This window comes from Equus przewalskii, chromosome 21 (genome assembly GCF_037783145.1).
Source record: "Equus przewalskii isolate Varuska chromosome 21, EquPr2, whole genome shotgun sequence".
Classification (NCBI taxonomy): domain Eukaryota; kingdom Metazoa; phylum Chordata; class Mammalia; order Perissodactyla; family Equidae; genus Equus; species Equus przewalskii.
The window spans coordinates 41,364,542-41,436,630 of NC_091851.1; the positions used below are offsets into that span (position 1 = coordinate 41,364,542).

General features: G+C 42.6%; 1 protein-coding gene across 1 annotated transcript; it reads left to right on the plus strand.

Annotated features, from left to right (window-relative positions):
- Positions 1-39,698: 39,698 nt before the first annotated feature.
- PFDN4 (prefoldin subunit 4) lies at positions 39,699-52,757 on the plus strand. Its single transcript, XM_070589599.1, has 6 exons — positions 39,699-39,830; positions 40,568-40,736; positions 41,229-41,749; positions 48,284-48,391; positions 49,147-49,287; positions 52,362-52,757. Exons 3-6 carry the CDS (start codon positions 41,510-41,512, stop codon positions 52,491-52,493), a joined length of 621 nt encoding a protein of 206 aa, XP_070445700.1. The 5' UTR covers positions 39,699-39,830; positions 40,568-40,736; positions 41,229-41,509; the 3' UTR covers positions 52,494-52,757.
- The last annotated feature ends 19,332 nt before the right edge of the window (positions 52,758-72,089 follow it).

Below are 72,089 nucleotides of genomic sequence, written 5' to 3' on the forward strand. Positions count from 1 at the left end.
GGAGGGCCCGGTGAGTTTGTAGAATTTCCTTCCTCGCTGCTCCATTTTTTGGTTGTTATGAAGATTTAACGAACTAATGCAGGTAAAGTGCCTACAACAGAGCCTTGTCCGCAGTCAGCAAGCACCATGAGCACGCGGAATGCGCTCTAAAGGCGTGGCTGGCAGTGGCGGGGCCGGGCTACTTCTCCAGGTCCATCAGCCCCCTCCCTCTTTTAGGACACCGACGACTCTGCGCAAAGGATACGCACGTGCTGTTTCAGACCACCTGGCCCCGCCATCCCCACCCCTCTCCACAAAGTCCATCCTAAGCAAGCTCGAGGCGCGCGCCCGCGCACACACACACACACACACACACACACAATTTCTAGAGTCTTCGTAGCTGGCAAGAGTAGAACTCGTTTTACTAATTCAGGAAGAGATGTTGGAGATTTTTGTTGATTGTTTTAAAGTGGTTTTAAATACAAGAACTGCCACCAGCTAGGGAAGAGCTGAGAGAAATCGTGTTTCCTCGCCCTGCCTTCCAGTCACGTGACTGGATCTGTTTTGACCCTAGTGTTCGCAAATCCTTCCCTGGTAAGCTTCTTGTACACTTTTAGTTTGTTTCTTGAAAACCTTCTGTAGGCCAGCTTGAACTTAAACACTGTCATTTCAGATTTTTTCATTGTCCAGAGAGGTTAATGACTGTTAATAAAAATAATAGCTATTGATACATAATACAATTTACATATAATGTATTATCTATCTATACACTATGTAGTACGTATTATATAGGATATACTATAGATTATATACCATATGTGATATACGCTATATCTTATATACAATACGTTTCATAGTGTACAAATGAAAGCTTTCTAGAGCTTATGATAAACCAGGCACTGAGCTGGACATTTTACATACATTTCTTATTTAGTTCGGCCCAATAACAATAAATAAATAAACAAATAAATAAAACTGAAGTTTAGAGAGTTAAATAATTTGCCCAATGTCACAGATCTTACTATTGGCTCATGTGGGATTCAGACCCAGATTTTCTGATTCTAGCCTGGGCCCCTACTATAAACATCCATGTATGTCATGCTATATTATATCACTTTTTCTTAAGCCAGGAATATCGGAAATACTCCCAAAGCAGGGTGGGTAGTGTCAGTATGTGTGGGACTATGTGATGCAAATGTTGTTTCATACGCTAATGATGGTTAAAAAGAATAGCCCCAAGGCTGCCTTGGTGGTGCAGCCGGTACGCTTACACATTCTGCTTCAGCGGCCCTGGGTTCGCCTGTTCGGATCCCGCGTGTGGACCTACACACCACTTGTCAAGCCATGCTGTGGCAGGCCTCCCACATATAAAGTAGAGGAAGGTGGGCATGAATGTTAGCTCAGGACCAGTCTTCCTCAGCAAAAAGAGAAGGATTGGCAGCAGATGTTAGCTCAGGGCTAAACTTCCTCAAAAAAAAAAAAAAGTCCCAAAGAGAAGATCCATTTTAGTTCCCCACTCTGTGCCTTGCTTCTGCCGCTCGCTTAGCACATGGTGAATGCTCAATAAATGACAACTCCTATTGCTATGTCAGCCATTGAGTAATTTTCCCCCCCTTATTCTCCCCTTTCTTTCTCTCTCTGCAGGTGTGCTCAAGAACAAAGGGAAATGATTCCGGATTTGCTAGGTTTTCATATGAGGTTAGCACTATGTTGCTGTGTAAACTCCAGGTGGGTCCTTGGAAGTGCAGGCACTCAGTCTCATAATAGCCAGCAAGAAAATTCCTATTTCAGGGAAGTGGTTTCTCATGTGCATTGGAGAAAGTCCTCAGTAATGTTTATACTGGATTGCAGAAGAAAGCAACACTGGTCCTTTGAAACTTAATGGCCATCAATGCGTAGCCAGCCTTCATGAGGTGCAGCTAAATTCAAAATGACTGCTTTGCGCCTGGTGCCGGAAACCCACTCTCCCTCACTCAGCCTTGTCCCTAACGTAGCCTCTGTGAGTCATCCTGACAGGGATCCTGCTGGGAATTACTGATGAGAGATCTTGAAGTGGCTCGTAAATGCCCACCGTCATTACTGAGGCAGGCCCAGGGCCCTCTTTTGTTCTGAGAAATCTTACCAAGTCCTGAATGGATAATTATACTCCTGCCCTCACACCAAGCAAGCACAGATGACAAAGTGTGTGTGTGCACACATATGTGAGCGCGTGTGATGTGGGTGGGCCAGAGGAGCCCTTAGGAGAGCAATGGCTGGTTTCTCTGCAATGAAAAACACAAAACTCTCTCACACATATCAAATGATGACAGAGTTTGTGCTTAAAAGCTTTGGCTCAACTTGGGTGTGAGTCCTAATCCACTTTCTGATTGTGCAAATTTAGAGGATTTACTTTCCAGATCTGTAGAATGGACAGTGTTGTGTAGGGAGGAAGAACTATTCCTCTGCCCTCTGGGTCCTTCTGGCTGGTCTAGGAATTAAGTTGATATGAGACAGAATAACAGGAGAAAATCAAACAGAGTTTAATAACATGTGCACATAGGAGAAACCCAGGAAAACTGAGTAACTCGCCAAAATGATAGAAGCCACCACCTTAAATACCATCTTCAGCTAAAGACAAAGGGGGATGTTGGGGGTAGTGGTTTGGGACTTGAAATGGGAGGAAGGCAATTTACATGGAGAGGAAAAGCAAATGTTTGATAAACAAATGTTTGCTGGGCCATCTATAGATAATGCTTTTAGGCAGTTAGGAGGATGGTCAAAGTTTCCTTCAGAGTCTTTTGTCTTTAAAAATAATCAAGCCAAAGAGACACATTTTGGGGTGGCAAATTCTGATGCTCCACAGTTGGAACCAGCTTCACAGTAAAGCTCAAGCCTCATGGAAATAGCAGTCATAATCACAGCCAGTCTCCTGGGGTTGCTGTGAGAATAGTGCACGGACAGTTTGTAGCACAGGAAAGTGCTCGCAAACATGACCTCCAAGCACTACTGTATTGCAGGCCTTGGTTTTTGCGTGCAGAAACTATTTACTGGAGAGGCAACTTAGATGTCTCAATTATTATACCTTGTGTTCCACTTCATATTGTAATTTCAGCTAAGGAAACTGTATAAATGAATAAAGCCAAAGGAAGATTAGCAAAGGGACACTGGTGAGTTCCCATCCCAGCTCAGCCACTTAGCAGCCAGACGAACCAGGCATAATTGACTCATCTCTGTAAGCCTCAGTACCTTATCTCAAAGTGATGATAAAGATGGTACCCACCCAGTAGGGTTTTTCTAAGGATAACGAATCATCGAAAGTCCCTGGCATAGAGAAAAGGCTCTAAAATGTTTATGGTTACTTATTAAGAACTACAGAGATTGGGCTCTCAAACAATGAAGGTCGCAATCTCTATTGCATTTGTCTTGGGGTTCTCTGCCTAATTAGATGAAAATCTTGAAAGTGCAGACATCGTCTCCTTGTTATTGTCTCTCCCAGAGAATATGACACAGTGCTATTTACCTTGGCCAGCACCCAAGAAGCAAATAATAGGCAATTGATTATTGATTATTTTCTCATTCGCAAGTGAAAAGAGAAAGATCAGTGTCAATATATTCTTTGTTTTCTGAGGAAGAAGTTGTTGGTAAATCCTGGAGGGCTTTATTTGTGTGTCATATAGAATGCAATTCTATGTAACAAAGATAATAGTTTTTGTCTCCAAAGCTTGGATTGAATCCATGGCTCCACTGGTCACAAGCTGTGTGGCCTTCGGCAAGTTATCTAACCTCTCTGAGTCTAGTTTCCCCCTTAATAAAATTGGGGATTACTATACCTATATCTCAGGAAGGTTAAGATGAATACTTGAAATAGGTGAAACATAATTAACCATTGTCTTCACAAACAGCCATTTGACCCCATATATGCTTGATAATTTCTGAGTAGAATTCAGTCCTGTTGGCAACTTAAAATTATATTGTGGGAAAAAAGTATCTTAAAAAGTCCTCCAAAGCACAGTTTCATGGGGAGAACTTTCGGAGAGAATTATTACTAAAAGAGCTGCTCCATTCTGAAGGAGATGAAAAATATAGGATGTACATTCAAGTTTATGAATCGTTTTCCTCTTACTACAAATTATAATTTATTGAGGAGCTACTATGTGTGTGCCAGATATTTTGGCTATCTCTGCCCACACAGTAATACCATAAGGTAAGCATTATTTTCCATTTTATATGAGAAAAACTGTCTTTTACAGAGTTTAAGCCAGACCTGAGTTTGAATCTACCCTGCTAGTTAGTTCACTTTGTCCTCATCTATAAAATGGAAATAATAATAGTGACTCAGATATTATTAGAATGTTATAGGTATAATAATATTATGTATTTACCATCTTGTAACTTGAATTCTAGCTTGCTTCAGGATGTCAGCTCCCTCAGGGCAGGAAGACTGTCTGTCTTGTTCTCTGCTAAATTCTTATACCTATAACTCTGCTTGGATCAGTTTTGGTTCTCAATAAATATTTGTCAAGTAATATATTGCAAAATAACAGATTAAATATCTTGCTTGCTACAACTGTACTTGTTCGATTTGATTGATTCTATGGTTCCAGTGAAACACAGTTCCTGGTAAGAGATGTGTTTAATTACAAAGCTTATATATAAAGGAGAATTTTATTTCACTTTTCCTTTTTTCGAAATGTCTGGGAAAATAAAGATCTGTATGAAGATGTGCCTTCTTTAAAGTAATAAAGTACCTCCACAGGAAAATGGAAAGAATCAATTAAATGAGTGAATGTTTTGAATATTATTTGGTACATTGAAAATAGTATTAGCTCTTATTATTATTAATAATAATAATTTTGGAAGATATAGATGTAACTATCTGATCTAGAGTCAAGTTAAGCTAGCTAGTAAAAAAGATCCATTGATTTTGAAGAGTTCCATTGGTACTATATATGTTTCATAATTGACTTTTAAAATTACGTCATCACATGGATACCTATTCTGTGCTTTCTTGCATGATATTACTTGGTTAGTTCCATCAGGGTGAAAATCGGGGAAATTCCATAACAGAATTATTATGCAAATTATTTTGGACCCAAAGTACATTTTGTTTCCTCCTCAATGTCAAGAGCCTGCCTTGACATATCTGATGATGGCCGTTGTCTTGGATGAAGCTTTGCTGAGCTCTGAGGGATCTGCCAGCGCTCTGATGTGAGCCATCAGGTGCAAACTTCATGAGGGATCGGCCCGAAAGGGAACTGGTGGAAAGCACCTCCGTAGTCAGGGTGAGTAAATTCCAGGGGGAATGGAAATGGATATCTGGTTGTCCATCAATATTCATGGAGTGGTCCGAGTGAACAATTCTAAATCGAGAAAACTCTAGAAGAGTCCTTTTATCTTTGGGGGAAAAAAAGTTTCTTTAGCAGAGTACTTAAGCACCCTTTGTGTAGCAGGAAATGTCAAATAGCTCTCACAATCTAGACCCTAATACCGGATTTTCCACTGACAGAGAACAGCTATGCAACCTCCTATGTCTTGGTTGTTGTGCGACATTGAATGACGATGTTTACAGTACCAAGGAGGAAGTCGCTCAGAGTGCAATCCTATTGCAACTTGCATAGAATAATTTGGGATCTCGTATGTTTCCATGAACACTCACAGATTCCTCCAACGTAATGGGATTTTCCATTGAAAAGGAATTTAATGTACATTTCCAGTGATTTGTTTTTTCACTCTATCCAGCTAGTATGTAATTCTTTGGAAGTGGAGTCATTCAATAAATGGTTATTGAGCACCTACTGTTTGCCAGGCACCATTCTTGGCACTGGAGCTACAGTGACAAAGAAGTCAGACAAGGCCTCTGACTTCTTGGAGCTCACATTCTGCTGGGGATGACAGGCAACGTACATGTAACCAAAGAAGTAGTGTAATTTCAGATAGGCATGAAATAGGGAGAATGAATGGAGATGAAATGCGAGTGTGTGGTTCCTGTGCTTTGGCTTCTACAAAGGCCTTTCTAAGGAACTGACATCAGAGCTCAGACTTCAATTTGGAGACGCAATCTCAGCCTCATCAAGACCTAGAGGAACTGAGACAGGTGGCCCTTAGCGTGACAGCTGACAGCTCAAAGAGACCCACACAGAGTCACACATAGAATCCTGATCAGAAGCACAAATATATGTTATTCACCCCAAAGGCAAAGGGACAACATTTCCTACTGTCATCTTTAAACCTGATCATCAAATGGCTCCTGGTTGCCATGCTCTCGTCTTGTAGAGGTGTTTCATTATTTCCAGGTTGTTTTGTTCGGTGGCACAGGTGTAAAACTTAAGATTATTTAAATATACATGAGTCACTTAAAATAAGAATTGAACTGAATAACGCTGTTGGGACTATCTTCTGTGCTTTCTTCAGTTCACAGGTGGAGCAAGCTTCTATAAGGTAAGCACTGAACAAATGAACTTTGGTCAGTTTCTCAGGTCCCCAAATATTGCCTTTAGAAGTTATTTGTGGGCTGTTTGATCAACCAAACACTGCAAAAAATACTCTTGAGCACTGCCAAGGTTAGAAGCACGTGATCAGCCTCTCGGCTAGTCCCTGAGAAATATGATTGTTCTCAGGGCATTTGTTTAAAATAAAACAAAACGGGGCTGAGATCAGTGTGATGAAGTTTTGTGGGTTTTGCCTGCCCATCATCCAGGCTCTCTTGTGACTTCTGTTCGAGTGGCTGCTTCTCTCACCAGCAGTCTAGCTGATTATAAGGGCTCATCTCATCCTCCAAGGGGGGCCCGTGACTTAGGACCAATTAGCATATTCCATCCCCTCAGCTAAGATTGGGTGCCTCCATCTGGGATGAGTTCATGACGCAAGTCAGTCAAATCAGTGAATCTTGGGACTTTTGTTGGAGCAACTTGGAAGAAGAATCTTCCCACTGGGAGGGTTAGCTGATAGCTGGATTTGCTGGGAGCCACCATGTAGAGAAGGCTGGCCTAATGGCAAAGCCAACACACAGGAAAGCAGAGCTAAGAGGCAGAGGTGAGGGAGCGAGAAGGGAATGTCGAATCCTGAGGACATCATCGGGACCAGCCATCCACCCCTGATTTTCTGGTCATGGGCCAAGAAATGCCTCATTTTTGCTAATTACATTTTAATCCAGGTTTCTCCTCTTGCATCTTAAAGGGTGCGGACTCATACAGTCACCCTAAGTATCGTGTTGCAATCAGACCTTCTTCACTTTCAATAATAAGAAAAATCATCCAGAACTAGTATAGGATATAAATTTTCTGGCCTCAGGCAGTTTAATGAAACACAATTCTGCATGGACCTAGAGATCTCAGTCCTGAAATAAACAGTATTTTATTTCTTTGCTTTTATTCATTTTACATAAATGTTCCATACAGTCTGCTTTTCTTTTCTTTTTTTTTTATTGAGTTAATGATAGGTTACAATCTTGTGAAATTTCAGTTGTACGTTAACGTTTGTCATTCGTGTTGTAGGTGCACCACTTCACCCTTTGTGCCCACCCCCCACCCCACCTTTCCCCTGGTATCCACTAAACTGTTCTTAGTCCATAATTTTAAATTCCTCATATGAATGGAGTCATACACAGATTATCCTTCTCTCGCTGGCTTATTTCACTTAACATAATTCAACCTCAAGGTCCATCCATGTTATTGCAAATGGAATGATTTTGTTCTGTTTTGCAGCTGAGTAGTATTCCATTGTATATATGTGCCACATCTTCTTTATCCATTCGTCTGTTGCTGGGCACTTAGGTTGCTTCCACGTCTTGGCTATTGTAAAGAGTGCTGCAATAAACATTGGGGTGCACAGGACTTTTGGGATTGCTGACTTCAGGCTCTTTGGATAAATACCCAGTAGTGGGATGGCTGGATCGTATGGTTGTTCTATTTTTAATTTTTTGAGGAATCTGCATACTGTTTTCCATAGTGGCTGCACCAGTTTGCATTCCCACCAGCAGTGTATGAGGGTTCCTTTTTCTCCACAACCTCTCCAACATTTGCTGCTATTAGTTTTAGATATTTTTGTCATTCTAACGGGTGTAAGGTGATATCTTAGTGTAGTTTTGATTTGCATTTCCCTGATGATCAGCGATGATGAGCATCTTTTCATGTGCCTATTGGCCATCAGTATATCTTCTTTGGAGAAATGTCTGTTCATGTCTCCAGCCCATTTTTTGATTGGGTTGTTTGATGTTTTGTGGTTGAGTTGTGAGAGTTCTTTATATATTATGGATATTAAGCTTTTGTCAGATATATGACTTGCAAATATTTTTTCCCAGTTAGTGGGTTGTTTTTTTGTTTCAATCCTGTTTTCATTTGCCTTGAAGAAGCTCTTTAGGCTGATGAAGTCCCATTTGTTTATTCTTTCTATTGTTTCCCTTCTCTGAGAAGACATGGTGTCCGAAAAGATCCTTTTAATACTGATGTCAAAGAGTTTACTGCCTACGTTTTCTTCCAGAAGCCTTATGATTTCAGGTCTCACCTTTAGGTCTTTGATCCATTTTGAGTTTATTTTGGTGAATGGTGAAAAAGAATGGTCAATTTTCATTCTTTTACATGTGGCTTTCCAGTTTTCCCAGCATCATTTGTTGAAAAGACTTTCTTTTCTCCATTGTATGCCCTCAGCTCCTTTGTCAAAGATAAGCTGTCCATAGATGTGTGGTTTTATTTCTGGGCTTTCAATTCGGTTCCATTGATCTGTGAACCTGTTTTTGTACCAGTACCATGCTGTTTTGATTACTGTAGCTTTGTAGTATGTTTTGAAGTCAGGGATTGTGATGCCTCCCGTTTTGTTCTTTTTTCTCAGGATTGCTTTAGAAATTCGGGGTCTTTTGTTGCCCCATATGAATTTTAGGATTCTTTGTTCTAATTCTGTAAAGAATGTCATTGGGATTCTGATTGGGATGGCATTGAATCTGTAGATTGCTTTAGGTAGAACAGACATTTTAACTATGTTTATTCTTCCAATCCATGTACATCGAATGTCTTTCCATCTCCTTATGTCGTCATTCAATTCTCTCAGAAAGGCCTTGTAATTTTCATTATATAGGTCCTTCACTTCCTTAGTTAAATTACCCCAAGGTATTTTATTCCTTTTGTTGTGATTGTGAATGGTATTGTGTTCTTGAGTTCTTTTTCTCTTGGTTCATTACTGGAGTATAGAAATACTACTGATTTATGCAAATTGATTTTATACCCTGCAACTTTGCTGTAGTTGTTGATTACTTCTAACAGTTTTCCAATGGATTCTTTGGGGTTCTCTATATATAAAATCATGTCGTCTGCAAACAGCGAGAGTTTCACTTCTTCCCTCCCTATTTGGATTCCTTTTATTCCTTTTTCTGGCCTGATTGCTCTGGCTAGGACCTCCAGTACTATGTTAAATAAGAGTGGTGATAGAGGGCATCCTTGTCTCGTTCCTGTTTTCAGGGTGATGGCGTTCAGTTTTTGCCCATTGAGTATGATGTTGGCTATGGGCATACAGTCTGCTTTTCAAAAATATATTTAGGGGCTGGCCCAGTGGCGCAGTGGTTAAGTTCGCACATTCTGCTTCTCAGTGGCCTGGGGTTTGCTGGTTCCGATCCTGGGTGCGGACATGGCACCGCTTGGCAAAAAGCCATGCTGTGGTAGGCGTCCCACATATAAAGTAGAGGAAGATGGGCACAGATGTTAGCTCAGGGCCAGTCTTCCTCAGCAAAAAGAGGAGGACTGGCAGTAGTTAGCTCAGGGCTAACCTTCCACAAAAAAAAAAGAGAAAAAAAAATATATATTTAATTGTTCATTTGTAGGTATTATGTGGTGGCTATAAATGTGGGCTCCGTATTAGGCTGCCATCTTTATTCTATCACTTTTCAGTTGTGTGAGCCTTTCTTCAGATCTCCTTTAAAACTGGGAAAGTAATATTTACCTCTTAGAGTACTACAAAAATTATTATCTGGCCACAGATAATATAAGTCAATCACTTAGCATAGTGCTTGGTAGAGGGTAGGCACTTACTTATATCAGCTCTTATTATTTAGTTGATAATAAGATGACATATCTGATTTGACATGCTTCAATATGGTATCATTTATGTTCACCACATATATTTTCTTTCCAAATCAACCACAGGTCACTTCCATTCATCACTCGGTTTTTCCTTTTGGGTCCCTCCTCTTGAGATGAATACAAGTTCAATGGACATGACCTGTCTGGATCATTAGTAAGGAGTCTGTCCACTCTGATGTACTTGAAAATGACATGACTCGTTAACATGCACTGAGAGTTTATTATGTACCAGTCACATCTCATCTCACCTAATTCTCACACCAAACTTATAAGGAAGATGCAGCTGAGGTCAAGAAACTTAGGAAGACACTAACTTACATAGCACTAAGTTGCAATTTGAATGCCCAGGGCTACCTGACTCCTGAGTCGTCACTTCTTCTTCTTCTTTTTTTTTTTTTTGAGGAAGATTGGCCCTGAGCTAACATCTGTGCCCATCTTCCTCCATTTTATATGTGGGACACCTGCCACAGCATGGCTTGATAAGCAGTGTGTAGGTCCATGCCTGGGATCCAAACTGGTGAACCCCCGGCCGCCAAAGCAGAGTGCGTGAACTTAACCACTATGTCACTGGGCCAGCCCCATGAGTTGTCACTTCTTGTTCTCTTTGAAAGTGCCTGGGCCTCTGCCTTTCCACAAAGAATAGTAGTAACCTGTAGGGCTTAAAATGCACATGCCATGACTTTGATATGAAAAAAGAATAACTCTCTTTTCCATAACTGGCTTCATGTGGCCCTGGAAACTCATTCTTGTTGTGTCACTCTTGGACAAACACTAAGGAGTAGAATGGCTGGATTGTGTGGTGGGTGAGTGTTTCACTTTTTAAGAAACTGCCAAGTTGCTTCCCAGAGTGGTTGTACTATTTCACATTCACGCCTGCAGCATGTGAGGGTTCCAGCTCCTCTGCGTCCTTCCCAGCACTACAAGTGGTCTTTCTTTTTGAGGAAGATCAGCCCCGAACTAACATCCTCCGCCAATCCTCCCCTTTTTGCTGAGGAAGATTGGCCCTGAGCTAACATCTGTGCCCATCTTTCTCTCTTTTATAAGTGGGATGCCTGCCACAGTGTGGCTTGATAAGCCGTGAGCAAGTCCGTGCCAGGGCCGCCGAAGTGGAGCACATGAACTTAACCGCTATGGCACCAGGCCGGCCCCTACTATTGTCTTTTGATTATAGCTGTTCTCATAGGTATGCAGTTCTATTTATTGAGTCAGTTTTTATATTGTGATTTGCAAGGAATGTGTCCATTTTGTCTAAGATATTGATGTTTGATATACAATTGTTCATTGTATCCGTTTATTATCTTTTTAATGTCTGTCAAAGCTGTAATAATATCTGTTCTCATATTCTTGGTATTGGGTTTTTGTGTATTTCTCTTTTTTTCCCCTTGATTAGTCTTAACTGGAGTTTATCAAATATAGTATTGTTTTAAAAAAAAATCCAATTGTTGTCTTTGTTAATTTTCTCTAGTATTTGTTATATCGTTAATTTCTGCTGTGATATTTATTATTTCATTCCTTCTACTTTGGTTTTAATTTGCTCTTAATTTCCCAATATTTGGAGATTATTTTGATGATCTTATACCTTATTTTTATTGAGTTCTAAATTAATTCCAATGTAGTAGAGGACATACACTTTAAGATTTCAATCTTTTAAACTATATTGAGACTTATTTTTCGACCCAGGATTTAGTTCATCTGAGTGAACGTACGCTGAGCACTTGAAAAGAAGATGTAGGGGCCGGCTCCGTGGCCGAGTGGTTAAGTTCGTGCGCTCCGCTGCGGCGGCCCAGGGTTCTGATCCTGGGCGCGGCCATGGCACTGCTCGTCAGGCCACGTTGAGGCAGCATCCCACATCCCACAACTAGAAGGACCTGCAACTAAGGTATACAACGGGGGGGTTTGGGGAGATAAAGCAGGAAAAAAAAAAAACGAAGATGTATTTTGCAGTTGTTGAATGTAGTGTTCTATAAATATTAAAATTTAAATAGATGTTTATAATATAAAAATAATAAGCTTAAATGTTACATTAATATTTGTTTTCCATTCATTGCTTTTGTTGTTGTTATCGGTATTGGTACAACTGCTGTTTCACTATGGCTCCTTTCTTGCCAGTGTTTGAGAGTGTGAATCAAATCTTTTAGGATTCCATCTTATTTCTTTTATTGGCTCCTTTGCTGCATCCTTTAATTTTTCTGTCTCTCTAGGGCAAATAATTTGCATCTTTAATATACAAAAGTCCCTTTAGAGTCAGAAGATGTCACGGCCTTCAATAGTATAATTCTATTTACACACCCCATTTTTTGTGCTATTAATGTCATCTCAATTACTTCTATATATGTTATAAATCCCACCTTACAATGTTAGGAATTTTGTTTTAAATAGTCATCTGTCTTTTAAGGAAATTACCAGAATTAAAATAAGCATAGACTTTAATATTTACCCATTTATTGAATGTCTCTGGTGCCGTTCTCTCCCTCTGGAGGTCCACTGGTTTCCATCTGGTGTCACTGTTTTCAGCCTGAAGACCGTCCTTGAACATTTCTTCTGGTGGAGCTCTGCTCCTGCCTTTCCACTTAATCCAGCCATTTGGGAAAAGGCATCAGTCCCTGGGTTTTGTTTCCTGGTACATTTTCTTGATGTCATGCCCTAAGGGTGCCTTAGCCAATATTGTGAAAGTGAACAAAAGCTAAGTTTAAGCAGTGCTTGGCACTCCTCTCAAAACTTCAAGTCACCATGCAGGAAGTGGACTGGAGAAAAGGATTGGCCATCTCCCCATTGACCCAGGCTGCCTTTCAAACCAATAGCTGATGCAGCCAGTTCTACCCTCAGAGAGAGCCCTGGTGTTCCAGTTGTTGTCATCCCACATATTATACCAGAAGTCATGTGGGGAATTGGATTTGATAGTTTGGGGTAGTCAGTGCAAAAATCTTAGGAGTCTGTGTCTGCAGAATGAGTTTAAAAGAGTTGAATTAGGTTGTTCAATGTATCATTTAATAATAAGCATGACAACTGCCATTTATGACTTATTTATTGTTCTACTATCCCCTAATACTCAAAAAGTACTCCACGGACCAGCATCATCAGCGCCACATGGGAGTTTCTTGGAAAAACAGAGTCTTGAACCCGACCCCAGACCTACTGAATGGGAGTCTGTATTTTCCCAAGACCACCCTGCACATTAAAGTCTGAGAAGCATGCATAAGTAGTATTCTCATCTTACAGGAGAGAGAAATGAAGCTCAGAAAGGTTAAATATTTTGTCTGAATTAGAAAGTGGTAGATTCAAGCCCAGGTCTGTCCATCTCCAAAGCTACTCTGTGTTATTGCCCAAAAACAAGTTTACTGGCCCTAAAATATAAGTGCTTCCTCTTAGCTGCAAACACTTCCATGCTGGCACCTTTTCTTTCTCTTTTCTTTTTTCCTTTCTTTCTGCTCTTCTATTATTCTTAATGAATGAGTCCTTATATTCTCTTAAAAGTCAATGGTAGACATGTGACGATTTCTTACCGAAAGGTAATAAGGGAAAAGAAGAGAAGCCCACGATTCTTACTCCAGCAATAACCTTTCTGCCCTGCCAACAGGAAAACTGGATGGATATGTCAAAGTGAAGGAGACAGAAACTCCGTCAGAAGTGAAATAAAAAGAGAAAAGTTTCTGACAATCATCCTTAGTTAATTTATGGCCACTTAACTGACTACCCCAGGAAAAGTCCAGTTCACCACTCAGGAGTTCTCTGGGACCTGACTTCCATAACCTACTAGAAAAGAAGTTATCACCAGAAAAGCTCTTCCCTACCAGCTAGAAACTTGAGATAAATGAATATTTCAACAGGAATCATTTCACACAGTGATTATGTGAAAGGATATATTAGTGGCCAGAATCGCGCTCCTCCTTCTCGATGGAAAGGTAAAATTACGGGGACCTTCAGAAGTCTCATACAGCAAGATTAAATCCTAACTTCATCTCAAAGTCTCAGATACTCAAATTTCCACTACAATGTTAGAAACCCAATGTGTTCCCTCTATGGAGGAAGCTGTTTCAACCACAGAGCATGCACGCCCTTCCCTCACACATGCACAGCCTCCTGGGGCACTCCCCTACACACATGCCCACATCCCTCCCACATATGTACCTGTGCGCCCACCCATGCCCCCACATTCACACCCTCCCATACACGCACATTTCCCCCAAACCTGCCACAAGCACACCTCCCAGCAATTTTCCTCCAACACATGAACACATACCCCTCCCACTTATGCCCCCCTAAAAGTACACCTTTCCACACAACACCCCCCCAGGCACAACCCTCATGTGCACACTCACACATGCACTCCTCCTCCACATCCCTCTGTCTATACCCCCCCTTACATCCTTTCTCACACGCACCTACAGATTTAACAGCACTAGCTATTCTGAACGTCTAAGATGTCATTTTCCAACCTGTTTTTGGAATCACATGTGATTCTCAGTCCAAAAGATAATGGGTCTGTATTTCCAAAAAAACATGAAAACAGGAATTATGCATTCTCCTAATATCCCCCAATCCCCGCCCAAGACATTTCTTTGAGCCTGACTGTACGCCATTCTTAATATCAGATACAACCCTTGGAGGCCTCAGCATCATACAGCAAGAAGGGGGTGTCCTCGGATCTGGGACCCACCTCTGGGGAATATCTTGCTTAAGTGACAGATTGTTGATCTTGTTACCTTTGTTGCTGCCACCCTTTAAGAGGAAAAGCTCCATAGGCTAGAAGGAATGGTGTTGATCAAGCTGGATCTGATCCTTTAGCAGCCCAGCCACAAGTGACAAGCTACAGGGAATTGGTATTTTGAAAGAAGGCAATGCTTAACCCAAAGCATCAACAGCAACTCTACCGTGGCACTGTAGGCGTGGGCAGGAGGACATTCCAGGGTGAGGCTGCCTTTCCAGCATCCTTCAAATCAAACACTGTATGGCAGTGGTTCCAAACCAAAGCTGTGCCCCAGAAGTCCCTGGGAAGCATTTTGTTTTGTTCATACTGATTTTTAGCTCCTACCTCAGACCTACACAATTTGAGACTCTGGAGATGGGGCTTCCAAATCAGTATTTAGTTAAAACCCTCTGGGCAATTAGAAGGGGCCATCCGCTGGCCAATATGATGTCTGTCTGGAGACTGGAGTCCAGAATCCAGTGATGTCCACCACCGAACATTTCACCCGTTGTGCTTTGAGATGTGGATCCACGCACGGGGGAGCACTCCACCTGAACTGAAGACTCTGATCCAGCTCCCCAGGGGGTCAATGGTGGAAGAGAGTCGGGGGGGCACCTCCCTTGAGCAGAGGGGTCACTGTAGTGTGGTGGAACATCAGAGGGGATTTCTCTGTGCCCACAGTGGTGTGGAGAGAGGCAGAGTTCCTGTACTGTGTAGGAGGGCTAAGGACCGGGCACTCCCCGCCATGTTTCCCTCCCTTGCACAACCCGATGGAAGGTAGCCACCCCACACATAGCATGTAACTAACGCCTGAGAGGGAATTTCTTGATAACCACTGGAGGGAACATTCAGAAACTTTCCATTTCGGGTACACACCCAAGTTTGTGGGGAAGAGGTGAGAGTAGCTATGTTAATTCTGCCTCTAGTGGAAATGGAGAATGACTATATAATGGTATGTTAAACATTTAGGTGTAACTTTCAAAGGTCGTGGATTTCCAAGTTTCATCATCTCCACAGATCATCGCAAATCCATGAGGAAAATACTGCATTGACTATTTACAAATGAAGAAATTCAGGCTCAGAAACTTTACGTGACCTTCCCAAGGTCACACAGTGAATTAGTAAAATTGCTAAGAATCAAAATCCCGTCTTTACTCAGCTTTTTTAATACTCGCCCATTTTCCATCTTCAGCGTAGTATCTTTCCATACTTTTGATGATTATTTTTTCCTTAAGCCTAGATGGCAGATACACCACTGAAATGCGCATTACCTTTAGTTTAGCTCTTTCCTGCCCAGCATTTGAACCTAGACTATTTTGAGAAATCCTAAAACAGGGGCCAATTTGCATGAACTATGGAAGCTGAAAAGGCTCAAAAAAACCCCTCCCAGTTCTCTGATGGCTAGAGATCATGTGACTAACCTCAGCCAATCAGGTGCTCTAGCTAGGGGTTTTCGGTGAGGAGCCTGTGAAAAGAAGCTGGCAGATTTGAGATTTATTTGGCTGATGGCAGCGACAGAATTCAGTGTCCACTGCCAGCAGTGCTGTTGCTGCTTGTCGTAGTCTCAGTGAATACGAATCTAACCAGACTTTTCTTTCTGTTAATTTTGGCCACAGGTTGGCTTAACCTCCCTTGAGGCCTGCTTATTTATGTCCAGCCTTCCTGTCAATTCTGGGGACTCTCCAATATCCATCAACAAATTCCTTACCTGCTTATGTTAACCACACTGGTCATCTGTGCTTCACAAACAAGAAATCTGACCAACTGCAACCACGTGATAAAGGAAACAGGCCGTATTCTTTCCAAATGCTTCAGGACATCTGTGATCAAACCTTTCACAGATTTGGAGCAGCTGCCTATTTCTGAGATGTGCCAAACCATGACAGTAAACAGACTTTTAATAAAGACTCTCTGAATAGTTAGATTTTTCTTTTTGAATTAATAACAGAATGGTCAGTTTTCTTTTCAGATCTTAATAAATACACGCAGAGCTGAAGGACATCCTCAGTATAGTTCGGAGGCTGACTAGTCGCTTTGTGCTTCACCTTGTCTGTGCGGTGGTCTTGTCTCCATCCGGCACCTCTCCCACCCCATCTCAATGGTCTAGTTAGTGGAGTGGTTAAGAGGGACTGACTTAAGCCAGACTGCTGTTTGAATCCAGCTCTGCTGCACCCTGGCTGTGCAACCTTGGGCAAAGTGCTCAGTATCTCTGAGTCTCGATTTCTTCATCTGTAAAATATGGATTATGATAATACTTACCTCCTAAGGCTGTTAAAATGATTAAATAAGTTCATTCATGTAAAGCGTTTAGAACAGTGCCTGGCCAGTAGGAAATGCAAAGCAAATGTTGGCTTTTTATGTATTTTCATGACATCAAATGCACACTTGCTCTCTTACCCTTTCTTTCTTTTATTAAAACCAGCCCTCAGAAAAGAATCCAATATTGCTTATTGATCTCATTCTGAATTTGTTTCTCTCCCCGGAGCATCCTTGAATGAAGCCCTTTCCCCAATTGTGAAATTTCTGGTGAGGGAATCTGAGCCATTTGTAGGTCAGGAGGCATTTTCAAGGGCAGAGGAGTCTCTACCCATTGAATTCGATGAGAATCCCACCTACACAAGGCCAAGGCTGCACGTGGATGCAGAGGAATTAAATTCAGACTTCGAAAGGTCCCTGAAGACATGGGATGGAGGGAAATTATTTTTTATCCTCGAGATAAATAGCCATTTTAGGCATTGCAACAAGCAGGCTCCCCTGCCCTGTTCTAAAGGCTTGTGATCAATAAGTCCAGAGAGTTTCATCGCTAACAATATCCCTGGGGGTGTCAACCTGTTCTCTATTACTTATATAACACTCACAATCAGCTCATCTCATGAACATAAATAAATATATTATCTTCATGCCCGAACTTGTGACCTGATTTCAAAACCATTCAATTACAAGTAAAGCTCTGCATGTTTGTTCTATATGAAGCCTAAGTGACTCAGATATTTTGTTATCCAACAAGAGGACTGCTGTGACTCAGGCAAATGGGCCATTAACATTTTCTGAAGTCTAAAGTCTGCAGTCTAAAATAAAATGAGTAGTTTTATAAAATAACTTTTCTCTAAAATGAAAATGTGTGTGTTGCTTGGCTGTCAAAGTCCTTGTTTGAATCTTAAAGGAGAAAAGTAACGGTTTGGAAAGTGGACTTCGGCATCAGATATAGTTGGGATCTAATCCTAGCTCCAGAATTCATCAGCCTCTATGTCTGCGGGCAAGTGACATTACCTCTCCCAGCCTTGGCCTCCTCATCAGTGAAAAAGAGAATCTTACCAAGCTCATGAGTGGTTGTGGGGGTACCACGTAGCAGAGTGCCTGGCACCTGGCAAGCAGGTGCTAGAAGGCTCTGTTTGGCTTCCAGCTAGAACTTCATGGCACAGGAAGACAACACACTCTGATGCGGGAACATGCCCTCCCTTCTGTAGAAAACCGCATTTGCAGGAGGGGAGAATTCTAATGGAAGTGGTTTTGTCTTTAGCCCCAGTTTAAACTTCACACTCTGGAAAGGTAGCCCGTGTTCTGGAGTCGATTCCAAGCGCAGGTTTGCTGGAAAGGGTTGCTGGGAGCTCTGCTGCTTCAGTGGCCCGGGATTTTAAAGAGTTGGAACAAGGTTATCAACACTACTCTATTGGGGAGGATTGTTTTCTATTCTGTTCTTGCCTTTTTCTTTTTTTATGGTCAAGACCTTGTTTTTATACTGTTGATTTTAGATTTCGGCTTCTCTGGTTTCATGTCTTTCCTTAGCAAAATGAGTGGGCTCCTCTCTGATGTTACTGCTCTGGAGTCTATGTTTCAAAAAATTGACTGGGATGCGAAATTCAAATGTTTGAGAACTACTCGTATGAGTAGCAAGCAATTCTCCCTTTTATCCCCAAGTATAATATTCTTGTATGTCCCTCTGCTTCCTTCATGTCTATAGCCCAGGAGATACAAATAGACCAGTTCTTTTTTTCAGATCAGGTAAAATGAACAAGGACATTTTACTTAGGACAATGAACGAAGGCACAAAAGACCAAGCCTAGTTTCTAAAACGATTATTTTGTATTGTTTTATTTACCATCAACTTTCAAGAAACTATCTTCCATGACACTTACAAAATTATGGTCTCTGCTGATGATCTTATGAAACGCAGAGAGGAACATGCCAGGTAGCAGGCAGTGATCACAGATCTCAACGCAGAGCTTCCCAGATTCATGGCTCAAGGAAGCCCATATGGAAAGACAAAAAAGTGAGTGAGTGTTAAAAACCAGAAGTTAAAGGCAGTAGAAATGCTTCCAGGGAAACATCACTTCTGGAAGCTCTAGAAGAGCAGGAAGAGGTTAAACATGCAGTGGTTAAGATGTTAAAGGGTTAGGAGGAATGTGGGAAAAAACTGGAGATAGAGGTGAAAAGGCAGAGAAGTTATCCAGGGCTACATTTTGGAGAGCAGGAAGATCACAGAAAAAAATCATTATAGAGGTAACAGTGGCCTCTTGAATGAAGCGGACTTCTTTGACGGGGTTTGCTCAGCCTGTGAAGGGGTACGTCTCTGCCCCAGTGTCTCGAAATGGCTTCTTTCCCTCACCCCAAAGGCCTGGGCCCTTGGCAGGCATGATGGCACAGCATGGCAATGGGTTCTGGCCATAGATGAACAGGGAGGGGTGAACAGTTGACCCAAGCTGGGTCACTTGGAATCTCACTCTGAAGCATTGCTTTGGGATTTGGGAAATAGCCAGCTCATCAGTGTGAACTCATTTCTTGATCAGGAGGTATGGGGAGACCATTTTTTGCCCCCACATAACTGAAGCAGTAGAAGAATGAGGTTTTCAGAGATGAAGAAGGTTGAAGCAGTTGAGTAGAGAGCGGAGAGGAGGAATGAGGCAGGGGGTGGTGACGACCTAACAGTTCCCATTTTCACATCCTTTTTGAGGCCTGGTGGAGACTGAACTTTCAGATTTGGTTGCAGCTTAGAATCTTTCGATTGTAAGCAACAGAAACTGCCCCTGGCTAGCCTAATCAATAAGAGAATGTATGGGCAATTGACAGAGGCTTGCCAAAGTGTGGCTGGATGGCCAAGCTTGGGATGTGGAAGGATTCCAAAACAGAAACCCACCCCTAAAGCATCGTCAGCCCCGTGCTGTAGGACATCTCGATCCAGACAGAGAGACACTCAGCCAGTATAATTTGAACACCAGCAGGATACCTGAATAGCATTCTTAAGACTCAAATTGCTTAGCCATTTTTATTTCTCAAACAGCTGGGTGAATTTAACATTTTGGTGTCTCTTTGGGGCATCTGAATTTGAGGCACGAGATCATTTACAAAAGTCATCCGGCTCTCATTCAGAATAAACGGTGTTCTGCAGATGGACACCAATGACCCCACAGATTTTTCTCCGAGTCCCCTCCAAACTTCAGAGGGAGCCAAGACAGAGGAAATAACTGAGTGGAGGTGGGTTTATAACGAGAAAGCATTTCCCTTAAAATGATCTCATAAACTTCCTTGCTTTGTTCTAAGTAACTTGGAAGCTTTTGAAACTGTCTGATTTATTTTGCTCAGGAGAACAATGTTATCTAAGCGTGTGGGTCGAGGTGGCATCTCCTTTCTGGTCTGAAGAGTGTTCGACCTAGAGCACTAGGTGGACAACATTTGCATGATCAAATGCTCATTATTTGATCATTGATTTTGGAGAAGGTTTATGTGGGAGTCAGAGAAAGAATTAAAACTTTAGCAGCTCCTTCCTGGCCGTTAGGAAATTCAACAAAATTTAAAATAAGCCAACGAAAGTCACCTGCAATCATACCATCCAGAAAACACCAGAGGAATTGTCTTAAAACTTTTATTGAAGTATAATATATACACAAAAAGGGAATCACTTTTGAAATTTAAAAGAATATCTATTGCTTAATCATGATCTATCTTCAATATTTTAAACTTGAACATAAAGCATTATACTTTTGGGTATGAATTAGAGATTTTCCAAATGAAACGTACCTTAGGATTCAGTTGTTTTCTTTTCTTACATGTTTTTTAAAGTATGTTTTTTGCTGAGGAAGATTGGCCCTGAGCTAACATCTGCCACCGATCTCCCTCTTTCTGATTGAAGAAGACTTGCCCTGAGCTAACATCTGTGCCCATCTTCCTCTCCTTTTTTTTTTTATTAATGTTATGATAGATTACAACCTTGTGAGATTTCAGTTGTACATTTTTGTTAGTCATGTTGTGGGTACACCACTTCCCCCTCCGTACCCTCCCCCCACCCCCCCTTTTCCCTGGTAACCACCGATCAGATCTCCTTCTCAATATACTAATTTCCACCTATGAGTGGAGTCATATAGAGTTCGTCTTTCTCTGACTGACTTATTTCGCTTAACATAATGCCCTCGAGGTCCATCCACGTTGTTGTGAATGGGCCAATTTCGTCTTTTTTTATGGCTGAGTAGTATTCCATTGTGTATATATACCACATCTTCTTTATCCAATCATCAGTTTCTGGGCATGTAGGCTGGTTCCACGTCTTGGCTATTGTAAATAATGCTGCGATGAACATAGGGGTGCAACGGACTCTTGAGATATCTGATATCAGGTTCTTAGGATAGATACCCAGTAATGGGATGGCTGGGTCATAGGGTATTTCTATTTTTAACTTTTTGAGAAATCTCCATACTGTTTTCCATAGTGGCTGTACCAGTTTGCATTCCCACCAACAGTGTATGAGGGTTCCTCTTTCTCCACAACCTCTCCAACATTTGTCGTTCTTGGTTTTGGATGTTTTTGCCAATCTAACGGGTGTAAGGTGATATCTTAGTGTAGTTTTGATTTGCATTTCCCTGATGATTAGCGATGATGAACATCTTTTCATGTGTCTATTGGCCATATTCATATCTTCTTTTGAGAAATGTCTGTTCATGTCCTCTGCCCATTTTTTGATCGGGTTGTTTGTTTTTTTGTTGTTAAGCAGTGTGAGTTCTTTGTATATTATGGAGATTAACCCTTTGTCGGATAAGTGGCTTGTAAATATTTTTTCCCAATTAGTGAGCTGTTTTTTTGTTTCAATCCTGTTTTCCCTTGCCTTGAAGAAGCTCTTTAGTCTGATGAAGTCCCATTTGTTTATTCTTTCTATTGTTTCCCTCAACTGAGGAGTTACAGTGTCCGAAAAGATTCTTTTGAAACTGATGTCAAAGAGTGTACTGCCTATATTCTCTTCCAAAAGACTTATTGTCTCAGGCCTAATCTTTAGGTCTTTGATCCATTTTGAGTTTATTTTGGTGTGTGGTGAAAAAGACTGGTCAATTTTCAATCTTTTGCATGTGGCTGTCCAGTTTTCCCAGCACCATTTGTTGAAGAGACTTTCTTTTCTCCATTGTAGGCCCTCTGCTCCTTTGTCGAAGATTAGCTGTCCATAGATGTGTGGTTTTATCTCTGGGCTTTCAATTCTGTTCCATTGATCTGTGGACCTGTTTTTGTACCAGTACCATGCTGTTTTGATCACTGTAGCTTTGTAGTATGTTTTGAAATCGGGGATTGTGATTCCGCCGGCTTTGTTTTTCTTGCTCAGGATTGCTTTAGCAATTCGCGGTCTTTTGTTCCCCCATATGAATTTTAGGATTGTTTGTTCAATTTCTGTGAAGAATGTTCTTGGGATTCTGATTGGGATAGCATTGAATCTGTATATTGCTTTAGGTAGTATGGACATTTTAACTATGTTTATTCTTCCAATCCATGTGCAAGGAATGTTTTTCCATCTCTTTATGTCATCGCCTATTTCTTTCAAGAAAGTCTTGTAGTTTTCATTGTATAGATCCTTCACTTCCTTGGTTAAGTTTATCCCAAGGTATTTTATTCTTTTCGTTGCGATTGTGAATGGGATAGAGTTCTTGAGTTCTTTTTCTGTTAGTTTATTGTTAGTGTATAGAAATGCTACTGATTTATGCACGTTAATTTTATACCCTGCTACTTTGCTGTAGTTGTTGATTATTTCTAATAGTTTTTCTGTGGATTCTTTGGGGTTTTCTATGTATAAGATCATGTCGTCTGCAAACAACGAGAGTTTTACTTCTTCGTTACCTATTTGGATTCCTTTTATTTCTTTTTCCTGCCGAATTGCTCTGGCCAGCACCTCCAGTACTATGTTGAATAGGAGTGGTGAAAGTGGGCACCCTTGTCTTGTTCCTGTCCTCAAAGGGATGGCTTTCAGCTTTTGTCCATTGAGTATGATGTTGGCTGTGGGTCTATCATATATGGCCTTTATTATGTTGAGGTACTTTCCTTCTATACCCATTTTACTGAGGGTTTTTATCATAAATGGGTGTTGGATCTTGTCGAATGCTTTCTCTGCATCTATTGAGATGATCATGTGGTTTTTGTTTTTCATTTTGTTGATGTAGTGTATCACGTTGATTGACTTGCGGATGTTGAACCATCCCTGTGTCCCTGGTATAAATCCCACTTGATCATGGTGTATAATCTTTTTGATGTATTGCTGTAATCGGTTTGCCAAAATTTTGTTGAGGATTTTTGCATCTATGTTCATCAGTGATATCGGCCTGTAGTTCTCCTTCTTTGTGTTGTCCTTGTCAGGTTTGGGGATCAGAGTGATGTTGGCTTCATAGAATGTGTTAGGGAGTTCTCCATCTTTCTCAATTTTCTGGAGCAGTTTGAGGAGAATAGGTATTAAGTCTTCTTTGAATGTTTGGTAGAATTCTCCAGAGAAGCCGTCTGGTCCTGGACTCTTGTTTTTGGGGAGGTTTTTGATTACCGTTTCTATTTCCTTACTTGTGATTGGCCTATTCAGATTCTCCATTTCTTCCTGATTCAGTTTGGGGAGATTGTAGGAGTCTAGGAATTTGTCCATTTCTTCCAGGTTGTTCAATTTGTTGGCATATAGTTTTTCATAGTATTCTCTTATGATCTCTTGTATTTCATTGGTATCTGTTGTGATTTCTCCTCTGTCATTCCTGATTTTATTAATTTGCGATTTCTCTCTTCTTTTCTTGGTGAGTCTGGCTAGGGGTTTGTCAATTTTGTTAATTCTTTCGAAGAACCAACTCTTTGTTTCATTGATCCTTTCTATTGTCTTTTTTGTTTCAATATCGTTTATTTCTGCTCTTATTTTTATTATTTCCCTCCTTCTACTGACTCTGGGCTTTGTTTGTTCTTCTTTTTCTAGTTCTGTTAGGTGTCGTTTGAGGTTGCTTACGTGAGCTTTTTCTTGTTTAGTGAGGTGAGCCTGTATTGCGATGAATTTCCCTCTTAGGACTGCTTTTGCTGCATCCCAAATGATTTGGTATGTCGTGTTCTCATTTTCATTTGTCTCCAGATAATATTTGATTTCTTCTTTAATTTCTTCAATGATCCATTGTTTGTTGAGAAGCGTGTTGTTTAGTCTCCACATTTTTGCACCTTTCTCTGCTTTTTTCTTGTAGTTGATTTCTAGTTTAATAGCGTTATGATCAGAAAAGATGCTTGATATTATTTCAACTCTCTTGTATTTATTGATGTTTGCTTTGGTTCCCAAAATATGGTCAATCCTTGAGAATGTTCCATGTGCACTTGAGAAGAATGTGTAACCTGCTGTTTTAGGATGAAGTGTTCTATATATATCTATTAAGTCCATCTGGTCTAATTTTTCATTTAATTCTATTATTTCCTTGTTGATTTTCTGTCTGGATGTTCTGTCCATTGGTGTTAATGGTGTGTTGAGGTCCCCTACTATTATTGTATTGTTGTTGATGTCTTCTTTTAGTTCTATTAAGAGTTGCTTTACAAATTTTGGTGCTCCTGTGTTGGGTGCGTATATATTTATAAGTGTTATGTCTTCTTGGTGGAGAGTCCCTTTTATCATTATATACTGTCCCTCTTTATCTTTCTTTATCTGTTTTGCTTTGAAATCTACCTTGTCTGATATTAGTATAGCGACACCTGCTTTCTTTTGTTCATTATTAGCTTGGAGTATTGTTCTCCATCCCTTCACTCTGAGTCTGTGTTTGTCTTTGGGGCTGAGATGTGTTTCCTGGAGGCAGCATATTGTTGGATCTTGTTCTTTGATCCATCCTGCCACTCTGTGTCTTTTGATTGGGGAGTTCAATCCATTTACATTTAGAGTGATTATTGAGACGTGGGGGCCTACCACTACCATTTTGTGTCTTGTTTTCCGGTTTTCTTCAGTTTCCTTTGTTTCTCGTCCCATGGTTTAATCTGTTCTGATGTAGAGCTGCTACTCTCTGTTGTTGTCCTTCTACTTATCTCCTCTGCTCTTGGTTTTGTAGCCCCTTTCCTTTTTTGGATTTTTCAGGAATGAGGGTTTTCCTGAGGATTTCCTGAAGAGGAGGTTTTGTGGCAATGAACTCCCTTAATTTTTGTTTATCTGGGAAAGTTTTTATTTCTCCATCGTATTTGAAGGATATTTTCGCTGGGTAGAGAATTCTCGGCTGTAGATTTTTGTCCTTCAGATTTTTGAATATATCATTCCACTCTCTTCTAGCCTGTAAAGTTTCTGCTGAGAAATCTGCTGATAGCCTGATGGGGGTTCCTTTGTAGGTTAGTTTCTTTTGCCTGGCTGTCCTTAATATTTTCTCCTTGTCATTGACTTTTGCTAGCTTCACTACTATATGCTGTGGAGTTGGTCTTCTTGCATTGATAAAGTTTGGAGATCTATTGGCTTCTGTCACCTGAAGATCCATCTCCCTCACCAGATTTGGGAAGTTCTCAGCCATTATTTCTTTGAATAGGCTTTCTGCCCCTTTCTCCTTCTCTTCTCCCTCTGGTATACCTATAATCCTTACGTTGCATCTCCTAATTGTGTCTGATAATTCTCGGAGAGTTTCTTCATTTCTTTTAAGTCTTGCTTCTCTCTCCTCCTCTGCCTGCAACAATTCTATATTGCCACCTTCCAAATTGCTAATTCTTTCCTCCATATTATTGGCCCTACTGTTCAGAGCATCTAGATTTTTCTTAATCTCCTCTATTGTGTTCTTCATTTCCAATATTTCTGTTTGGTTCTTCTTTATCGTATCAAACTCTTTTGTGACATAGCTCCTGAACTCGTTGAGTTGACGGTCAGAATTCTCTCTTAACTCATTGAGAATCTTAATGATGGCTGTTTTAAAGTCATCATCATTTAGGTTATATATCTCATTTTCTTTGGGATTGTTTTCTGTGTATTTGTTACTTTCTTTCTGTTCTGGAGATTTAATGTATTTTTTCATATTGCTTGATGTTGTTGATTTGCGCCTCTGCATGGAGATAGAGTTTAGTTGCTCCTTTCACTTGTTTCAGCTGCTGCGGTGGGGGGAGCAGCTGTTTATACTTCACCAACCAGGAACCCTGTCCGTAGTTGCTAACTGGGCCTGGGCCCCTCTTCGTAGCCACGGTGGCCCTTTGGATTCCCTCCTCTGCCGTGGGGGCCGTCACAGGGGGGCTTCAGGCTGCAGGTGCCTACTGTTGCAGCCCACCTAGATGTGCTCTCTCCTTGGGGTCTGCAACGGTGTTATGGGCTTTTCCAGCGGCCAGGGGTGGGATCACTTATATTTGTCGCTCTGTTGCTGTCGGCACCCACCGAATCTCACTTGTCCTCTATGGGTCGTAGGAGAGCTATTGGCATCTTCTACAGTCTGTGGTTAGTACACCTAGCTATGCTGCTTTTGCCCTGGGGTCTTCCAGCCTTGTGGCTGGCGGCTGGGTGCCTTCTACTGGTGCTGTGCAGAGGCTTTCCCTAAGGCTGCTGTGAGCCTGTAGGGTTTCCCCCTAGGCTACTAAGCTGGGTCTCTGGAACTCTCTCCAGCCCCAGTCCTCTCTGAGATCTCCGGCAATCCCTAGTCCCACGGGGCGGGCAACGGCAGCTGGGGGTCGCCCCGCCCTCTGGGCTTCTCTCCGGGCCTCTCCCAGGAGCCCTGAATGCTGGGCGTGGCCCCTCTGCTAATGGCAGACAGAGAGTTTTGTCTGCTGCCTGGCGGAACTCTGGCGCTTCCCGTCTGGGTCGCAGTACCGGCCTTTGAAAGTTCCCCCCACCCCGGTCCTCTCCGAGATCTCTGGCAATCTCTAGCCCCACGGGGTGGGCAACGGCAGCTGGGGGTCGCCCCGCCCTCTGGGATTCTCTCTGGGCCTCTCCCGGAGCCGTGAATGCTCGGCGTGGCCCCTCTGCTAACGGCAGACAGAGAGTTTTGTCTGCTGCCCCGGCGGAGCTCCGGCGCTTCCCCTCTGGGTCGCAGAACCGGCCTTTGAAAGTTCCCCCAGCCCCGGTCCTCTCCGAGATCTCCGGCAATCCCTAGTCCCATGGGGCAGGCAACGGCAGCTGGGAGACCTCCGTACCCTCCGTGACTCTCTCTGGGACCCTCCGGGCGCCCCGAGCACCAGGCTGGGTCTCCCCGCCAATGGCGGGGAGAGACTCTCCCCGCGGGCTCAGGTGTGCAACTCCAAAGTTTCCCTCTGCGTTTAGGAGTAATTGCGGGGGGTTTAGGTAGGGTTCTGGTCACCTGTTTCCACCGTCGCTCCTCTGTTGTGTTCTCGCTCCTGCCCTAGATGTGTGTGGATCCTCTGGGGGCGTCCGTTGGAAGAAAGCCGCTTGCGGGTACTAGGCTGCCCGTCGGGGTCGGAGAGTTTTCACCTATTTCCACATCCTCCCAGAGGAAAGTCCGTCCGCCTTCCGATGTATAGTCGTGTGGGTGTCTCAGACGTCCTGAGATGCTGTCTGGATATCCTTTGTCAAGCGATAAGTGTCCAAATAATTGTAGACTCGAAGGGCGAGAGACAAAGAGGACTACTCACGGCGCCATCTTGGATCTTCCTCCATCTTCCTCTCCTTTGTATGTGGGATGCCACCATAGCATGGCTTGATGAGTGCTGTGTAGGTCTGTGCCCAGGATCCAAACCTGCGAACCCTGGGCTGCCAAAGTGGAGTGTGCAAACTTAACCACTACACCACCAGGCTGGCCCCATATTTTTCTTACATTTTAAACAGAATTGCTGGGTAGCATTTCCAGCAGATGAAGATGCCTCCTTTAGAATTAAGATCTTCAGAGAAGGATTCCGAGAATTTTAACCATTAACTGACGGAACCCATCCCAACATAAGCTAAAGTGAAAGTTCCTCCAGGTAAGAATATGATAAGAATAATTCATGTAACCCAGTGACAAGCATTTCAAGTTCCTGTAATGTAAACAGTGTTATCTACAGCAGGGTAGGGCCAGGAAGTCCCGGATTAAGAACACCTGAGTCATGAATGGTACCTCTGACTGCACCTGAACCCCCTCACACCTCCCAGTGGCTCCTGCCCTTCCTTCCCCAATTCAGGAGAACTAGTTGGGGCTGGTGCTTTATCTGGCCTCTCTCTTCCCTTTTATAGATGTCAGCGTTTGGTAAACCTTAGAGGCTGCAGAGAGATGCTCCCTGAAAATGTATGTGAGAAATATTGTAAATATTAGCTGGTGAGTATCATTGATTTCAACAGTCCTGGACTCAAAATTTCCAGGGACTGTGCACTCAGGGTCGCTATGTTAAGCGCCCAGGTATAAATGTCAGAGGAAGTGGCGGGAACTTCCTGTGCGGTAAACTGGGAACTCCATGGAGTCACAGATTACTCAGCAGTTAGCTTCTAAGTCACATTATAAATCAACTGTTGTTAATAGTTAAAATTACACTTGACAATCCCTTAAGAAGCTGCCCCTCGAAGAGCAACGTGCTTCTTGGAGACACACCTGATGTCCCTCAACATAGCCAGACAGCCCCCCAGCCCCCCGCCACTGCACCAGATTATATCACCGATTCTTCAGTTGGGCTCCAAAAATTTAGGGAAGAGGTTGCATGAAAAAATATTTAATGCTAGAATCAAACTCACTATAGCAAGTGCTCATGCTGTGAAAGATACCAGGGAAAGATACTGATGGAGGGAACAGCATGAATCCCAGCCTGGACTCGAAGCCCCATGAGGACAGGTACCACGTATGTTTTGTTTGCCAGTGTATGCCTGAAACTTAGCACAATGATGGACACATAGATGACATTCAGGGCTAGCTTCATAGGCATGTGACCTGTGGAGCCATCAGTCACACAGGGCCCCTCGCTCAGAAGATCCCCACACTTGGTTTAATGCTTTACTGCCACCATTTTGAGATTCTCAATAATGTCTGAATAGAGGGCCCTGCATTTTCATTTTGCACTGGGCCCTGCAAGTTATGCGGCTGGTCCTGAGGACATTCAATAAATATGTGCTGCATGAAGGAGTGAGGGAATAAGACCCAGATTACTCCCTCTCCCCCCACCTCCTAAAACTCTGGGTTAAGGTGAGAAAAATAAATTTTTTCTTCCCCTGGTCTAAAGTTCACTTCCTTAGCTCTCATTTGCCAAGTCCAAACCAGTCCCTTCCAGTGAAGAATGACGGCAAGGCCATCATTCATTTCAGGGGAAAGCCCGCCTCTACCTGCATACAACTGGTCTACCCAGTTCTGCAACAGAACAATTCCCTAAAGCTTTAATCCAGGAAATTCCCCGAAGTGGATTGTAGTCTTAAGCAATAGTGGTGGGAGACATCAATATTTAAGTCCTGGTTGGGCTCCAGCAGATTCAGCCTTATTCTTTGCCAGGCTCATAGAAAATTATAGAGTCTAATCCTACAGGACTAATTTGTTCTGCTGAGAACTGATATTAATGGTGTTGGATATCTTTAACGTCTTGTCTTATGTCCTCCTTGTGCTGTCTTTTTGCTCTGGCCATTGAGCTGACACACAGCTGTGCACGGGTGCCCTTACCTCAGTTCTGCCTCACCTCCTGGGGTTTTTCTGCTGGTTACAGCAGCCATTCTGGTGCAAGAACAAACCTGGAGGTGCAAGCGAGTTAACACCCCAGGCCAACCCTTGACCTAATGAATGAGGATGGGTGCGTAAATGCTGTCTCTGGGGTGAGAATAATTCTGAGACACATGGTGCACAGCACCCCAAAGGGTTCCCAGGGGGAATAAGCTCCAGTTGCCCATAGGGTAACCAGCTCATAACCAGCCCTTGGAACAGCTTCCTGAGCCTGCCTTTTTCACTTCTCCCAGTGTCCCCACTCTGGTTCCCCAGAATTACTTCCCAGAATTGAGTCCCTGAAGCAAGCCTTGGTCTTAGGCTCTGTTAAGACATTGATGCAGCTAAACTATATCAGTCAACACTCTGATTATAAGCCACAGAAAACTAAACCAATGTCCCCTTGGCAAATAAAGAATTCATAGACCCACATCATTGAAAAGTTCAGCAGGAGAGCTAGCTTAGCTCACTTTGACCCGGGGAACACTTTTGTAAAAATCAGGCCCTCTTTTATCTCTCCGCATTCCTCAGTTTCACTTCTGTGTTGGCTCCATTTTCAAACGAGCTCACTCCTTCTATGGCAAGATGCTGGCCACTGCTTCAGAACTTTCATTCCTACAGCTTCACAGCCTGAAGGAAGACAGCTTTTTGGCCCCTGTGCTTATCAGAAGCCCTGGCTCTGATTGGCCTAAGTTTGGTCCTGTGCTGATTCCTCAACAATCAAGTAGCCACAATTTGCTGATTGGCTGAAGCCTGTTCTCATGCTCCATCCCCAGGGCAGTGTTAGAGCCCAACCAGACCACATGGCCCAGTGGGTGTGTATTAGTCAGGGTTCTCCAGAGAGACAGAAACAATAGGATGTGGATGGGTAGATAGACAGACAGATAGATAGATAGATAGATTTATTATAAGGAATTGGCTCGCTCAGTTATGAAGGCTGAGGGGGTCCAAAGATCTGCAGTTGGCAAACTAGAGATGCAGTGGAGCCAATGTTTCAGTCTGAGTGTGAAAGCTGGAAAAGATGAGTGTCCTAGCTCAGTCAGGCAGGAAGAGCTCCCTCCTTCTCTGCCTTTTTGTTCTAGTCAGGTCTTCAATTGATTGGGTGAGGTCCACATTAAGGAGGGCCATTTGCTCTACTCAGTCCACTGATTCAAATGGTAATCCCATCCAGAAACATCTTCATAGATACGTCCAGTCCAGAATAATTTTTGGCCAAATGTGTCAGCAAGTTGATACATAAAGCTACCTATCGCAGAGAGTAAGAGGAAAACCCTTATATTAAAACCAGGGCTATTGCCAGAAGAAAGAGAAGTGGATGTGGCAAAGCAAATGCTGCATATTCAGGAAGAGCAACTCTTCTTGGGCAGACCATCAAATGTGGTCTGATGCACACACTTATGCTATCCCTACCCTCCCCCCACTTGAGCAGAGAAACTATGAAACAACAAAGTCTGTAACAAAGAGTTGCAATTGAATATTAAACCTAATAAACCCAATCCAGAGAATATGTATTAATTATAAATTAATTTCTTATTTATGCCTTATTCAAGTGCTTTTTAATACCATTCCTTTTTGTTGGAGTGGAATCTTAAAATATAAAGGAGGGAAGTTTTCATTGTCATATTGTCCTATATCACTTGCCCAATTACGCAAAAAATATAGGTAGATTCCAGTTTTATAAACATAAGCAGACATCACAAAAAGTTGGCTTAAAGTTTGTTTAAGCAGAGTTGGTCCTAAAGGAAATAGGCCGGGTTTATTTTTGAGAGGTGGAATACTCCATGTTTTCTTAGAAGAGTGGGACAGTATGGTATCTGTGAGAATAATCAGGATTTGTATCCTTATTTTATTGTATAATATCTCTATCAGCTATGAGAACTTGGAGAAATTACTCAATTGTTTAAAGGTCCCCACCCATGAAATCTAAATCATATTTGTAATTTGGACTGAATGACTTTGCAAAGTTAAAAACCCAGTGCATACTAAGTGCTTAATAAAAATAGAGCCTCTTCACACCAGTGACAACTTAGGGACTGTCTCTCCTCCCTATGTCTTTGCAAAACAGCTCTTCCTCAGCTCTGCAAATAACGACTCATAAATAATAAACAACAGTCTTCTCACGGAGATCCGTGTCCTCCAAGGGCTACAAGAACTAGTGAATACGTAGGTTTTCAACATTTTTTAGATTAATGGAATTCACACTGGCCAGAACCTCACCCCTCTCCCCGTGTGATCGTGTTGTACCTGACAAAATACAGAACAAGGCTCGCTACATAAACACCGACATTACAGTGTCTGTTATTGAAACAAGATTTTACCTGGAGGAAGATTTGACCATTTGATTTGGCTCATGGTAACATCTTTACCCGGAAATTAAATTTCACTTTGCTATTGGAGCCAAAGTGTGTTTAGGTCATCAGTGGATATAGGAATAACTTAAAAAACAATGATATACATATATTATTACTAACTCTAAACTTTTATTTGTTCACTTTAAATATAGGCTGAAAAAACATCCCACTGGTGTCTAAAATGACTCTTATAATTTATTCTTTTAACAAGAGGTAAAATCCTTTGGTTATTCTTTAATTACTCTCTATCTCAAGTTCAAGAAATTCCCAAGTTGGATTTGTTCTTCCTCTCTCCTACCCTTCCCTTCGTTTCCATTGCTACTGCAGTGCGATGTGGGGTTAAGAGCATGGAATGTGAGAGATGCTGGTTCAAATTCCAGCTGCCCTGTTTGCAGCTCTGTGTCCTTGGGCAAATTACGTCACCTAACTTTCCCTCAGCTACACCATCCACGTACAGTGGTGATAACACTTCCTGCCTCATCTGATGGTGGAGTGAGTAAGATGAACTCTCTGCCCGTCTTTTTTTCTTGATCTTTCTCACCGGATCCCAAATCCCAAACCCAAGTTCCCAGATGTTTCATTGGACCACTATTTGTAAATACCATTCATCAGACCACCTTTCCAAATGTTCCAGGGTTTTCTTTTCCAAGGTTCCTTCCTTCCTCCAAACCTTCAATTTATCCCTTTTGTCTGGATAATAAGGTACAAATTGGTTCCTGTGGCATTTAGGCTCTCTAAAGTCTGGCTTCATCTATATGATTTCATCATTTCCTTATTCAAACTTCCTTACCTGATGCTAATATAAGAGTCTTAACTTTTTTCTTCCAATCCTCATTAATACAGAACTTACTCTAGCTATATCCAGTTTCAAACTTACTACTTTCTCTGATCTTCCATTTTAACTTAAGAAAGTATATAAGAAAAACACTTGAATGAATCTGCTTTAATTTCCCTGCACACTCACAAAAGCAACTCCCTCTTACCTTTGGTACTGTGGGAGAATAAGGCTCTGTTTGGATTTGAACCGGCTAGAGACATCCTTTATTCTGAGCAGTGTATTGAAGAAAACCAAACCCACTGAGTCTGAAGCTTTCTTACAAACGAGAGAATATGTATCTGTATCTCTACCTCTCTCTCTCTAATATTGGGTTAATTATTCAAAAGTACATATATTTAGTAACAACTTAAGTGAGCAAAATACTTTCTGCTAACAAACAAATTTTGACAGATTAAGTGAATCAGTTTAACTTCTTATAGCAATCATGTTTTGTGAGATTTGTGCTTATCATATGAAAGATTAAATTAGTGGAATTTAAAAAATTGTAGTTAACTGTTTAATATCTCAGGGAGCTTCTTGTTCCTTCTCAGAAACTTAGGATAATAATGTCAAGAACCTATTTAGATTTAAATCCTTTGCTTCTGATGCTTGAGCGCCTGTGATGAGTGGAATGTGAGAATTATCTAACTTTCTTTATCTTTTTTGAGAAGGGTAATAGCATAGTCATGTCTTGAAAAAGAAGTTTCCCAAATATTATTAAGTAATAGACAATCATTAAGAAAACTTGAGAAAGTACAGATAGAAAAAATAATTGGATTTCATGTCACCACCCAGTGACAACTACTGAGAATAGTTCTATTTTCTTCCCCTATGTTCTATCTACGGGTAGATTTTTAAATTCTAGTTAGAATTACAATGTGCCTATTTTATCACAGTACATCTCGCATTATTACATATCAGTTAACATTAATATTGATTTCTACCTGAATAAAAAATTAATCCATGTTCACACTCAAAAACTTAGAAAATATAAAAAATTGTAAAGATGGAAATAAAACATCATCTTTAATTCCTGACACCTAAGTATAAAATCACTGTTATATATTAACATTGTTATATATTTTATTTCTATATTTCTATTTTATTTCTATATCTATATAGATATGCTTTTTAAAAATGAAATTAGAACCATAATTTTGCATTCTACCTGTTTTGGGCATGTTTTTCCATGTCACCATTTTTCAACACTGGCTTCGTGATAAACACATATCACCGTGAGTATCTTCTCGGCCACCTGACTGGTCACTTTTGTCAAAACCTAGAGTAGTTCAAATGCTACATTCTTATACACACGGCTTTAATAAGCACTCTTGTATAAATAGTCTATTTCTGGTTTTAGACTATTTTCTCAGAAAAGATGGCCAGAAATAGAACTATTCTTAAAACAATAAAACTTTTTATTCATTCTCTTCAACTGCTCTCTAAGCATCCCTAAGCATCCTTTCTTTTCCAGGTGGCAGTGTGTGCGCACGAGGGCACAGACCGCTTTTCTATTCCTTTCTTCGTCCTCAGTGCCTGCAAAGTATTTTGCTCAGAAACAGACTACAGAAACATTAATGATTGACAATGGTTCCCACGATGTCTTCAATCTCATCCTTTGCTTATTGCCAAAAACGAATAAGTTTTCTCCAAACAGACGAATCAGATGCCTTTTGAGACGTCACAGGCATTAAGCAGTGGCCGAGACTTCACTGCTGCTTCTCTTTCTCTTGATTGTTTTTCCATAACATGTGTAATCCCCCACTAGCTGATTACTGTTTGGTGGTGGTTGGTTGTGCTGGTCTTGGGGGTGTTGTTGGCTTCGTTGTGGTTTTACATACCCTCAGTCTATGTCTCTTCATTAAGGTCCATGTCAATTCGACACAAATGCAACCTACAGGTTGCTTGAGTAGGTGACATGATATAAAAAGCGTTGAAAATCAGCTCAATGTGCACAGTCGTAATCGGTGTGCCCCCGTGGCAACGTAGTAAGGAGGATATTCTTCTTAGATAGAATTTCACCTCTGCAGCTGTCTGGTCAGCAGCGCCTCACAACAGCCTCAAGAATAGTGCATGATTTTGCCTTGCCATCCCTTCCTGATTGTCTCAGCCAAATTTACAATGATGGAATAACTTTTCTCTAAAAGAAACATCTCTGTAGAGTTCTCTGTGCCAAACATCATTAACTCCCAGTAGCTAGATTCAGCAGGTGAAGAATTTGGGAAATGGGGTTGGAATGCTCACAGAGTCTTTGTGAAGGCCGGGGTATCTCCAGTAGAGGCAAACATCTAGGGACGACATTGAAATGACCTTGCAGGACTGCTTGCTGCTATGATCTCAGCCCCTCTGGGTCTGAGTCACTGAGGCCAGGGCCTCCCAGTAGGACCACTCTTCCTGCTGCTTCAGAGAACTCGATGGTTCCTCTGTGGGGCTGCCCTCATCACCAGGAATGGATTCTCCCCGGCACCTAACACCGCCCCTCCGTGTTCTCTTAGATCAAAGTCCCCCACTGGTGAATCTGATTGGCTGGATCACAGGCCTGCATCTTAGCTCAAAAGATGCTAGAAAATTGAGTTCTGACTTCTACAATGGAGAGGTAACACTCATGACCTTGAAATTTCTCCAAATATAGAGAAAAGTCTCCAAGAGGTATTAGGTAGTCACAAATACGTAAGATGTCCACTTCACTGCAAAACAGATCCTTTTATGAGCAGCATCGGTGTGAAGAGGCTACCTGGCTCGATGCTAGGTGCAGCAGAGGTTCTGAGCTGATCCTTGTTGAATGAATCACAGTAGGGAATTTACATTTTAGTTTGAAGATATGCTGTGACTGCTCCTTACAACAAGTTCCAACTACTTTCTCAATATCAAAATTGCTATAAGCATGTACCCTTGCAATAAACAGGTTAGTTAATGGTCTATTTTATAAAGGCCTAAAAACAATGCTTACAGTGGGGGGCTTTGGAAAATGCTATGCGTTTTTCCAGGTAAAAATTAGGGTGAGGATTCCAACTGGGGAGAGATGATTATATTTTGGCCCCTAGACAGGGAGGTTTCCTTGATTTTGTGCAATCTTGTTCTGTGGAGTGTAGACAAGAATGCAACAGTTCCTGAAGGTTTGCAAAGAGAAAAAATAAAATGTCAGATTCTGGGGTCACAGCGCCACCTGGTGAAGAAGGGAGGAGCTGTTCGGGCAATGAGTCCACACCATCACAATTGTAGTACTAGCTCTAGCGGAAAATGTGAACGGAAATACTCTATGGACTCTCGTATGTGGTTACTGAATGAATTCATCAATAGCTCTATTGTGTTATATATTACAGTGCTAATTCCTAAATACACAGTCACTCATTCACATGTGCATTTATTTATTCATTAGCTAATATTTGTCAAGCACCTACTTCCTTGTTGGTTCTGCGATTACAGAGGCGAGGAAACAGGCATGGTCTGTTTCCCTTGGTACTTCCAGTACCATAGGGGAGACAGAGTTCAAAAGGAAATGCACTAAAGGGAGGGCTACAGGGTGCTTAAAGGAGGGACGCTGCTCTTTCTGGGTGGCAGATGTGTTTAAGGAAAGCTTCCTTGATGGAGTGACACACAGGCTGAGTGTTGAGGATGAGTAGAATTTCACCAGGTGAACAACAGGAGAAAGGGCATCCAACAGCAGGATAAGCAAGTGCAAAGGCCCTGAGGCAAAAGGGAGCAGGTCCATCCACGGAATGGAGGCTCAAGAGGATGGAGCACAGTGAGGGAGGGGAAAGATGGCATGAAGTAAGGTCAGAGAGGGAGGCTAGACTTTGGTAAGTAATCGAAGTTATACCCCAAGAGCAATGGGAAGATAGTGAAAAATTTCAAACAGGGGTATGACAAAACTATTCACAAAATCGTTGATCCAAATACAAACTGATACCACCTTACCCACAGTAAGAGTCAAAAGAAGTACAAGAGAGAGAAGGTAAGGCATACACAGTGGCAGCTTAGAAAAGTACCAAAGTGTGTAACCAGTGCAGAATTTAAAGATGGAAGAGGTTAGCTAGAACAAAGGAGTCTTCAGAGGACGGATTAAAACTTGAGTTAGGTTTAAAGGCACCACTGGCTGTCAAAAGTCATGAAGAGAGAATTCTGGGGATCAGAGAAGAGAGCGGGAAGGAGGCAAGCGTGAGAGAGAAGTATCAGATAGCCCCGGGAGGAAATTTTTCTGTAAGAGACAGAGTCTCTGATTTGTATCTGCTTTTTTACTTCAGAAAACCTAGGGGATTTCCCCCCCAATTCATCGAAGAATGGGAAATTGTCTTAAGAACATTCCAGATGTGCACACGGGGAGGTTTACCAGAGGTCAAATGGGAGCGTGGCCTGCGCTCTCCATGTGGCTGGTATACATGGTAGGTTTAGAATTAATCTGAAAATAAATTTGAGTGAAAGTTTCAAAATCAAGAGACTTTACATTAAAACATGGGATTTCTGGCTTGTAGGAAGAAGGGGAAATTTCTGGTAGCACTGGGTCCTCATTCCCTCATGGCAACAATTGGCTGGAGGGGAGGAGCTGCCTGAATTGGGTATGGCCAGTGGGATGGAGCGCAGTCCCCCGCACGCCTGCGTGGCCCCCGGGCCATTGGAATCGCCTCCCACCCCTCCCCGCAACGGTGGGAGCAGGAGAGAAGGCGCATCGGCTCCTCTCCAGCTTCATCTCATCCCCTTCTCCTCGGCTCGGTCCGCTGCAGCCCTTTTCTTCCGTTTCTTTAAACACGCCATGATACTGGAGGTTCCCTCCACCTTCCCCCGCCCCGGGGCTGGGACCAGGGCCTCGGAGCGAGGGGCGCAGAGCCAGGAGAGCGTGAGGAGGCCCGGGCCCTGCTGCCCTTCCACCGCCTGGTACCTTCCGCGCTTTGACCAAATCTCGGCGGAAACGCGACTTCAGAGCCCATGCCAGGGGGGAGATTTCGTCAAAGCCCCTTCAGATCGGCTCCTGTAGCAAGTGAAACTGGTATTCGCTTTAAGTCAGAGAGTTTAAATGTCCTTTTACAAGGTATTTATTCTACTTTTTAAAAACAGATTTTTTTTTTTAATTGAGAAATTACTAGTTCTGTTGGTATTCCGGCAAAGTATTACCAAGATGGACTTGAATGGCTTGGGTCTGGGAACCCTACCATGATCCTTGGGCGCCCCCTGCAGGCCCTGCACAAACTACCACCTGCTAATAGCGTGGGTTCCTCAGCCCCTCGCTCCTCGTGGCCTGCGTGGAAGGGTAATGCCATCCAGGTTTCCCTTTTAAGTCTTAGACTCAGGAGCCCCGAGCAGATGTGGCCGGTTTTGGAGGGTGCTCAGCACGTACTGCTATGGAATGAGCTCATTATCGCCTTGTGACAGAATCTAAATTAAGCTGGGACACGTCTGGACAATTTTGTAGCTTACATATCAATTCAAATAGAGGTTTCTTCCCCCCTTAATTTTCCAGTTAACATACTTACCATTTCTTTCATTGTATCTTCTTCATGGAATGTTCATGCTGGTAGTTACACAGTCTTTTATTATTATTTTATGTGTTCTTGTTATAGCGATTAATAACATCTCACCTTCTATCATACTGTATAATTTACTTTTATGTTTTAAGTCTGGTCTGTCTCCTATCGCTAGAACCTAAGCTGCATGAGGACAAGGAATTTTGTCTCTTTGTTTCGGTGCTGCAGCCCCACACCCTCGCACCCACCCTTCACGATCCAGTCAACATGTCACCAATGTCAGAGGCTTCGTTGGCTATTCCAGCCAGACACAGCTCTTCCTCCCTGGGACCCCTCAGCACTGGCCCCAGGACTGCGGCTCCAGGTGCTATGAGTAGTAGTGACATATGTGCGTCAACTGTAAGCTCCTCGATGTGCGGCATCTTGTCGAATTCACCTTTTTTTTCTTTTGCAAGAACATCTACAGATTTCAAACAAGCAATGCACTCACAAACCTCCTCATTTAGATCTGTCAGAACAGCAGCCTGGGGAGTGACAAGTTCACATCCCTGGAGGGCCTGGCAGGTCAGCAAAGGGATGAGGCAGGTGGGGACGTGCAGAGGCCCCGGGGAGGGCCTGCTGGCTAACCGGGCCACGCCCAATCAGCATCAGCAGCCGCTGTCAGGCAGGAATGTAGGCTTAAGGTCACCAGGACTCTGATCTTACAAGCTCAGGCAAAACAAAAATTCTGGTATTGTCGACTGAAATCTCCTAATTTTCACGTTGGTTCAATTACAGAAAAATACTGTGTGGGTCAAAAAAACTCATATCTTGAATCCAGTCAGTGGGTGGCGAGTGTTTGACTTGGTGTAGGAGAAACGTGTTCATTCACCCTCAGTAGGGACGGTATTTTCAAGGGGTTATTGGTGATTTTCCTTACTGACCTGGAGTCTCCAGTTCGTTTCCATTTGCACCCCTCTTCTTTCTTTTGCTGGTCCAAACAGGTAGGGACAGCTCCCAGCCAGAGAAGAAACCAGAAGCAAAGGTTGGATGCTCAAAATTAAGGAATGAGAAGTTGCTCTGCACAAGACCTGAAAGTCCCCATTTGTACTTGCAGGACTGGTTTTCCTGCTAGGAAAGAGACTGGCTCGAATGACCCCATGGGCTGGGGAGGGGAGGAGGCTAGGGATGGGGGGTGAGAAGGAGGACCTCGGAATCCGAGGGTGCCAATTTAGCACCAAGGTTGCGGGGGGGGGGGGGGGGGGGAGGGGGCCAGGCCACTGTCCGTCTGTCCAGATCAAATGACACTCTCCTATGCCACGAGACTCTGCCCAGCCTCTTTCTGACCAGCCCTGGTGAACGGCCCCATCTGATGACCCAGAGCCCCCTCGCAGAAGACACTGCTGGCTGCTGACCCAACAGCCCTTGCGTCCTTGTTCCTCTTTGTTTTCAGAAGCCCAGCCCGGTTTCCTATTTAGATAGCCGTACTTCCAGCCTCGAGGAATTAGTCACCATTGTTTAAGGTAATCATTAATCCTGCTGCTTTCACTAGTGATTGAGGCGGGTGTAAGACAGACGTAAAGGCAAGAGGGCTGGGAGATCCTGGGAAATCCTTTCCTCCTTGAGAGCGAGAGAAAGCAAAAGAGAACATGAGCACGGGAGAGTGAGAGAGAGAAAGAGAGCGAGAGCAAGCCAGAGGAGCAGACGCGAGGTAAGTGTGTCCCCTTTCCTCTCTGCCCGTTGCATGCTCTCGGGTGAGGACCTGATACTTGGGGAAGCAACAGCTGGAGGCCAAGGACCCATACAACATCTGACTGAAAGCCTTAACTTCTGCTACGCTCTGAAAGTTTGTGTCCTCCCCAAATTCACACCTTGAAATCCTCATACCCACTGTGATGGCATGAGGAGGCGGGGCCTCTGGGAGGAGATTAGGTCATGAAGGTGGAGCCCCAGTAAATAGGAGCAGTGCCTCGTGAAAGAGACACCCAGGAGCTCCCTGGCTCCTTCCTCCATGTGAGTCACAGCGAGAAGGTGCCTGTTACAAACCAGGAAGAGAGCCCTCACCTCACCACGCTGGTACCCTAACTCAGACTACCAGCCTCCAGAACTGTCAGAAAGAAATTTCTATTGTTTGTAAGCCACTGAGTCTGTGGTATTTCGTTATAGCAGCCTGAACAGATGAAGACAACTTCTTCGAGCTGCTGATCCAGCCCAGCCATCCCCCTCCTCCCTAATTGACAACGAGGACCCCTTTCCTATCCTCTTCCCAGGCTGGCTCCTCCCACTCTATTAGCTTAATAGCCGCCTCCAGGGAGCCCCTCCCAGACCACTCCCTTCTGTTCTTCTCTATCTTGGCACTTCATGTGTTTCCTTCATGCACTTTGGCAACATTTATGATGATTTTGCACTTCCATGTCTTGTCTCCCCTTCCGCTGTCTGTTTCTGCAGTGCCTTTAAATTTTGCTATTATTTGTGAACTCTGAAATGAATGTCATTGATGGAGCATCTACTATGTCCCAGGCCCTGTGCAAAGATTTAACCCTGAAGAAACTCCTTCATTCAACAAGAATGTATTGAGCACATGCTAGCTGGACATTGTGAAGCCCGAAAGTAAAGGGTAAGGAGTCTGGAGCCGGGACCCCGATAGAACAGGCAATGCTCCTGTGGGGCTGAGGGCTTTGGTAGGGAAAGCAGAGCATGCTACAAAGTCCCGTTACCCTGATTTAACCAACGGGGAAACTGGGACTTTGAAAAAAAGGAGACTTGTCCAGAGCAGTTCTCAAACTGTGGTCCATGGACCCTGGGGTCTCTGAGATCTTTTCAGGGAATCCAGGAGGTCCTCCCTTTTCCAACTACATATCTGTGTGAGACCAGATTGTCTTCATATACATCAACTAAACAACATATCGCAGAGATTGAATGCAGAAGCAGATATCTAACTTTCCATTAAGCCAGACATTAAAGAGATTAGAGAAAATATAAAACTATACCCTTCCCCATTTTTTTTTTTTGAGGAAGATTAACTAAGAAGGAAGTTAATGAGGAAGATTACCCTAAACTAACATCCACACCCATCTTCCTTTATTTCATATGTGGGACGCTGCCACAGCATGGCTCAATAACTGGCACATAGGTCCGTGTCGGGATCCGAACCTCCGAACCCTGGGCCGCCACAGCGGAGTCCCAGGAACTTAACCGCTAGGCCGCTGGGTTCTTACACGGTTTGTGAGATTGACGGGAAAGAATTCCCCTTCCGTCTCCTCAGGGCCCCGCCCCGGCCCTGCCCGCCGCGCCGGGCGCCCCCTGCTGCCCGCGGCTGGAGCCTGCGGCCCTTGGCCACACCCCCCGTTTCAGTCGGCCCACAGGGAGCCGCTTGTCCCTTTAATTGGCATGTACCAAGTCCTTCCAGGGTCCATCTCCTCCCCGGGTCCCAGGCGAGAGGAGTCACTGGTCGGAGATCCCGCAGGAGGGGATGTGGGGACGGCGCGGTGCTCCGTGGGGCTCTGGGCCGAGCGGGAGCGGGGGCGAGCGCGGGCCGAGGCGCGCCGCCGCCGCCGTTCTCCCGCCGCCGCCCCCCCCCGCCGCGCGCCGTCGCGCAGTCCCAAGATGGCGGCCACCATGAAGAAGGCGGTGAGCGGGGCGCTCGGGCAGCGGGATGCGCGGGCGCCGGCGGCCTGAGGGCCGCGGCCCCGGAACCCGGCGTGGGGCCTGGGCCGGGGTTCCCGACCCTGGGGGCGGCCCCCCGGGCGAAGCCTGTCGGCGCCCCGGGCGGCTTCGGAGGTCCCCGGCGGGCGGAGGGGGAGCGCCCGGGCCGGGCGCCCCGGAGGGCTGGGGCCGCCCCTCGCGGGGCTGAGGAGGGCCTGGGGAGGCCGGGGACCCCGCAGCCTGGCCTTGTCCCTGGGCTGTGGGCAGCCGAAGGGCCCGTGGACTGCGGTGGGCCGCAACGCCGGCATCTCCCGGGGCTGTCACGTTTAACCCTCACATGCTCACGAGGCTGGGTGCTACTGCACCGTCCTTTGCAAGGGAGGAAGCTGAGGGCCAGAGAGGTGGAGCCACCTACCCAAGGTCACGCAGCTCTAAGGAGCAGAGCGTGGCCCGCATCCCCTGTGCCCAGCCCCAGCCGCCCCGATGCCCCGGCGTCCCCCAGGCCGAAACCGTGTCTATTGAGGGTAGATGATGAGCCCGGGCCCAGAAGCGGCCGGTTTATGATCTCTGCTCCTCCCAGCAATTTAGCAAGGACCCGGGTGTCCCTCCACTTTATAGATGGAGAAACTTAGACACAGAGAGGTTAGTGCCTAAGTGATTAGCTGATAAAAAGCAGAGCTGGAATTCAAACTCAGGTTTTGTTTTTTCCAAAACATATCTTTTATCCCACTAAGTAAGCTAAACTCCCATTCAGGTTTTATAATCCAGTAAGTCTACCCAGAGGCTTAAAGATATACAGAAAGAAGAAAAATAAAATGGGGAGGGGCAAGGAAATCGTAACATCGGATAATTATTGTGCCTTTACTGTACTGTGTGCTAGCACGGGTCTAAGCGTGTTGTGTACATTATTTGTTTTAATGTTATACTCCTTTTAGGGAGATACTGTTTTTATTCCTATTTTACGGATGAGGAAACAGGCACAGAGGCAAAGCTAGGATTTAAATGAACACAGGCATTCTGACCCAGAGTGAGTGTTTTTAACTTCCATGGTGTCTGATGAGAGTCCCCTGGCTGATGGGATTCGCTGCCATTCCACTTCAAAGACCAACAGGAGAACCTGCTTCCTTTGCTGTCCTGCTGTGCAGGACCGCACAGGCTGAGCCACCTGCCTCTAGTGTAGGGTGACCAGCCATCCCGGTTTGCTCAAGATTGAGGGAGAGCTAAAATGGAAGGCCCCGGGCAAACCAGGATGAGTTCACTCTGTGGCTCTGTCATCCACACATTTGTACTCATTGCTGGAGTAGGGTTCAGGGCCATGGTGATTCAGAGAAGTAGGAAACTGAGATTCACTTCTCCTCTATTTTCTGTTTAAATTGGGCCCTCTGTTGTTAGATATGCCTTTAATTCTGGGGAAGACACTGGTTGTGGTTTGCCCCCCAAATGGTATGGAAACTGAAGTGCAGAGAGGTGAAGTAAAGGTTGAGGAAATGGTAGAAGAATGATTTGAACCCTGGACTTTGCAGTGTTTTTGATTACCTGCATTTTCTCCTTTCTTTCATTCAGCAGACTTTTTGAGCATGTAATAGGGCGCGGTCTCAGGTTTAGGTGATAGAGATAACCATGGCGAGCTACGATAATGAAGTTCTTACTGCCTTGTCCTCATAGCATCGCAGAACTGATGCTCTGGGTGAGACGCAGGCATTGCTCAAATAGTCACACAGAAAACTGTAAAGTTTCCAACTCCGATGAGAGCTATGCAGGAAAGGTGCTTGTGAAATGAATGCTGGAATGAGGTCTGTTTTGTAATCTGAGAAGGGGGGATCTCTCAGATTAGTAAGGATGGGGAGAAAAACTGAGGAAAGGAGCAAGGCGTTCTAGACAGGGGACGTCTCCTGCAGAGACCATGCGTGCAGTTAATAAAAAGGAGGCCAGAATGACAGAGGATCGGGGAAGGAGAAGTTGAACCATGGTGGGGGTGGACATAAAGAGGGGCAGGTGGTGGCCAAAACACGAGGGACTTTCTTCTTTATCTTAGACTGGCATGATAGGTGCAGCATCCTTTAGTGAATGTTTCCAGTGCTGTGAACCATTTCTGATAGGTTAGCTCCACGTGCGGTATGCTTTTCCTCTCCGCTACTCTAGGAGAAAACACAGGCATGCCAGTGCGTGATAGTGAGAGGTCACAGGGCCAGCCAGCCCTCTGAGTGAAACCGAAATTGTGTGCACGCTGGAGTAGTTTACATGACTGGTCGTGACTTTCCTGGTGAGAATGTTTAGATGAGGGGATCCAGGCCTCTCCTCTCGTCTGCTCTCCAGACCTGGTTCTTGGTCCTGGGAGGAGCTGCCGTCTGATTTCTGTTTGTTGTCGTGAGTACAAATGTCCCCTCCCCAGAGAGAGGCCATCTTTGACCTTCCTTTCTAAAGAAGCCCCCATCAGTTCCCAGCCCTTCAACACTTTTGGCCCCTATTTTTCTTTCCCCATCACGTGTGTCACTGTGTGACATGATCTGGCTCCCCTTGTTTTCTGCCTACCTGCTCCACCAGAATGTCAGCTTGCCAGTGTTCATGAGGGGAGGACCGTGGCTCTCTTCACAGGGCCTGGCGCAGAGGAAGCACTTACTAAATAATTATCAAATGAATAACTGTAGGCATGAAGGGCGAATAAGAGTATAAAGCAGAATTTTATATCACAGAGACTTGGTAGATACCTTTAAGAAACAAAAATAAAAGCAGACTGAAATTGGCCAGAATTTCCTTCTCCTTGGCTTCTAAAACAAAGAGCGACCCAGCTGTCCATCCAGACTCTGCTGGTAATACCCAGACTCCGTGTGGGGCGTGAGGAGTATGGTGCACCCTCCTCCCATAATCCCCTAAAATACTGATTCTCAGGAAGAGGGTACCGTCGGGCTTCAGGGGATTTTGATTTTCATCTTGAGCAGTTATATTTCTCTTAGGCCCAGCAGGGTTTTCCTCTAGATCTGGTCTCTTCTTCCTTTGTAATGATTTTTGGTAAATGTTATTCTGGAAATAAAGCACTTATTTATCATGTATTGAAAGGTGCCTCTATCCCCAGGCCCTATGCTGGGTGCTCATTTTATCCTCCCTTCAAGGGAGGAACCAGTTTCCCCATTTTACACATGACGAACCTGAGGTGGCTCCCAGGAACTGAATACTGTACAGTAGTTGCCCTCATCCGCGGTTTCGCTTTTTGAGGTTTCAGTTACCTGCGGTCGACTGGTCTGAAAATATCAAATGAGTGAGAGAGAGCGAGAGCACATTCACATAACATTTTTTACATTATATTGTTACAATTGTTCCATTTTATTATTAGTTATTGTTGTTAGCCTCTTACTGTGCCTAATTTGTAAATTAGACTTTCTCTTAGCTATGTATGTGTGTATAGGAAAAAAACGTAGTATATATACTGTTCAGTACTATCCCTGGTTTCAGGCATCCACTGGGGGTCTTGGACCATGATCCACCACATGGCCATCTGGGTGAGCAGTGCGGGATGGGTTGCCAAGAGACCAAAGAAAAGACCCAGAGAGAGCGAGCGAGACATATGGGTTTATTGGGAGTTACTTTCAGGGAAGGTCCAGTGGCGGCTGGCTGGATAGCAACGTGCACCTGCTACCGTCCCATGAGAGACGCTGGCTTAAGTAGGCAGAGGAACAAAGGCTGCATGCTTGCCAAGGGGGATCGTCCCTGTATGACCTGCATTCCAAGGACCAGAACCCCCCACCCGCTGAGGGCCTCTGTGTTCCCTCAGACCGAGAGGGTCTCAGTGCTAACTCTCCCAGGAGAAAGCAGCTGGGTTGACCAAGCCCAGGAAGACTGTTACCATCATGAGTGCAGGCATGTAGCCCAGACCAGAGCCTCAAGGCCACATGGTCTTTAAAGGGGCACACCAGCTAATGCCCCTACAAACCGTATCCCCTGCAGATAAGGGGGGCTACTGTAATTTGTCCAAGGTGCCTGCTTGCTTGGATTCGAATCCACTCTTCACTATTTCCACCACTCTGTGCTGCCTCAAATACTGCAAAATAACTCCTTCCTCCTTGAGTTCTTATAACTTCGTGAATGGTTGTAACTACGTGTGGCTTCTCTCAGAGCAGGAGTTCCTACCCTTTAGGGGTGTGGACCCTTTTAAGAATCTGATGAAAGCTATGAAGACCCTTCCAGAAGAATGCACATACAATACACATCATTGTACATACAGTTTCAGGGGGCAAATGGACCTCTCAATGTCCAGGGACCCCTAGTTAAGAGTTATCCCCTCCCTGCAAAAATGAAGCTTCATGCAATGTAGGAGTGTTCTAGCTCAGCGAGATTAAGCAGAAGCCGCTACTGTTAGTTGTGGCAGGTGCTGACTTCTCACTTTTGCTGTAAACAGCGCTGTGCTGGGTGGCGTGTAGTTTAACCTGAGCGTATTCACCTCCCACTGACTTTAGCCCTTCATGCCAGAGAGAAAACCACAGTTAAGGAGTGAACTGTGGGGGCGTGTGCTGCTAGGGGCTGCTGTTGGGTGAGGCTGCAACAGGAAATGCCTGCTTGGGAGATAGAAAGCAGGTGGCCACATTCCCTCGACAGCTTTTCAGAAACCGTGTGTGTGTGTGTGTGTGTGTGTGTGTGTGTGTGTGTGTGTGTGTGTGTGTCTTTGTGTGTGTGTGTGTGACTTAGGTGTGATTTAGATCCAAATCGTGTGTGTGTGTGTGTGTCTTTGTGTGTGTGTGTGTGACTTAGGTGTGATTTAGATCCAAATTCAGAAACAGTGCATTAAGCCTCAGATGCACGTCGGGCAAGCCCCGTGCTAGGTGCTTTCCCGGGAATTACACGGTTCAACCTCATGATGACAAATGCATCTGCAGATACACATTCAGGTTTTCAGGGGCTCAGTATTTAAACTCTGCAGGCAAGCAGGAACTCTGGAATTCTCTGTTCCCTGTCTGCTTAGGGAATTGATAGTTCTCATGTAGCCAAACCGACTTGAATGCCTAGATATCTGCACTTGGACTTCCCTTTAGTTTTTGTCGTGTAGCTCAGTGCTTCCCAGCTTCCATATTCATAAAAATTAGGCACAAGTTTGAACATTCAAAGTTATACATATCGGGATGTAAAGGATCTTGTCAGGATATTCCCCGGGTCTCTGATGATGGGCCTGATCATGGATGATGAGTGCCTGGGCCAGGGGAGGGCTGAGTTCTAGGTGTCTGCCCTCATGAGCTCCATATTGGCCTGAGACAGCAGGGGATAAAAGCACCCCTATCTTATGGCATTGTCATGGGAGAGACCAGGTGAAAGGATGGGTGGGGTGTGGTTATTGTGAACCCATTACTGTTATTGGCAAAAGAGCCCAAAATAGTCCTTCTTGAAGCTATATATATATATTTTTTCCCCCTTTAAATAATAATCAAGAGCTCTTGTTTCTATTTTATAAATGAGGGGAAACTCTAAAGAGACTCTGGGATTAATGTCTTTTCCTAAATATGTGGTCCCCCGCTAAGAATCTGATGAAAGCCGAGGACCTCCTGCTGCTCCTCATGCACACACACACACACTTTTGCCTTTAACTTCTAAGAGCTCATGGACCTGTCTGGACTCTGGAGCCAGACTACCTGGGTTGAAATAGAGCGCTACCACTTACTGGGTGTGTGGCTTTGGGCAAATTATTTAACCTCTCTGTGCTACAGTTTCTCCATCTAGAAAGTAGTGGTACTAGTGATCCTACTTATTAAGATTGATTGGAAGATTAGCAGAGATAAAATACTTAGAAAGTTCTTTGCATGTAGTAAGAGCTCAATAAATGTTAGCTATTATTTTTATGATTTCATAGATATTTTGTCATTTAAGCATTCCAATTTTATTTACTAATTTAATCACATTAAATATTTTTAAACATTCAGTTTTCATCATTTTACAGTAAATTACACCTTATTCATTATGAAGACATAAACAGATTCTACATTAAAATAAATATAGTTTTTACTATTTATGGAGTGTAGCCACTGAAATGCATAGTGACCCTCTAGCCAGTGTTAGCAGTTAGATTGAAAATTATAGAAACTGTCAGATTTCTGATAGTCTTAACAAACTTAAGCAAGTTTTACCTCTGAGAGAATAAACTAGTATAAGGCATTTACCAAAATTAATTACCACATCACTTTTTGCTCCCTGGGTTATCTTGATGAAACTGTTCCAACTTGAGAAATTCTGCTCCAGGCCAAAAGTTGGCTGAGTTGATTCAGGACTTATTCTTAATTATTGTTTGTGTTGGAAATGCTTTTCTAGCTTAGGCATGATTCCGTAGAATATTGAAAGAGGTTATAGATTTAGGAACAAATCTTAAGCTCGTGGAGCGAAAAGTTAGTAAGGCCTATGTTTGTGATATTCTGTACCTCTTGTGTTTTTTGACTATATGAGGACGAATAGTTTATTGAGTTATTTCAGAGTTATATAAAAAGCTAACCTGTAACTTCTCCATTAAAATTAATTCTACGAAAAATTAAAATGTTTTTTCAGGCTGCAGAAGATGTCAATGTTACTTTTGAAGATCAACAAAAGATAAACAAATTTGCTCGGAACACAAGTAGAATCACAGAGCTGAAGGAAGAAATAGAAGTAAAAAAGGTATTGAAAAGATGTATCTCATTTAAGAAAAATAAAAGTTCTTTGTACTATGGATTTTTAAAACTGAATTCAATAATATGCGATTATATCTCTGGGTCTTTGTTGCGGATGCCATAATCCATTCCAGTGAGTTTAAGAAGAAAGACGTTATTTAAGGGATGCGAGATGGTGTCGAGATTGTTGAGGGTTTGAGGAGCGGGTCCCAGGACCACATCTCAGAACTTGGCTGGTGATGGAACTGCTGTTGTCTCCACTGATCCCAGAGCCAGCTGCCTCGTCCACCGTGAGGAAGCTGCCCCTTCAGACCCAGGAATGCTGGGCTGCCACTGCTGCCGGCCCCGTACACTGGGGGCCTCGTGCCCAGCCCCCTCTTCATCGACTGTTGAAGTCCAGTTCAAGGGCATTTGCTTGGTGGAATTTAATTTACCATTTGCTTTCATCCTATCATCAAGCAGGTCTGAGAAATGTCATTTGGTGTTTTTGTTTCTCTTCTAACCTAGGAAGGCAGAACTCACAAAGTAGGAAACGCTTGAGTGGCCATGGATACCCACTGTCCACCTCAGGTGTTAGGTAGCTGTTACGTGCTTCCTTATGAAATGTCACGTAAAAATGTAAGAAAGTCTTATTTTAGGGTGTAATGCCTTTGTGACAGGGTCCCTCAGAGAGTCGATGTCCCCAAATTAAAGTTGGCTTGTAGTCTCTTCTCAGGGCATTTTGAATACGTTTTCCATTGCTGTTTACTTTTGTGTTTATAGAAACAACTCCAGAATTTAGAAGATGCTTGTGAGGACATCATGCTTGCAGATGACGACTGCTTAATGATACCTTATCAAATTGGTGATGTTTTCATTAGCCATTCTCAAGAGGAAACACAAGAAATGTTAGAAGAAGCAAAGGTATGTTGGAGTCTTTCCCTGAGTGATGAAGTCTAACTCAAAAAGTAGGATTTATATCATTATAAAGAACATGTAATATAGATGTAGGGAAGCTAATGGAAACTAGCTAATATTTCACGGGTTCTTAAAATGTCCCAGGCGTGCTCTGAATGCTTTGCAAGCATGATTTTATTTAACCCTAACGGTGAGTCTGTGAGATAGGTACCCTTAATCCCACTTTCGAGTTGAAGAGGTTTAGAGAGGTTATAGGACTTACTCACAGTCACACAGAGGGAATGGCCTTCTGACTCTAGAACCTGTGCTCGAAACTAAAAGTATTTAAAAGTACGGAATATTATAAAGTAGAAAAGAAAATCACCTGTAATCCACTACCCAGAGATAGTGATCCACAGAGAACATTTTCATGTGTGTCTTTTATGTTCTCTCCTTCTCTTTCGCTGTGTAGTTTTGCTTCGTGTTTTGGTCGGTTAACATCCTAGCAGGAGTACTTTCTCGCTCTGTTTAATGTTCATTCATTTATCCGGCAGATGCCCAGTGGGAGCCTGCTCTGGGCCAGGGATACCTGCTTGGAAAACATCATTTTTGGTGACCGTTTAATGTCATGTTGGTAGACATTGATTCGGCTCACTGTCCTGTTGTTAACATCGATTTGTTTCCAGTATTTTCCGATAGTAATATTGCAGGGAGCATTCTTATACCGAAAGCTTTGTTCACATTTAGGAAATTCTTTGAAGGAAATAATCAGAAGTATGATTAATTACTGGGTCGGAGTGTGGATCCATTGACAACGTTTGAGGCATTGGAGAATTGTGTGAAATTAGTTTCCAATTCACATGTCCTCCAGCCGCATATGAGAAGGGCAGTCATGTTTGTGTATGAGAAGCTGATGGCAGTTAAACATTTTCTAAATCTTTTAAAATTTACTTATTTAATGTTGAATACTTATTTGATGTTTATTGAATGTTATTTAAAATGCTAGTCTCCCTTCTTCAAATGTCACAGAAAGCAGTACTTTCCATGAATTAAAGCTGCATTTAAAAACCTGGAGAGGAGCTAGTACTTTTGCTCCTGGATACTTCCATGCGGAAACACTCACTGGATGTCTCCCCTTATGTTTAAATCTTTTCTTTCATAGTAAAATTTTGTAATTTTGTTTCTTTTTTTTTTAACCATCCTAAAATATTCTTGTCAAAAGTATTTCAAGATAGTTTGTGGTTTTTGTCATTGTTGTGAACATCATCTCCCCCTCATACTGAACCTCTATTTTTTTATTTATTCATTCCAGAAGTGTTTATTGAGTGCTTACTTTGTGTCAGGTTCTCCCATGTACTAGGGACACAGGAGACAACAAAACATGCCTGGTCTCTGCTCACATGGAGTGTATAGTCTAAATGGAAAGAGAGAAAACTAAGCAAAAAAACTAATAATGAGTAGAAAGTGGTATGAGGATAGAGCCACCTTTAAGGTCATAGGGCGGGGGCTCTGTCCTAACCTAGATGTCAGGGGTCAGCAAGGGGCTCCCTGGGAAAGTGACGAGGTGACAACTGAAAAATCAGGAGGTATTACGTAGAAATGGGGAGGGGCTGTTCCAGACGGAAGAAACAGCATGTGTGAGTAGTCATAGAAAGATTGTGGTGCAAAAGTAGAACTGAAAGAAGTTTAATTTGCAGGAGATTTGGGAGCATCTCAAAATGTGGTCAGATCTTGAAGAACTCTGTCACTTGAGTTGAGTAAATTGACTTTATTTTAGCAGAAGTCAGCAAACTTTCTGTGAAGGGCCAGATAGTAAGTGTAGTAAGTGATAGTAGTGTGCAGTAAGTGATAGTAGTAAGATAGTAGTAAGCAGATAGTAAGTATATTCGGCTTTGTGGGCCATGTGGTGTCCGTCACAGTCACTGTGACAGGAAGACGTGTCACCGAGTGCCATGGCTGTGTCCCAGTAAAACCTTCCAAACCCAGCTCCAGGCTAGATGTGCTCACCCTTGTCCTGGGGCAAGAGGAGCCTTTTATGCCTTTTAGGAAAAGAGTAATATGATAGGGCTTGTGATTTAAAAATATTTTTCTTGTATGTTGTGGTAATTTCACTTATTAATTAGGTTTCCTGGGTATAGAAATTTTACCTCTTTTCTAACAGCTGTCTGTCTGATTTCTAGTTCTTGTCTTATAGCAGTGGCTCTCAGACTTTTAGCAGGTGTCAGACTCATCCATAGGAGGGCTTGTTAAAATTCAGATTGTTTGGCCCAACCCCCCAAATTTTTAATTCAGGAGGCCTAGTGTGGAGCCCTAGGATTTGTATTTCTAACAAGTTTCCACATGATCTGGCGTCCAGACTTTGAGAACCATTGATCAGATCCCTAAAACAATAACGTTGTCAATAATAGGCATTCTTCTTTCATTCCTGATATTAATGGATATACCATTTGTATGATTTCATATTTTCCTGGTTGTATTTGGGAAAAATTCTTTTCTTGGTCTTAGCCAGGAAGGAATTTCTGATATTTAATGCATTTCATGTGGGCAAAGCTGCCCTCTCCCATGAACGAGGCACTCATTACTGCTGTCTTTCAAAGTCTAGCTCAGGGGCCTTGTAGTTAGTAAGAATTTCTGCCAGATTTTGACTGTCAGTTATTATTTTTAATTATTATTTTAATTATGGGTGGCAGTGTGAATTTTTATCATTTCCTCTGGTTTCTTAGTTATTTTTATGGGAAGTTGGAAGAGGCTGTGTCAGAAGCCAGGCCCGTGATAAACTATTTACCAGAAGTGTTTATATATGGTTCTTTCTTTATTAGGATATGATAATTTAGAAATTAATTTTATCTGTTGTGTTTTTTAAATCAACAAAAACTGAGGGAAAAAAAGTTTGATTTATTCTATACTAAGCAAATATAGGCCATGGATTAAAAATGCCCACATCCAGACTCTTGGTTTAGATTTAATTATCAGTGTTATTTAGCTGCCTGTCCAAGTTTAGAAAGTTTTTGACCTAAAATCCTTCCCAAATATTACTTCATCTGCAGATGCTCAGAAATCATTCTGTTGAATAGAATTAATTTAACTTATTTTTTTTCCAGAAAAATTTGCAAGAAGAAATTGCCGCCTTAGAGTCCAGAGTGGAATCAATTCAGCGGGTGTTAGCAGATTTGAAAGTTCAGTTATATGCAAAATTTGGGAGCAACATAAACCTTGAAGCTGATGAAAGTTAAACATTTTATAATACTTTTTTTAATTTGTTTAATAAACTTGAATATTGTTTAAAATGATAATTTCCCTTCTTCAAATGATATGGAAAGCAAAACTTTCTTTTTTTAAAATTTTCATTTATTTAATGGAAACTTGCCTATTTTCACATGTCTTGCTTATTTATTTTATATTTTTAAAAGAAAACAGTAGTCATCTATGTATTTTGCATAACGATTATATCAAGCATAGGGACTCTATGTCATGTTATTAAAATCAGTTAAGCAATCTTTTATGTTTCTATATTGTCATTTAGAATATTTGTTGCAGTCTTTATTTATAAGAAAATTTAACAGATGTGTCATGTTGTTTATATGTCTGAGTTGCTATTTAGAGACGGTGAAAGCACCACAGAAAGATCCTGTCCTACAGCTGTCTTCTTTGCTCATTCCACAGCTAGAACTTTGTCATATACTAAAAACTATGTATATATTTTATTTGAATATATGTAATATATATTATATCTAAACATACATATTTCACATATCTCTTACATATATATCAATGTCATAGATCTTGGTAAAAGAACTGGATAATGCTCAGACAGGCATTTGAGCTTCATACAAACAGAGGAGAACAACAGAAGAATATTTTGGAAACCAAGAGATCCATCAATAGGAAGAAATGTTTACTGTCTTTTTATTTTTATTTATTTAAAGATTTTATTTTTCTTTTTTTCTCCCAAAGCCCCAGTACGTAGTTGCGTATTTTCAGTTGTGGGTCCTTCTAGTTGTGGCATGTGGGACGCCGCCCCAGCATGGCCCGATGAGCAGTGCCATGTCCGCGCCCAGGATCTGAACTGGCGAAACACTGGGCCGCCAAAGCGGAGTGCGTGAACCCAACCACTCGGCCACGGTTCCAGCCCCCTACTGTCTTTTTAAATTACAAGTTTTAGAGTTTATTTTACTGCTTTGAATAATTGGGTTTATATTGGTAATGATGCAACTGTGTATTTAAAAATAGGGCTTTTTTCTTAAATAAAGAGTACATTTGCCCTCTACCACCCCCAAAAAGATTGTGATTTGGAATGCCTGATTGTTTGAACTTTCCAGCAGATGGCAGTGGTGTGCCAAAATACCAACGGAAGGACCATAATACAAAAATGAGCATATTTCTAGGATTAAATATGCATAATTTCAGAGGAAATGTTATTTTTTAACCTTCGAGGCTAAACATTGCCTATGGATTTTTTGTTAAATGTTTAGCAACAATTCAGGCTTAAAGATAGAAAATATAATTTTTATTTATTTATTTATTTTGAGGAAGATTAGCCCTGAGCTGACATCTGCTGCCAGTCTTCTTTTTGCTGAGGAAGCCTGGCCCTGAGCTAACATCTGTGCCCATCTTCCTGTACATTATATGTGGGACACCTACCACAGCATGGCTTGATGAGCAGTGCCGTGTCCGCACCCAGGATCTGCACTGGGCCGCCAAAGCAGAATGCGAACTTAACCGCTGCACCACCGGGCTGGACCCCTAGTAAATATAATTTTAAAATTCTTTATAACATAACTTATAAATTGCTGCAGAATTTTCCCAAATAGTGATACTCAAATTCTAGAAAATGACTTTTACAAGGATGTTTTTTCTTGCATGCATCTGGTTCGCGTTCAGTTAGAGGAGTGAGACGGGGTGGATATGTCAGTCAGCTTATAACAGGACACGGATAACACACTCAAGTCAGAATAATTTGAGGAGCTTTATCCAAGATTACAAGGAGGGTTTTGTACCCTTGAGGCTGGGGAGGGAGCAGCCACCTCTTTCATCCTGGAACCCAGGCAAGGGCTGCCTTCATCTGAAGAGGGACATAGCCAGCCTTTGACATCCCTGCAGTAATAGAGCTGGGGGACTGGACACCCCAACCTCATCCTCTCTCTCTCTCCAAAATCCGGCTGGTACCCAGCATTGGCCAAACCCAACTGGAATCCAGAGGTAGTCTGTAAAAGTTGGTCTTTTGCCAGGCCAGAGAGCTGGTGAATGGATGGATCCGGGGGAGGCTGATGGGAGATCTGACCCAGGAGGGTGGCTAAAGTTGAGCTCTTCAGAAATGTTAACAGTGAAGGCTCATCAACTTATGTGCCAGAAAGTGAATTATATAACTGGTTGGGACTTAAAATCTTATCAGCACGTTAGCAAGTAAGCCTAATACAAAAAACAAACATCTAACATGGGGAAGAGGGGAGTTACATTATACAGTGTTTTCCTTAATTAATTTGTGAAGTTTTAGGACATCAGAAATCTTTTGTCCCCCTGCCTTTTTTGTTTTTTTGGTGAGGAAGATTGGCCTTGAGCTAACATCTGTAGCCAATCTTCCTCTTTTTGCTTGAGGAAGAGTGGCCCCGAGCTGACATCTGTGCCAATCCTCCTCTGTTTTGTATGTGGGATGCCCCCACAGCATGGCTTGATGAGCAGTGTGGAGGTCCACGCCTGGGATCTGAAACTGCAAACCTCAGCTCACCAAAGTGGAGTGCACAAACTTAACCACTATGCCCCGAGCTGGCCCCTTGAGTCCTGTCTTAAAATCATTCCTGAGGTGTCCATGAGCCTTTTCTTATTTTTGTTAATAGTAAATTCATTGAGCTAGGTGAAGACTGGGAAACAGCATGTACTGTATCTGAAGAGGCAACTAATACACAGCTTGAGCCAGTAGTTGCCATGTAGAAGTTTTGATCTGTGTCACCACTGTTTTCGAGACAAGAGTCCTGAGTTTTATGTACAATCACTGTTTTTAGACAGTGCAACTTTTTTTTTTTAAGGATTGCAGGCTAAACAAAAGATCTTTGTAGAACAAATCTGACCATCAGGCTGCCAGTTTGCGAACTTGTGCACAATATGCTGCATCTTACCCAGGCTTTTGATGGGAAGTAGGCAGTAGATAATTTGCCTGTACTGAGGGTCTTAGAGCTGTTATACTGAGCTGCTGACTTTCACTTTTAAATACCTCTCAAATCTGTCCATTTCTTTCCCTCTCCACAACCACCACGACGCTGGTCGAGCCTTAAGAAAGCTCTAGGCAAAAGCATGAGTGATTAGGGGCGGGAGAGGAAGAAAATGCCATTCAAGACGGAGTTTTGTCAACTGGAGGCCAGAGAGCGTCTCTAAAGGGTTTGAATCTGAAGGTGGCGTACATGACTGGAGCAGTATTTTAAGTAGCAGGTCAGTTGTTAGGTGGGTTTTTCTACTAAGAGATGGAGGTAGGGATGCCAGGTGTTACTGCACTTTCCCTGGTGCGTCGAGTCAGTTGGCAGAAAGAAACGGAAAGAAAAGGCAGCCAGGACTTAGCGAAGGTGGAGTGTGTAGGTCTTGATAGGTTGGAGAGGTGAAGGGAGGGGGAGAAAGCCAAAGATACCTTGGTTTTTGAGCACAGGCCAGAGACAGCCTGCAGCAGGCTTTCTTTGGCTCTCATAATTAAATTTTTTTAAAAAAATTTCTTGCCACAATAAAATCAGGAGATCTCACATAAAAGTTCACAGTTGCCATTTGGAAATAGGGTCCCAATGTTGTGAGTCTTCAGCTGCTCGCCCGTTAGACAACGCAGGCTCTTTCCAGTTCACCCCAGTCCCCACCCAGCGTGCTCCCCTCATTGACATCACCTGCCTGGCACCTGTTCACCTTGGCTTTGTGAGCCCTGGCAGCCTGCTGGTAGTGTTGATGAGGGCAGGGATGTCAGAAGTGTCCGGTTTGCGTGGGCCGGGGCCGGGGAGGGGAAGAGCATGAGTTCGGCTTTCGACACTTGGACTCGGTGGGATGTCAACCATGTGGAGATGTGCAATTGGCTGTTGGAAAGGTAGGTTGAAACTGGAGTATGCGGGACTGGGGAGGTATATTTTAGAACGGTTTTCATCCTAGAGAAGTGCTTTTTAACATTTAAGGTACGTGCACATCACCTGGGCATTTTGTTAAAATGCAGATTCTCATTCAGTGAGTTTGGGCTGGGGCCTGAGGTTCTGCATTTCTAACAAGCTTCCAGATTATGCTGAGATTGCTGGTCCATGGGCCATGCATTGGACAGCTAAGGTAGCTTGTCACGAAAGAGACGAGGACTTGGGAAAGAGTGCAGGTGGGAGGAAAAAGAATCAACAAGGGAGACAGAGCTGCAATAGTGATGGGAGATCCGAGGGAGGGTGGGATCCTAGAGGACAAATGGGAGGCTAACAGCAGGAGACGGTGGTGGATATCAGAAGTACAGAGACGCCAAAAGGAGCTGAGCAAATGGAGCTCTAGTTGATGACTAAGAAGTTCTTAATCTCCTTCAAAAAAAGGTTAACTCCCCCCACCCACGTGCACACACACCTGAGCCCCGCACACACCTGAGGTAAGTGGCTCACTCCCATCGCAGTGGCGCACACAGCAGCGATTCTCAAGGGGGCCACTTGTGTGGTTTGCAAAAACCTTCAAATGCTTAGGACCAAAGACAAATCAAAATGTTCCCTACTTCAGTGGTTCTCAAAGTGTGAACATGGGGCCAGCAGCATCAACATCACCTGAGAACTTGTTAGAAATGCAAAGATTTCACAGGACTAAACCCTGAAAAAAATCTCCCCCACTGGGCCTGATGTTGAGGGACATAATGAACACTGCCTTCAACAAATGTTTCATACAAACTGGGAGTGGAGCCCAGTGTTTTAACAAGCCCTCCAGGTGATTCTCACTCAGCTAAAAACTTGCCTGGTTCAAATAATTCAGTCGGTTTGGGGGCCAGGGGAAGAGACTGAACGCCGGCTGAGAATTCTTAATGCACAATTACAGTGATGAAAAGAGTAACAAGATACAGGAGCTAGACTGTCTTTTAATGTCGCTGCAGTGTAGATGGAAGGGCCTTTGTTTTGTTTTTAAGAACAGGGAATATCTGAGTTTTTGTAGGAACAGATAGCAAGGAATCCAGGAGAGAAGGTGATGACAAAGTCAAAAAAATGTTTTGGAGGATTTAACCCTGAAAAAACTTTCCCCCCATTGGGCATTGACTTTGAGCAATGTCATGGATATCTACTTCAACTCCTGCTTCAGGGCAAATGCAGGAGCAGAATTCACATGTCCAGTTCTTGTAGCCATTTAACTGTTAACTTCAATCCAATGGAAGTAAATCAGAGAGAGGCTGATAATAACCAGCCAAGATCACGTAGCCAGGCATGGTCTGAGCACTTTCTGTGTATTGACTTAGTCCTTACAATCCTGTAAGTGACATGCTGTTGCTGTCATTGTCTCCATTTTATAGGTGAGGAAATGGAGGTGCAGAGAAACCAAGTGCCCTGCTCAAGGTTCCACAGTCCTTGAGTAGAGAAGCCAAGACTCAAATCCAAGCAGTAGGTCTTCAAATCTATGCATCCAGCCACTCCATTGCAATACTGATATGTAAGTGTAGAATCTTCTAGCAATCCCCCTAGATCCGAGTACAACCCTTGGCTAACTTCAAATGCAGAATTTCCCTTAGAATACAGAATTTCCCCTAGAAATGGGTAGGAATTAAAGAGTCGAGTAGTGATAGCCTTGGTCTGTGAGCTGTCTTAAAGGACCCCTGGAAACAACCCAATTTCCATCAACAGGCGAGTGGACAAATAAATTGTGGTGAGTATTCCATTCCCATAATGAAATACTACATAGTAATAAAAAAGAAGAGGTTACTATGACATGCAGGAGATCGATGAATCTCAGAGACCTAATATTAAGTAAAAGAAGCCAAACACCAAAGAGTATGTTGTGTGTGATTCCACTTATATGAGGAAACACTGAGGGGTAGGGAAGGCCACCTTTTAGGAAAGGGTAGTAATAACTACCATTTATGGAGCACTTGCTAAACCACAAGCACTGTTCAGAGCACTTGACCTGCCTTAACTCCCCAAACCCTGTGACAGTTGATTCTTTTATGATCCCCACAGAATTGTTTGTCAGATAAGGAAACTAAGGCTCTGACAGAGGAAATACCTTGCCCAAGCCTACACTGCTGCTAAGTACAGAGCTGGGTCCACTCCCACTCCACGTGATCTCATTGTGTCTTGACAATTATGTCACACCTCTGCCCAAAAACCATCACCTGAGCTGCTGTGCCAAAAGACCGTGTGTGATGTCACACACTAAGCCTTCCCCACAAGACCTGGGAGGTGGTAAGAATTTGATAAATATTGTCTATTAGGGTCAGTCCTGTGAAAAAATGGAGCCTCAAAGGGGTTTCCCAAGGCCATATAACTCAGTAACGTTGCATTTGTGTGGTTTTGACCGTGAATTCTATTGTGTGGACTGATTCTAGGTGACTCATAGTTACTTCAAATGCAGCGCTGTGTTATGATTTTCATGGGCACTGAGCCTGCCTGAGCCCCTTCCTCCATAAGATAAATATTGAAAAGTATATTTTACGACTGCTTTGGTGTAAAGACAGATGTAACCCAGGCTGGATGATACTCATTATTTTTTCTGATTTTGAAAGAAATGAAAACATTTTCACGGGCCCCTAAGGTGCCGTGGACCCTAGGCACCATGTCCACTGTGCCCAGTTGAGAAGTGGGCCCTTCTGAATGCAGGTGAGATTGTCAGGTGCTGGTGATGACGATGGTGGGTTTCTTTGGGAGAGTCGGGGAGAACCTGTGGTTGAAAAACACACCTGAAGACAGAATTCTTTTTTGATGAGAAGAGATTCTATTTCCCTGTTCTTTTTTAGATCACCGTAGTTACCATAAAAGATTCAGCCATCAGCATGAAATGACAGTTGAGTTCAAATGATAGTCAAGACTTTTTAATTTAATGAAAAAGCAGAAAACAATCCAGAAAAAGAGACTACGATTCATGGAAATGGTGTTTTGTGTCATTTTATCTGATTTGGAATGGGGTGGAAAGAAGGAATTGATGAAATGCTTCAAAATGCTAGCATGTAAATAGGCCTTGAATAAATAGTGAATCATGCTTTCAGGCTTTCAAAACACACAATTCTGGTCTCAGGTTAAATAGTAGTCCATTGGAGCCAATTTAAATATGCAGAGACTGATAGCATCAACCATCACATGGAAGACGTGTTTCCCTGAAAGTTTTAATTTACCTATTTGTTTCGAGTCTGAACCACTCTAGAAGGCCTTTGAAAAAGCACAAGTCCCTGAAGCAACTTGGATGATATTTGTCCATGGGGTTTGGATAGCTCTTAGCTAGGAACTGGTGTTTGCAACCCTTTATGGAGGCCTTTAAAAACAAACAAACACATAGGAATGAGGGAACTGAAGTAATTCGCTGAATGAGTTCTCCGTTTTACCCAGGACACAACAGAGTGCTTACGCATCTTCATTCTGTGCACCTAATGACAGCTGTGTGCCACTCAGGACAACGGGTAAGTGTAAAATATGGGTTAATTTCGGCATTAGAGCTGCTATTAGCACAAAACCAAGACAGCACAAAGACCATAACATACCTTCCTATTCTGTCAAGAGTGGTGGGTGTAATTGCTCTAAGGACCAAGTAATATGAAAACAGATGAACATGAAACCAATAGGAAAGCTATTGTCAGTGCAAAGAAAATAGGGTAAGCCACAGCACAATTATCTGATGCTGTTGGTCCTCATCATGATGAATGAGATCATCTTACCCCGAACCAAGGTATGTTCACACCAGAAATGCTACCCCTGGATCTAACCCAGGTGTCTGCTCCCGTGACCCTGGAGCTCACATAAATGAAGGAAGCAGGCTGGGTGAGTAGCAGCTGCCCTGTGCGGAGGTAGCAGAACTCTCTAGTTTACCAGTTTACAGCAGCACTTATTGTCTCCTCAATGAGAAGGTCACTTTGGCTTTTACAGAAGAGGAATTTCTGATTGTCCTTTATTTTAGGTTAATATTAAAACTGTCGGAACACTTGGAGTTGGGGAGATGGCAGTGACAGGCAAGGCTGTGCCGCATCAAAAGGAATTCAACAACCCTTTGGCTTCACCCAACTTTTCTCATGTTGGAATGTAGGCAAGAGTTACTGAAGCTTCTGATTGTTCAAGGAAAGCCGGAAATCTGAATTTCTTTCAGTGTGAAATCTCCCGATTTTTAAATGTTGCCAAATCATTCAAAGATTTAAATGACATTAAGAAGAGAACAATAAGGCAAAACAACAAACATCTGAAAACCCCAGTTCACAGATCATCAACTCATTCACAGGGGCGTGTAAACATCAGTAGGAATCCGTGAGGGCTGACAAAGCCTTTGAATTAATAGTAAGAAAATCTCATCTTTCCTTTCGAATTTTAACCAAATGACACTTTTCAACAACGTGTTCTCTTTCTTCAACCCAAAGGAAAAGTTAATAAATATATGGCAGGGATGTTTTTTACAACATCAGTCAATGGTTTAATTGTGTTTATAGTTTACATCTTAGTTGCTATGATGGGTTAAAAGAGATTTCAGTACATTTCTCAAAAGGAAAAGATAAAGTTTCTTTAGCAGATGAAAAAACAGTAGTGGATAGAGATTTTTTTTAATAACTGTCAAGAAAACATCTAAACAAACTTAAATAACACCAGAGAGTGTTCGTCAATAGTCAATAAAGTAAAAGGGTTATTAACCTCAAGACAGAGTTGCTGTTGGGATCAGAGGAAAACCATCCGCCACGCACCTTTTTTTATTGACACTTCAGGGTAAACTAATAAAACTCTCCATGTCAATTAAGTTTTGGAAACTCATGTTCCCTCTTTCCCAAATGCTGTGAATGGGCATATAACACTGCAGCTCCCTTTTTTCCCCCTTTTTTCTCCTCTTGACTTAGGAAGTAGGGCCAATGGCACATTCTAGTGTTTTCCTCACTATAGTCATTGACACAGAAGTCTATGAGATGTGATGTTGACAAAAGGGAGAAAGGTTAAAACTATTTTTTTGCAGGTGAGCTTGTAGAACCGTTTTGAAATTAAATGTGACTTTACAGTGTGCTTTCTGTTTCTTGTCGGACCTCCTAAAATCATAGATTTGAGCTGAAAGGGATCTTGGAGAATTATAATACACCTTTTATGGATAGGAGAATTGAGGCCCAGAATGGCTGACTCCATCAGGGTCAAAGAGCAAAACAATATCAAGTTCAATTCCATGTCTGGGGTAGGCAGCCTTCTAATTGACTCCCAGTGACCTCTAACTCTTGGTATTCATGCACTTGTTTAATTCTCTCCCTTTGAATGTGGACTGGACCCAGTGACATGCTTCTAATGAATAGAGTATGGCAGAAGTGATGGGATGTCTCTTCTGTGTAGGTTACAAAAGACTATGGCTACCATCTTGCTTGCCCTCTCTCTTATTGGTTCTCTCTCTTTTTCTCTGGCTCTTCTTGCATGCTTGCTTTGATAAAGGCAGCTGTGACAAGCTGCCCCTTGTGACAAGAAACTGAGGAAGGCCACCCACCAATAACCAGTGAGGAACTGAGGCACTCAGTCCAATAGCCCTGGAGAGAATGAATCCTGTCAACATGGGTGGGCCTAGAAATGGATCCTTCAGATGAGCTAGTAGTCCCAGATGACACCTTGGTTGCAGCCTGGTGTCATCCTGAGCCAAAGGCACCCAGATAAGTGGTGTATGGATGACTGACCCATAGAAACTGGCAGATTGTCTCTGTGTGCATTTTCAGCTGCTAAATTTTGGGGAAATTTGTTACGTAGCAATAGAGAGCTAATACAGTGTCCTAGGACTCTTGACTCTTAGGCCACTGTTCGTTGTCTATTTGGCTGCCTTTATAGTCTTTGTAGATATTTTTTCAATTAGTTTGTCCTCACTCTGTTAATAATCACTGTCAGGACACTGTACTAGGTAATATCCAGGATACAAAGATGAAAGACACAGAGTCTTTAGGATCACATAATTTTGCTTCAGTAATAGAATTAAATTTTAAAATGGCCATCTTGGTGGGATGCGAAAAGACTTCTGTCCAAGACCACTTTCTTTATCGGGAGAATGAACATGACAATGCTTACATTATCCGACTACTGTAAGAAACAAGAGAAGCTAACGGAAGTAGTGCTTTGTGTGAGCAAGGCACCACATGAAGCACTTTGTGGATGTTAACTCATTTAATGCTCACAACTTTATCATGCAAACAGTAGCAGCACCTCCGTTTTTATAGACAAGGTCTGAGGCACAGAGATTTTAAACAAGTTCACACTGGTAGGAACTGGCATAAAAAAAGATTCAAATCTGGGGTATTTTTGTTCTAGAGTCTGTATTTTAACTACTTTACTCTCCTGTTTCTATAAAAATGAAGAATAATGGGATAACATATGTAAAGTGGTAGCACAGTACCTGATACAGATTAAGTGCTCAATATGTGGTTGCTACGATGATGATAATAATAATTACTATAAAAGATATCCTGCAGTTATTACATTGGCCTGCAGCAGAAGATCCTGTATACGACAAAAAGTTTTATGAGGTTTTGATGAAAACTGACCCAAAGCCTTCAAACTCCTTAGGATACTTGTCAAATGAAAAAGGCTAATATTTTAAAAAAGTTTTGGACCTGAAGGTACTAAGATACTTTCTATTGAAAGTGACCCAAAAAAAACCCCCAAACAAATAACCAGCTAAAAATGTCTCCTCTAACTGGTTTAAGCTAAGAAGGAAATTTATTTGGTGTGTATAAGGGAACATTCAGAGGCAGGGTTGTCTTCAGGCAGGCCGGATGCAGGGCTCAACAACAGTGTCATTTGGATTTATCCCTGACACCATCTTCTGTGCTGGCTTTATTCTAGCTCAGCAGGAATAGTGCCCAGCATCTCCAGTCCATGCTCTTCTGTCATCACGGAGAGATGACTTCAGTGGCTCCATCTTTGTATCTTACCAGGTCCAAGCTGCATGAGAGAACAAGAGCCTTCCTGGTAGCTCTCATAAAAAACAGAGATCCATTCTGATTGGATCAGCTTAGGTCACATGCCCGTCTCTGACCCCAATCGGGAGGCTATGGTGATTTGATTGGGTAGGCCTGGATCACGTGCTCTACTCCTCAAGCTTTGGGTAGAACCACCCCTAGAGTCACAAACTGAGAGCAGGGAGGGGGCCACTGAGCAAAGAAGTGGGAGTTGGTGTCAGGGAGGCAAATAGTGAATGCGCGCTACGAAGTGATGACGCCTTGAAATATCTCCGTATTCTACAACCAATACATTTTAGGTAGAGAGTAAACACACGAGCCTCAATCATTTTGATCTTTGCTTTTGTCCTGTTCAGTCTCTTTGGGTCATAATTTTCAACAGTCTTCTTTCTTATATGATGCTACATTTACAAGTTATTCTAGCAAGTCCTTTTATATAAAGCTGCAAAATAAGAATTGACTCCTTTTTCTGGGAATGTGCCTGCTGCAGAAATGTAGACTTTATAATTATCTCTTAGTTTTCTTGTTTAACCTTTTAAAGTGTGTGACAGCCTTCTCTCCTACCATATTTATATCTCAGTTGACACAAGAGCAAAATGAGATGAATTCTTGGCCTCAGAAGGAAGTGAATACCTAACAAAATCGCATCGCTCTGGAAATCAATTCAATGAGCAACTGCACTTCGGCTTTCCACAACACAGTTATAAAGTTGAATCCTTCCTAAGGCTGACATATCTTGGACATCGCATAGGGAATTCAGTTACTCTCCCACTAGTTATCTGTGGCTGTCTAACAAATCACTCCAAAACTTAGTGACTGGAAACAACAAACATTTATTATCTCACAGTTTCTGTAGGTCAGAAGTCTCGGAGCAGCTCAACTGGATGCCTCTGGTTCCAGGTCTCTCACAAGATTGTAACCAAGGCATCTTCCAGGGATATAGTCATCACAAGGCTCTACCAGGGGAGGCCTGCTTTCAAGCTCACTTAGGTGGCCACTGTTAGGCCTCAGAAGATCTACATCTAAGCTTGCTCACATCCAGTGGGTCTCTCCACTGGCCTCCCTCACAACATGCCATCTGGTTTCTCCCAGAACAAGCAATGCAAGAGAGAGTGAGAGCACCCAATATAGAAGCCACAGGTTTTTTTGTGACCTCATCTCAGAAATAACATCCCATCTCTGCTACCATTTTCTGTTCAGAACATCATATTCTGTTCCTTAGAAGTGTGGGGGACTGGAATTGGCCGCCCCAAGATATGTTTCTTTGGCATCAGGATTATTTGAGGCTGATTGCTTTTGATAAACTGGGACAGGGAAGGAGGCTCTGAGGAATAGAACTTGCCCTTTGTTAGGACACATTTACATTTGTAAGGTAAATCTCTATCTGTAAAATGTGTCTCCCTTTCTGTACCAGGAAGAAGAAAGGAGATGACCTTCTCTCTAGAAACTCTTAATCAATGCCAAAGGCAAGGACTTAAATCTGCATTATATTGTGCTTGTCTGGTAACCTCCTACAACTGACTTCCTTCCCCCTCCCAACGTTGGCATGTCTTTAAGGATTAAGCATCTTTCCTTAGGCTAGGAACTGATTGCTGCGTTCACCTGTGACCACCCAGCTCATGACAATAGACTTGCCTCCTGCTACACCCACTGAGACAGCAGACCACTATCTGCTGTGTCCATTAAGCACTGTGCCAACAGAGCAGTCTCCAGACTATTGTGGGAGGGACGTTTCAATCATATGTGAAACATCCTGTTTGGGGGTATATAACCACTCTGTACACCTCACTTCTTTGGTGCCCTTTCTTCCTTCGGGAAGAAAGGCCCCGGGCCATGGTTCCTCATAAATCTTTGTTTAATTTTCTCTTGCTATTCTGTCTCATGTGAATTTAATTCGTTCTCCGGCCAGACGAACCCACATTTGGGAAGAGGAAATGTGTTCCTCCCCTACAGAAGCAAGTCAGTAAGTCCAGCCCACACCCAATGGGAGGGGATTACCCATGGGAAGGAATACCAGGAAACCAGGAGGTAGGATCATTGGAGGCCATCTTAGAAAGCTGCCTATTCATCCTCTACTAAGAGGGCTGTGTCATAGGACAGTTTGATCTCAAAGCCAACTGAAGAACAGAGCCTAGAAGGTGAACACTTTTATAAAATGTCAGTGTTGACTGTATGAACATTTATTTTTCAAAATTAGATTGACATTTTTTTCTGTCTAAGTAACAACATTGCCCCAGTTTGAGTAAAAAATACTAGCTTGATTTTATTTGAAAAGACTTTTTAATATTTGGTGACTTGTGGCTATACTTTGGGAGTAGAAAAAAGAAACACAGAACTGCGTATTCATACTGAAGAAATGACTTTCAATTTTCTAAGATACACTTTACAGCTTTGTCCAAATAAAGTGTCTTGAAGAAAAAGGGAAAGGAATCAACTTGGAAATGTCTGAATGAATTAACAAAGGCTGCGTACTTAAGAAAACACTGTTGTGTTTGGTTTTATGGAAAGTGGGGTTACAGAGATGAAAAATGCTGTACAAATGAACTGATACAGGGCAACTGTACTGTTTTTCACTTTGGCCTGTTAGCATGGTTTTGATTCTATTCAGTCTGGCTTTTCCAGGAAAGGAAGGAGTAACAGCAGCTAGAAAGGTATTCATTCTTCTTTATGCTTGAAAGTAATAGAAAATGTGTTCCTCTTTCTAAAGATGTGCGTGTGTGCACGTGTGCACATGCGTGTGCTTTCCTTTTCACGGGGGTTACTTATAAGGCACATGGAAACAACGGAATTAAATTTCCTCCTTTTCTTATTCTATAAACCTTTCTAAAGGTTGCTATAAATGTCATAACTACTTTGTTTCCTGAAAAGTAATTTTCCTGTCAGTCTGATCTGTTCCTTTGAGATACCATATTATTAGTCTATGATGATTTCTTTAGAGTACATCAAAGTGTGTGCTTCAGTGTATTTTTATCATTTCACTACCTTACGGTGAGTTTTCACTAACTTCAAGGCTTGTTTCTAAGTCACTAATTATTCATATAGGATAGTGAGATTGCTTTATTTTATCCTTCTAATGAAATGCATTAAAGTTTAAGGAAAACCCTTAACAGAGCTTAAAATGCCAAAAGAGCTTAGGAAATGAAAAGTCATTTCCAGCTCAAATGTGAATTTAAAAGAAGAAGAAGAAGAAAGCAGACCATGCTTAGAGATATGATGAGGCATTTAGGGAGGTCAAGAGAAGGAGAAAGGAAAAAACAAGCCCTAAGTGAGCATTTATGGTTTCTGTATCATCAGTGTTCACAAGGTACATTAAAAAACAACCCCAGAAATGGACAGAAAGTCCGAGAAGGCAACAGTGATTGCCATGGTCTTAAAACAAAGCACCTAAACCTTTGCTTTCTGATGTTAGGAAGAATATTCCCTAAGAAGGAAGATGATCACGAGGAAGAAAAAATCTAATGTTTTTAGTTGTACATCAAGAAATCATTGGCTCAAGCTCACAAATTGCAAACATATTTTATTTTCTAGTTATTCAAGATTCAACCTATAACAGAGTCTTTTAAACAACACATTTAAACAGAATGTGAACACTTTTTATTACACAGCTTAATGTAATTGATTTAGAGTCCATAAGAAAAATCAATTTTTCTTTTTTGTGAGACATATTGATTTAAGACAAAAAGCAGTAATTGATCGTATCTTTGGAGGTCAAAGGTGAGCTGATGAGAGAGGAAATTGAAAAAGAGACAGAAGAAAAAATATATGAAAAGCAATCTGTACGTAAACATCTATGTCTGAGATTTAATTTATTATCTCCAAGTTTTATTTTCCTCAAATGGTTATCATCATTCAAGGAACAGAGTTCATTAAAATTCAGATACACACACACATATGCAAAGAATCTGTATGTGTGCCGTTTGGTTGAGTCCATCTGTAAAACAAACAAGAAACATAGAGCTATTACCAAGTAAGATGGGCCAAGAATTATAGGCACAAATGTGCTATTCTCTTTTTTGGATGTTTATATTGAGTTTTCTTAAGCCCTCAAAACCTTGAAAGGTTTTTAAGATGCTCCATGGTATCATTTATCTAATTGGATATCTAGGAATGTATGAGGAATGCATGACTTCTTCAAGAATACATTAATTCAGGGAAAACTAAGTTATTTGTAATTATAATGACTGGATTTCTCTGCCTCCTTTTGGAATTGATAATGAGCTTACTGGCTCAGTTCCTCATTGTCTGCATCTTTATCTCTTTTTTAAATCTTCTTCATTATCTCCTTCATTATCTGCTGTTCATTTTACTAAAGGTAATCACGGCTTGACGAACCACAGTGGGATTTGAAATGAGCTTATTAGGATTGTAAAGACCACAAATGCAGGTAGTGGCTCAAGGTTGGACCTCTTGAAGTTTTCCTTTGCCCCTTGACTTCTACAAGAACTTCCATGTGCTCTTGAAATGTTCCATGTGACCTTGAAAAGAATTTGTATTCTGCTGTTCTTGAGCAGAGTGTTCTGTGATGTCAATTAGGGCAGATTGGTTGATAATCGACTCAACTCATCTCTATCCTTACTGATTTTCTGTCTACTTATTCTATCAATTTTTGAGAGAGGAGTATTGAAATCTCAGACGATAATTATGGATTTGTTTATCTCTCCTTTTAACTCTATCACTTTTGCTTCATGTATTTTGAAGTTCTGTTACTGGGTGCACAAACATTTAGAATGCTTGGGTTGAAGGACACCTCCCCATACGGAGCCAAATTCCAGGTAGTAATTAGAAAGGCAATCACATGAATCAGATATAAAGAGTAACATGGGGCAAAAAATGAGTTTGAATTCTCATGGCATTGTGTGACATGGCAAGTGCAAAGCAGGATGAAGTTGTTTGAGGCAAGAGCTACAGAAATAAGACCGAGGACTGCAAATATGACCTAGAATGTGATGTTTAACGTGGAAATAGCATCTGATACAGTAGTTGAAAGAAGGCGAGTGAGACTGGACATCTTAGTGGTATAATATATTTCGTCTTTTGCCCCTGCAGGCCCCCCAAGCAAATATATGTCATATTAACACATTATGCTGGTACTAGGCACAAAGAATTGATACCAAAAACACAAGGTCCTCTCCTCATGGAGATTTCAGGTCAGTGGGGGTGGGGAACAGATATTCATGGAACATTCCCACAAATCATATAGAACTATGAAGGAAAAGTCAGGGTTCAACCACAGCATATAGCTGAAGACCTTTCTCTACTCTGTTGGGTTAAGAAAAAAAATCCTTAAGAATTAGCTCTTTGAGCTGAGATCTAGAGAAGGAGGTTTCTCAGTCAGCTCGAGCTGCCGTAATAAAGTAACTATAGACTGGGGGGCTTAAACACCAGGAATGTATTTTCTCATAGTTCTGGAGGGTAAGGGTCCAAGATCAGTGTCCCGGCATGAGCTCCCTTCCTGCTTTGTCTTCACATGGCTGGGAGAGAGAAAGAGCAAGCTCCCTGGTGTTTCTTCCTATAAGAGTGTTAATCCCATAATGAGGGTCCCACCGTCATGACCTCATCTAACCCCACTTACCTTCCAAGGGCCCCACCTCCACATCTGATCACATCGGAGGTTAGAGCTTCAACACATGAGCTTTGGGAGGACACAAACATCCAGTCCCTACAGGAAGTGTCAGTGAAATGGAAGGGGAAGACCGAAGGAGTTTTCCAAAAAGAAGGTCCGTGCTGCTCCTCCTCCCCAGCATCACTCTGCTTTGACTGTTCCCGAACCCAATTACCTTCATATCTGCAGCTCAAACCCAGAAATTACAGCATACAAAGGTGCCAGCCTCCCACTCTCTTTCATCGTCTCCTCGCATCAGACCTCAGATGAGGGAACCCAGGACCTTTGGACATGTCAAGAATATGCTTGGGTTGAGTGACAGTCCTCCATACAGTAAAAAATTCTGCGTATTTGTGGCCAGACTTTTTTCTTCTCCATTTTCTTTATTCCTCATCTCCATGGTGTTCAATGAAACCAGAACACAAGCAGACAGATGGTCTGAGTGGGTGAGTGTTTTAGCTTGATGCCAAAACAGTTGTCATCAGTCCCACCTCTTTTTCCTCCGTCTCAGCTTAAATTAGTGACGTCGAAGCTACCCAGCTCCCTGGCTGGTGACCACACGGGAATCTTTCTGGTACATTTTTGAAAGATAAGGTCAATCAAGAAAATTTCAGAATCTACAAATCTTTTCCGGAAGAACCTTACGCAATTAAGATCTCTTGATGACTGATTGTAAAACAACACTAATAATGATAAATAATAATGACAACTAAAATTTATTGTATACTTCTTAGTATCAAGCACTGTGCTGAGTACCTTTCAAAGATTTCTTTCTCACACCACTTATCAGATAAATACTCACAGCCTTATTTAGAGAAGAGAGTAACTTATAACCAGCTGATATTTTAATTTATGGATTGCCTCTCTCCTTCCCTCAAGTATTTATGAAGTATCTACCACACTTGAGGCACATTATGTACAATTTGTTACAGACTTTCAAGGAGCTTTTAGCCTTCAGAGGGGAGAAATTAACAACAACAACTAACATTTACTGAGTCCATTTATTGAGTTCTTACCACGTCTCAGACACTGTGCTTTTCGATCTTTAGTTATTTAGTGCTTTAGACAGTTCTCTGATGTGGGTTCTGTTTTCTGCCCCATAATCTGCAAACGGGGAAACTGGAGCACACACACGTTAAGAGACATGCCCCCTCAAACCACATATTTTCAAGCGGTAGAGCTCAGATCTAAACCCTGGAAGCCTGTCTTCGGATCTTTATATCCTTCATACCTAATCACTATGCCATGCAGACTTTCCTTATTTAAAATGTGCACAGACACACACACACTAAAAATAATCTGTAACACAAACCAGCGTGGAATAAATCCTGTTTGCTTTTTTCTCCCTGCAGTGGGGTTGTCAGCTTCTTTAGGCAGGGAATTTCACTCATCTTTTTGTCCCCAGTCCCCGAGTGCAGTGATTCAGGGGGCGATGGTGTTGACTTTGTTCCCCAAGCAACATTTGCAATATCTGGAGACATTTTGGATTGTCACAGCTTGGGGGTGGGTTGCCACGGGCCAGGGATGCTGCTAAACGTCCTACGTTGTACATGACAACCCCCATGTCCGAAAATTACCCTGCTTCAAATGTCAGTAATAGTGAGGCTGAGAAGTCCTGCCTTCATTTAATGGTTAACATGGAGTTGGTGCTCAATATGTATTTTGTTAAGTGAATTTCAGATCACATACCAAGCACCTCCGCCAAATAACAATTCCTGAAAGATAAACTTCCACTTATCTTTCAAAACCCAGCTCAAGCGTCATCTCTTCCCAGAAGGCTTTCTGATACCCTCAGGTAGCACTTTTTTTTTTTTTTAATCCTAGTAAAATATTAGCTGATTTTGTTAACTTTCTCTTTCACCACTTGGCTATTCAGCCCTGCTCAGTGAATGCTGATGCTAGCTTCAGGATGACACAATTAGGCCAAAATATGTTTCTTAAAAGGCTATATGATACATTTCAAAGTAAAAAATAAATTATCTGTGGATTTTCCATGGCTCTGTAGTTAGCAGGACAGGATTTAAATGGTAAGTTCTGACCCTAAGCAGTTATCCAGCTCTTAATGAAATGCAAACTTTCTATCCAGTTGCTAAATCTCTTGAGGTGGTTTCTCCTTTCTTTAGTTCTCAGTAGGGCTTTCTTTTATTTTTTCAAAGTCAGGTTTATTGAGGTATAATTTACATACAGCAAAATTCACCCTTTCAATGTACATAGTTCTGTTTATTTCGACAAATATATACAGTGAGGTAACCATTGCAAAACCAAACAATGCCCTCACAGACTGTTCACAGAGAACATTTACGTTATACTGTGTATTTTAATTTTTTAGAAGAAGCATACATTACTTTAATAAGTATTTTCTGTCTGGCCTATTGTGGTATAATTTACAGCCAGTAAAATTTACCCTTGGCAGTTCTGAGAGTTTTGACAAATGTATATGATCATGTAATCACACTGCAATCGCGATAAAGAGCATTTCTAAAGACTCTAAAAATCCCTTCAGGGACTGACCCGGTGGTGCAGTGGTTAAGCTCTCATGTTCTGTTTTGGCGGCCCGGGGTTCGCCGGTTCAGATCCCGGGTGCGGACATGGCACCGCTTGGCAAGCCATGCTGTGGCAGCATCCCACATAGAAGATGGAGGAAGATGGGCACGGATGTTAGCTCAGGGCCAGTCTTCCTTAGTAAAAAGAGGAGGATTGGCAGCAGATGTTAGCTCAGGGCTAATTATCCTAAAAAAAAAAAAAGAAATACAAAAAAGGAAAAAAAAATCCCATCATGCCCATTTGCAGTCAACGTTCTGCCTTCCCTGTGCCACCAGCATCGGCATCTCCTGACATGATTTTTGTCCCTGTACTTCTGCTTTTTCCAGAATGTCGTATAAATGGAATCATATAGTAGCATGTGGCATTTTGTGTCTGGCTTCTTTCATTTAACAGAATACTTGAGACTTTTCCATGTTGTTGAATGCATCCGTAGTTTGTTATTTTTATTCCTTTTTATTCCATTGTATGGAAGGGCCACAGCTTCTTTGTCCATTCACCAGTTGGTAGATATTTGGGCTGCTTACAGTTTTTGGAAATTATGAGTAAAGCTGCCATAACCATTCACATATAGGGTTTCTTGTGGACATAAATTTTCATTTTTCCTGAATAAATCCC

Excerpts from the sequence above, each read along its gene's own strand:
- PFDN4 (XM_070589599.1), top strand. The coding sequence starts at position 41,510 with ATGTACCAAGTCCTTCCAGGGTCCATCTCCTCCCCGGGTCCCAGGCGA. Across the intron at positions 41,750-48,283 it reads CGGCCACCATGAAGAAGGCG|GCTGCAGAAGATGTCAATGT; the intron begins GTGAGCGGGGCG and ends ATGTTTTTTCAG. Across the intron at positions 49,288-52,361 it reads AAATGTTAGAAGAAGCAAAG|AAAAATTTGCAAGAAGAAAT; the intron begins GTATGTTGGAGT and ends TTTTTTTTCCAG.